At 39.0% G+C, this 59,207-nt stretch overlaps 3 protein-coding genes across 4 annotated transcripts; all 3 read left to right on the top strand.

Annotated features, from left to right (window-relative positions):
- The first annotated feature begins 11,127 nt into the window (after positions 1 to 11,127).
- LOC121520159 (nuclear receptor ROR-beta-like) lies at positions 11,128 to 28,165 on the top strand. The gene is made up of 10 exons (XM_041803498.1): positions 11,128 to 11,553; positions 18,439 to 18,524; positions 18,628 to 18,769; positions 19,355 to 19,879; positions 21,067 to 21,188; positions 22,108 to 22,240; positions 22,746 to 22,853; positions 23,759 to 23,869; positions 25,360 to 25,472; positions 25,569 to 28,165. Exons 1-10 carry the CDS (start codon positions 11,547 to 11,549, stop codon positions 25,728 to 25,730), a joined length of 1,509 nt encoding a protein of 502 aa, XP_041659432.1. The 5' UTR covers positions 11,128 to 11,546; the 3' UTR covers positions 25,731 to 28,165.
- Positions 28,166 to 31,457: 3,292 nt separating this feature from the next.
- Positions 31,458 to 49,437, top strand: LOC121520339 (endophilin-A2-like). Of its 2 annotated transcripts, XM_041803732.1 has the most exons (9): positions 31,458 to 31,676; positions 37,473 to 37,541; positions 37,670 to 37,886; positions 38,093 to 38,226; positions 38,443 to 38,601; positions 42,996 to 43,099; positions 45,555 to 45,688; positions 45,830 to 45,886; positions 46,679 to 49,437. In XM_041803732.1, exons 1-9 carry the CDS (start codon positions 31,632 to 31,634, stop codon positions 46,861 to 46,863), a joined length of 1,104 nt encoding a protein of 367 aa, XP_041659666.1. In that variant the 5' UTR covers positions 31,458 to 31,631; the 3' UTR covers positions 46,864 to 49,437. The 2 variants fall into 2 exon arrangements, with proteins under 2 accessions (XP_041659666.1, XP_041659667.1); XM_041803733.1 differs by lacking the exon at positions 45,830 to 45,886 and having other exon boundaries at positions 31,459 to 31,676.
- Positions 49,438 to 49,794: 357 nt separating this feature from the next.
- stap2a (signal transducing adaptor family member 2a) lies at positions 49,795 to 58,439 on the top strand. The gene is made up of 11 exons (XM_041803735.1): positions 49,795 to 49,914; positions 50,722 to 50,793; positions 51,559 to 51,678; positions 51,764 to 51,820; positions 53,408 to 53,559; positions 53,644 to 53,775; positions 53,876 to 53,945; positions 55,838 to 55,940; positions 56,047 to 56,142; positions 57,054 to 57,182; positions 57,290 to 58,439. The coding sequence occupies exons 1-11, from the start codon at positions 49,807 to 49,809 to the stop codon at positions 57,343 to 57,345; spliced, it is 1,095 nt and encodes a 364-aa protein (XP_041659669.1). The 5' UTR covers positions 49,795 to 49,806; the 3' UTR covers positions 57,346 to 58,439.
- The last annotated feature ends 768 nt before the right edge of the window (positions 58,440 to 59,207 follow it).

The raw sequence follows: 59,207 nt of genomic DNA, 5'->3' as shown, positions 1-59,207 counted from the left end.
AACTGGAATAAAATGATAAAAAATTAATTAAGAATTCAAAATGATTAAATGCTTACAAAATTTAAGATGAGACTCAAGTTTAATTCCATACATGGTTTTGAGAGCTTTTACCCATAAAGCCTGATGAAACTTCTGCTTCAAATCAAAGCTGTACAGCTTACGCTGTCATATATATATCTCTGCATTAATGTCTGTCGCTCTGCAACACTGCCAAAATATTAGTTGGCAGTACAATTTCGAAGCTTTTTTTATTGCCAATTTCCAGTCCTGTCACAATCTTGTTTGTACAAAATGAAACCATGGCAGCTGAAACGGAGTACATTATGTTGGAACTGATAAATACTGAGCAGCAGTTGACTTTGACATCAGAGGGGTTGGAAGTACGGCTGTTGATTTAGCTGGTGTAGAGGGCTGGGATTTTTGTCACCGCTTGTTCAGCCACATAGAGACATGGATGAGGAAATGAACCTATGATATTTTCAGACGACAGCGAGTAGATCTGACAGATTATAAATTGTCTGCATCTCTCATTAGAGTACGATCAATATGCCTGGAGACAATAAGAGACTGTCAGCTGATGCTACCCGGCGAATCAATCACAGGGCTTGGGTTATGTACACAGACTGCATTGATTCAGGGCTATGCAAACCTATGCTTCAGCAGACAGTCATGTAGATTTGATGCAGCAGTATAGAGCAGTTTTAAAGCTCCTGTACGAACTCTCAGTTTGTGCTGACCCCCCCATGGAGAAAGTGGTACTTCATATTTTTGTCCAGCGCATCCTGTCCTGTGTAAGCAGTGTCCTCTGACCGTAACTCTGAAAAATATTCATAAAGCCTTTTACGAACTCCTTATGTGAGCTTTAAATGTTCTACTATTAAAAAAAAAACAAGAAATACTTTCTCTGAAGCTCACACTGCCTAATTTTCAGCAGGAAATCTGAGTTTAAAGAAGGCCAAGGATAGCACAAAAATATATGTTTGTGCATGTCTAGAGATGCCTTAGGGCTGAGAGAGTAAGCGTGTCCTTAGTGAGAGTAATCTGTACGTAATGACCCATGATTGAACTTATTCATTCTGCAGGCTGTACAAGAAAAACTCTACAGCTGTACAGTGTGTAAAAAATGAAGGAGAGACAGAGTGAAAAAAAAAAGAAACAGATGTACTCTAGCGGGGAGTGGAAGCAGAAAAAGAAACAAAGAACAGAAAATATGAAGGTGGTATGAGAAGTGAAAAGGGATGATTGGATTGTGACAGGAGGGAGGGAAGAGTGTTTGAACTCCAATCTGACACACTGACCCAGTGACGCAGCAAAGCTCCCAGCTCCAGATTACAGAACTGTAGGAGAGGAGGGAGGAAAGAGGGGGATTAATGTGCAGGCAGAGAGGAGAAAACAGGGAGATTAACTGAACTAGGGAAGAGGGATAACAGTTCTGTGGATGGCAGGAGCCTAAAATAATCCCAGCAAACAGACTAGCACACTGCAGTATGTGTTTATGTGCATGTGTGTTTACAGGGCTGCGATGCACAAACAAGGACAAATCAGGAAGTGAAGGACGTGCTGTTGTGTATCTTATGTCAGATATAGCCTGAATAGCTTATTTTCATATAGGAATGCATGCAAAGGATTTAAAATCTAGCATGTAAAAAGACAGACTGGAATGTGAAGTTTGATGCAGCTCAGGCAGAGAGATCGGCCATGGGGCCCCACTGAAACCATGTGTAGCCAATCAGTTACAGTTGCTCCCTCATCCCTACAAAGACTCTTTGATGTGAGCGAGGCCTTTAAATTCAACCCCTGGGAGTCACAAGGCTGCAGCAGCTTTGATCTGAGTCAGGAGAAACCTTCTGCCTTCTGTATCTGACAACAAGACCTGGTGCACCACAACAAAAATGTCTGCCTGATTCACAGGGCAGGGTAGGTGGAAAATCTGAAAATCAGCATAATGAACACTGGCATACTGTGCGTGATTGGTTATCTACGTTCGGTGCTACATGGTGCAATGTAACAGCAGGAGCAGATATGAGCTATTGGCTTTGACTTTCATCCCTTACTTTTTAATGATCAGTGGTTTTACCCTTAACTGCAAACGGATAGGTAGGCAATTGCCGTAGGCCTTGTGCTCTAAGATGTAGTCATTGATGTACTCAAAGACCGAGGTATGCCCCTGAAATTACTCTAAACAATTATGATGAGCATTTTGAGCAAGGAGCAAGGAGTAAACAAAACAGCATTTTTAATAGATTTTATGTAAGCAAAATTGTCCCTGGGGTGAACTCCTAGACCTAAATACAAGGTCAGGACTCTCTAAAAGCCCCTTATGAACTCGTATCAAGCAAAATATAGTTGAACTGATCTAAAAAGACATACTTAGTCAACTAATTGGTGAATAACTGGTGAATCACTGTTGGAAAATGGCATGCAATAAATAAAATGTATGATTTGTTGGGAAAATATTGCACAGGAAGTGGGAAAATACACATATGACTTATTTTAAGTTACTCGGCCTAGAGACATGTAAGAAATACTTAGAAGTTGGAATTCTGAGCTAAAATACACGTATCATGATAAATATAAAAGCCTGAGAAATGCAGAGCTGCCTGAGGACCCAGAGATCACAAGCATCCAATACTGACCTTCAGCCTTGTCCCTTGCACACAGACATTTCTCCAGATACTCTGAATCTTTTGATCATATCATGTATTGTAGATGCTGGGATACTCATAGTCTTTGCAATGTAATGTTGAGGAAAATTCTTCTGAAATTATTCCACAATTTTTAGACACAGTTTCTTCACAGGTTGGTCAAAGTTTCTGGTGCCAAGGAGAGTGTATAAAGATCCTATGTTACAGTCCCAATTTTACAACAAAGATAAACATGCTTACAGCCTATTACAAACAACATATTTGATATCAATGGCTCAATTCTTTGTGGTTCAAAAATATCCTTTTTGATTTTCTAAGACTTTTGCATTTACTTGAAATTAGTGGTCTGGTGAAGTTGGCCCACATGCATGTGTTGTAGCTCTTTGCCAGGAGACTTAAAGCCTGGGGCATCTCCAATTTGGCAAATATCATCACTGGACTCCATAATGCCTCTTCAGAAACCCACAGATGAAGTCCATCTTTCCTAATGTCTATTGGAGTAACAAGGCCTTATTGTCATCAAACAAAAATAAAATACGACAACAAATATAGAAACAAACACAGTCATCACAGTGGAACTGCAGGGAACTGTCATTATTTTAGCTATGAAAGTAAAAAAGGGAGCTCTTATGACTCAAAGTTTATATATAGGCTCTGTTAGAGTGGGCTCTTAAAATGTATTATTTGATTCTCTGCAGGGGGATCATTTCTGTCGATCAATGGCTCCACAGGACTGTCATTTTAAATGACTCTGTTGCTTGGGAACTCTTTTCTCTGAATGAGCATATCAGCTATCTCAACTCAGTGTGTGTGCGCTGCAGCTCTGCTTATTTTCACACACTACAATGTAAATATCCATCCATTTCTGGATCTGTTCTGCCTCCCCCATCTGCTCCCCCATCCTGTTATGCTTCCACTGGCAGCCTCCCAAAGTCCTCTAAGCCCTTCTCCTTCATCCTTTTCTCTTCTTTCACATCTTACTTTATCATCAGGAAGCAAAATGTCTGCCATTTTCTAGTTACAGCAAGGCTTCGCTCTTCCTCCCACTCCCTTTGCTCGCTCTCTCCTTCCTCTGCTGTCTAACCGAGCTGCAGTGGTTACGTAAGAGCTAAGGTCAAAGTGTCACTGCCGTTGTCAAGGGAGACATAGAACAGAGGGGGCTTTGGAGGAGACGTGTACAAGGGGAGAGAGAGGGAAAACAGCACACACACATTGCGGCTAAGAGGGAAAATGTGCAGAAAAGATATAATAATAAACATTTGAACATGATTGCATGGATAAAATCAGCACAATGTACAAAAGCATTGTGTTTAAGCTGCAGAAGAATAGAAGAGGAAGTGTATAATCAAAAAAGACATGCATTTCCCTATTAAAAAAACAAGAAAGAAGCAGCAGGAAAGGGTTTAGAGAGGAAAAACAAAAGAATGTGAATCCCTGTGTTTGTCTGTGTGGGTGAACGTGTACAGAAAAAGAATCCGTGACTGTAGGTGCTCTGTGCTCGGCTGCTCCACTAACCTAGTTTGAGTAATCTCTGCCTGCGTGCTGTTTCATAACAGCGCTGCCAGAACATTGCATCATAAAGCCACCCGCTACATCAACACCACCCCCCCCCCGCCCTCACCCTACACGGTACCCACACACCTCCTCATGGGCACCAGCAGTCACACACATTTACATCACAGTCTGAATCCTTCCAATGCATACATTTAAACAGGAAGGATGAGATGTCCACTTGTTTTTTAAAACCGCTCCAAAGAAGGACATGATCTACACAATAACAAATGTGCTGGAGACCAAGACTAAGACTGAGAGACGAATGTGTTACGTAAATGAGATGCAAATGATTCAGTATTAGAAGTGTCATATGTCCCCACATGTCCGGTTGAGAAATGTGAACATGAAACAGGAACCAGACAGCTGCAATCAAACTATGTGATGCCTCTCTCAGCTGGTTTGAATGTAAGTGAGGCATCACTGGGAAGGCAGCCAGGGACATTTTCTTAAAATCTCCTACTTAGAATACCACTGAGGTACAAAGATCATTTTAAATGCAACGATTAAATATTTTACAAATGCGTAAAGTGGGTTTCTAAGTCACTGCAGGAACACTAGATTATATAACCACCTCTATATAATTCAAAAGATTTTTTACCATTTTAGTTTTTATGAAGGAACTTTATGCCACACATTCATTTAGCACGATTCAGCTGAGCTGCAATAAAACTTTACATTTTTCTTTTTCTTTTTCTTTTTTCTTTTAGGGTTGGGCAGCATGTGGGAAAGTATCAGCCAAATTTTTCACCCTGACTTTACCTAGAATTTTTCCAGCCAGCCCTCTTGAAAAATTTCCTTGTGTAATCATAGTGAGTCAGTTTGTGAAACCAATTGTTCAGTAAAATTCCCCATAAGCTAGCAGGTGGAGGGAGAGGATGTTCACGTGACACAATCACAGAGTGACTGGTTCAATAGCCGTGCACATAGTGAAGCTGCCTCGTACTCTTTTCTGCCAATGTTGATTTTTGCAGCTATATTGAATTTAGCCTTTGACTTTACATTAAAATATTCTTTAGGTGTAGTCATATTTTAATAATTTTCACCATTAATAGTTTTAGTCAATAAAAATTCAAAACTATTTTAACCCAGTTTTAGTCATTGAATGTCCATACATTTTCAGCACAGATAGGGCTGGGTGATATGGCCTAAAATCTATATAGCGATATATTTTTGCTATATCCAGATTTACAATATATATATATTGCGATATTTAGATAATTCATTAAGTAGCTGTATTGTGTTAAATTCAGCCCCAGTGACACCAGTTTGGTGATTAAAATAGACTGTTCTATTTTAATTTTCTCATTAAGGGTGAAGCAAGCCTACACAAAACTCATCAACTGTGCATGCAGCCGAAGGCCAAAACCCTGCAGTCTAGTCCACCGTTCAGGCTCACAGCTGTGATTACAATAGTTCATTATCTGTGCTGATCAACGCTGGACCAGTTTCTGAAAAATTCATGACATGAGAGCGTCTTTAGACCTTATTCAAGAAATTCTCCTGTGTGATCATGGGGAAAAAAAAGCTCGTGTGGGGGCAGGAACTTTTTAACTCCTCGTCGTCATTCTGGATGGAGTGTCTTGATGAGATTTTTAAATCCTCGCTTTTAAACAACACTATGGTCATGTCTTTAGCGACGTGTTGTGTTACTGCCGCAATCATTTTGGCATCATCTTAAGGCAATATTTTGACAATTACTGCGTTTAGTTCAACCTCTTCCTTTTCAAAGCTGAACCACTGCCAGATGACAGATCCAGCACTGTTTCTCATTGTCCATCTCTGAATGCAGCTAACTCACTGCTAACTCGCCTCGCTGCTCTGTTTACCTCCTTCATTCCCCCATGCTTCTCTCCTCCACTGATACAAAAACGCGTGTGTGTAGAGGAGAGTTTTCTGGATGGGCGGTGGAGTGAGCTCTCTGTTGTGAGATAGATGCGTTCAGGGAGTTCAGGAAACTCCAGCGAGAAATGCACGCTGACGGCTCGAAACATCCACATAATTTATACTCGATGTTTATGATATAGTCATTTTATACATCGTGCGTGGCAAAAGCCAGGATACCTTGAGTATACTCTATATATCACCCAGCCCTCAGCACAGATTACCTAGTGGTTAGATTGTGCCCCATGTACGCTGACTGCTGAGGTTAAAGACAGGCCTGTGGCTTTTTCACCGCATGTCATTCCCCACTCTCTCATCCCTGTTTCAGGCACCATCCTGTCTCTCTAGTAAAGACAAAAAAGCCCAGAAAATAAATCTTTAAAAAAAGTCAAAAATTTCCTTAAAGGGATACTTCAACATTTTGGCAAATTCGGCGATTGCCATAATTCCTATAGTCTTAGTAATAGGTTCGTTACCTTTAGTTGTTGGTGCAAACTATTTTTAGATCGGCACTGCCGAGTTCAGACCTGCTATGCCAACTCAATGTAAGCAGACGGTATTTTTGGCTTTCCCTATCAAACTCATCAAATACACAATCCAACAACTCCAAATCGCTCTCATGGACAAGTTGTGACCTGCACATTCAGCACGCTATGAAATAATAACGAATAATTATGTAACATTATGACACATGAAGCAAATACTCTGAGCTATTTCTTGAGAAAACCATTGGGTGGAGTGACACAGTGCAGCAGCCATGTCTGGAGTGTAGTTCCGGCTTTGCGTCTAACTTTAAAACATCTCCGTATCGTAATGTTCCATGATTATTTCATAGCGTGGTGAATGTAGAGGTCACAACTTTTCCACGAGAGCATTTTGGAGTTGTTAGATTGTGTATTTGATGAGTTTGATGAGGGAAAGCCAAAAATACTGTCTGCTTACATTGAGTTGGCACAGCAGGTCTGAACTCGCCAGCACCGATCTAAAAATAGCTTGCACCAACAACTAAAGGTAACGAACCTATTACTAAGGCTATAGGAATTATGGCAATGGGCGAATTTGCCAAAATGTTGAAGTATCCCTTTAAATAATTTTTAAAAAGTCCATATTCTTTAACTGTTTTCATCAGCCAAATTGTAAAATTAATATAAATTTAAAACATTCATATTAATGCACTATCAATATCCTGTCAAGAAGACTTCAGACAGCATGTCCTGATATCTTGTAGACATTGTGAGACTATGTGTGCAATTGTCTATCACAGCTATTCACGTTTACACACAGAGGGCCATGTCTTCTGGGCTTGAAAAAAAGACTACTGTACTCAAGCAAGAGTACAGTATCTCTGGTTCAATTTTAATCACGTAAAAGTACTTCTCTATAAATCCACGCAAGTAAAAGTAAAAATTTTAAAAAACCAAGACACTTGACTTTACAAAAAAAGTTAAAAGCTATTATTAAATCTTCTTGTTCTCATTTGTTCACGCCTTTCACCAAAGAGCAGTTTATTTTCCCAGAACTATTTGTTTCAAGAAGTTCTCCAGTCCTTTCCTTTTTCCATAAAATTAAACAGTATTTAATTTAAAGTTTAAGTAATGAGTACTGAGTAGCTACTGAGGTGTTAAAATAAAATATGACCTTTCCTTATTGGCAAGAACAACAAGAGAGCTTATCTCCCGTCAGGCTGTTCATGTAAAGTCTCACTTCCCTAATAAAGTTAAATACACAGCAAAATTGACAGTATTAATTAAACTCAAATATTTCAATTTTACAATTATTAATTATTTATTTATTTTAAAGTGTCTTCACTGGTCTGCACTACGTACATGTAAACTACTATTTAAAAGTTTTATATATGTCATAATGTGACAGAGCTGCAGTAACTCTTGAAAATCTGTGCCAAGGTGGGCCTCCTCTGACAAGAACAAAGCAGAGAGCCAACCTCAAGGCAAGATGATGCATACTGATGATGCACTATGTGAACACTTAAAGTCACAGACAGGAACTCTAACTTTGTGGATAACTTCACTCATGGTGCAAATGTGTCACATATCAAAAACAACAACAATCCACCGGGAACATAAGCAAAAGAACCCAGACAGGGATCAAACAACAAGCAATTTCCAAACACAGCCAAACACATATAAAACACATCTAAATATATAATTTGGCCCAGGAGCATGAAGGGAAACTGCCCACACATCCCCCCAGATTTGAAATCAAAGTGGGCAGAGCTCTGATCAATTGACTCTTTACAATAACAATATTGGATCAATGCTGTCAAAATACTTGGACACTGAAGACCATTTCTTTCAGAATGGTGTCAAAATTACACGTTGGGAGTAAAAAATCTACTCTGAGAGATCAAAACTCCAATTTTTGTTGTAAACAACAACTGTTTTGGGATGTGATGTGGAATTATTCTCTCACTATATGTGTGACTGTGCAGTCAACAGAGGTGGAAAAAGATCATGAGTATTGTACACAAGTAGAAGTACAGTTACTCTGGTTAAGACTTACTGGAGTAGAAGGAAAAATATTGATTTCAATATCTCATAAACATACAAGTACCTAGAAACTACTTAATTACAGTACTTTGAGTAAATGTAATTAATTACTTTTACTTGGACTTCATAGTTTCACCAAAGGACACTTCAAACTGAAGAAGCTGGAAATCAAACCACCAACCCCATGTCCAGATTCAGGGACATCCCACTCTACCAATGAGTTCTGACACTGCAGTCTTGAAACCCTTTTGTCATCATGGATGTCATCACCCTGACTCACTTCAGTGGTATGAGCACAAAAAAGAAACAGAATTCCCTTTTTTACATGCAGTAAATGGTTTCCCAAATACCATACCATCTTATTTCTTTTTTCACAAATAAAGAATTAAAGAATTATAACAATGCTTGTTTTTTAAATGGTCAGATTGCTTTCTTCTGATACATTTCAGGTGGTTGTGAAATCTAAATGCTGATTGGCCTTACCGAAACAGCAAAAAGCAGATTAACAGTTCAATTTAAAATGTTTGATCTGTAATGGATTTAACCTGGCAAGCCACATGGATTTGTTCCACACATCCATCTAGTAAACCTCTCATACACAGTGTCTGGGAAAGGGAAGAGCCTTTGAAAAAAAACTCTGAGGGTGACTGGATGAACGTTCTGTCACATTTTTACGGGCCTATCAGAACAACAAAACACGTGACATAGCCGCTATCGAGCTGCGCCCCTACCGAGGACTAAACTCCATAGGAAACTGCACAACACGAACCATGGCGACTGTAGACATGTCAGACGACTTTTGTCGGTTTTGAAAAGAAAACAACTCGCTGCTGTTCTTTGTTCTTCTTTTAACAAAGAAATGTCGTCAAGTTCTGATAAAACTGGAGCTTTAGCAGCATCAACGCTAATGTCTCCCACCATTACTGCACCGGTCTCTTGATGCTGCTTGCTTACGTCACGACTCTGCCACGCCAGAAAGTACTATCCCTCGTTGCTGATTGGTCCTGTCACTTTCTAACCAGGTCCAAACGGTTCAGACAGGAGCTTTGCAAGATGGATTCACCAGTGAGAAACATGGAAACGGGCGTATCCATCTGCTATTTATAGAGGTTGATCAGTTATCATTAGATTACTGATGGGGGCTGTGATGTCATTAGCATGGATAATGTTCTACTTTGTTTTTGTTGTCCATTCAGACTGTTCCCTGTTTCTGCACACACAAAAAGCCACAGTCCAGCTTGGACTACAGATATACAACAAATGGAATCAGAATACTTCCCATCCTTGCAATTGAGACCTTGTGTGCAGATTCTATATCTCCATGTAGAATCTGTAAATAGAGATGAAAGACAGCTTAAAGTGTTGTTCAATATTTGAAGCTATAGGAGATTATTTGGGGTTTTATTACCATCAATTAGAACCACCACTGGGTAAAACTGACCAGAGGTTGACTTTAACTGTGTCTAACTTCATAATGATAAAAATTCTAAAGTCTGTCAGTCTTTGAATTTTCCTAAAGGTTTGTTATGTCATAAAAAATTGTTTACATAACTCCAAATTTTATAAATGTCAATTTATACCTAGAATCGCCATGCAGGTCAAATTGACCCTATAAGAAACCATTACTTTTCCCACTGTTTAATGTCATACCAGCTGGTAAACATGTGGCCAAGAAAATACCTTCTCTCTTTTGCTTCACTGCCTAATCATCTTCACTGCCTAATGAGCAAAAAATAATTAATCGTTAAATGTCAATAGATCTGATTAATGCTTTGAGTGACGAAGAATCAGATGTTGGGGAAGTTTCAGGACTAAGCGATCATTCCTGTCATAACTGTGGATGGTGAGCATCATTTGCCAGTGATCTAGGTCTCTTTATGTGGTTAATGAGCTGTTCATTGTCTGCGGTTTGATAAAAGCTCTTGACCAGTGCAATTAATGAAAATCAATAATGGGTCAATTTTACCTGCTGGATATTTTAGGTATATAGAGATCCATGGTGGTTCTAGTGTTAAGATTATACAAACCAGCATTTGAGAAGCCAACAAAAAAGCTCTAAATTCTGTTACTTATCTATGACAGTTATGCAATACAGTCATTTCCAAGCTTCCGTGTTTTTTCAAGCCCACTGAGACCAAATGATTACATACACTCAGATGAACACCATTGAAGCAATATGAGAATACTCTGGGAAAAAATGTGTCACTATCATGGTAAACAAAAATAACCAGTTTGAGCCTTTTTTTTGACAGGTATGAATCTTAGTGGTATGGCTTTTTAGACTGCATTCTGCACTGTTAAAGTAAGTGGTGCATGTAACATGAAACCAGGAAGTGTGGGAACAGCTAAGCTTAACACCAGTTCAAGCAGAACTCATTTGGATTTAATTATCTTCCTATTTTCTCCAGTTATCTTTATTCCTCAACACAGAGCTTTGCGTGAAAACCGAAAAACCACAGACAACAATTTGCTAAGCCACCTTAAACTCGCTCCCGTCCGCGCGCTCCCGCGAGATCTGCGAGAGGAGCTGTCGGCAGTGAGATCATGGGAGAGTCCACGCTTGGAGAAAGTAGGTTAGCAGGGTAGACTGAGAGGAAAGCAAGCGAAGAGTCAGAGCGCAGAGGGGGGGTGCCGAACAGCACTCGTCAAACCGTGTGGGACTATTCTGTCAGAAAAGTTGAACCAAATCTGCTCGCCGAAACGGTTACGATGCGATCCAAAGCGACTTTCTTCACTCTTTTATTTCACTCGGACTTGACGGAGCGATAGAGGAGTTTCGGTTAGTTTTTTCCTTTTTCATCGTGCTTAACGAGAGCTGTCTGCAGCCGGAACGAAGTTAATATTTACAGAGCCAGATCCCTCTGGCTCCTGCGTTTTTCTCCTGCTCTTTCCTGTCACCTACATTAACCACATGTAGCCGAGTTTTCATCGTACACGACTAAACAAGAACACGTCAAAAATGAGAGGTAAGAGGATTTTTTTATGTCTCAATAGATCCTTGCATGTTTTGTTGAACTTGGGAACGATCACAGGGGGGTTTTGAACGGGCTTCAACGGCCACATGTGTGCGCACAAGGACTTGCGTGCGCCTGTTTTCCTCCCTGTGCGCATTAATCCCTCATGACTGGATTATGGCTGCACAGAGCCTCAGGCTGCATGCTCTACTGTGAAGTTCAGTATGCAGCCTTACAAGAGCTGGAGGCACGTTGTATAATAAGCAGGAATCGCTCTAGTAAAATGCATTTATATTTATCATCAAAGTAGCTCTTATGTCTGCTTATGGGGAAATCAGCTCAGGATTTGAGTTGCGCACAAGCGTAATCGTGTGATTCATAGTGTTGCAAAATGTGTAATGTTCGTAAAGAAATATGATTCACATTCCACCTGGGAGTCCTCCTGTAAAATTTGTCTGGGGATCCATGTTTAGAGTTATGCAATAGAGGAGAGGGAGGGGCATGAGGGAGGTTGTTGTTAACCAAAACTACAATTATGTAATCAAGATGTTATTCGAGTCTATCAAGATTTTTTAATTAGGTGAACTCAAACACTTCAGTAGTGATCATTTGCTGAATTACTTTAAAAGATTAAAGCATTAAGTTGTTTTTAACGATTTGGTTAGAATATCATCATCGACTTTGGCGACGTTTAACATATTCTGAAACCACACTTTTAAAGATGTTGATCTAAACGCGATCGTTCTGTCCCTCTTTCTTTACTAAAGTCAAATCTGAGCTTGTGTGTGGAGTTATGACGTTGTTGTGATGCGATCGCAGTGCCAGCATGGCCGACAGTGTGAGTGTGTGAAGGGAGAGGGATCTGGCTGTTCCACTGACCTAGTTATGTCACCAAACATTATACAGCAGCATACGCAGCGGAGGGAGGAGGCGCGGCTGAGGGAAGCGCCGCGCCGCCGGACGTGCAGCATCATGTGCGGCAACATGCGCGTTCACTGGCACAGACTGAACTTGAACTTGGGCAGTGGGACAAATGATAATTATTAACCAGAAGGGTTGTTTGAGTGCAACCTGAGAGGAAAATGTATTCAATTGTTGTTAAGAATATTGAAAAGGTTTCAAAGTGGCAGAGCTGCAACATATAGGTCATGTTTATTTATATTTCCTGTTTTGCAGGTATTACATAACCCACCAAATTTGAATAAAACCATAAGTTTCAGAGCACTCTTCAGTCTGTGACAAAGACACCAGCACAGATGATAGTTCATATCATCTCCACACTTATGTTTGCTTATTCTTGCTTTGTGTTGCATTTCTGTGTTTTTACTCTAACCTTTTGTTGTGCAGGACTGAAGACACACTATGGGGAGTTTTTTTCAGCAGGGGAGGAAAGAGATGAATTTTTTAACTAAAAAGGAGGGAGGAAAAGCTGAGGGGGCCTTTGGGGGAGGGAGGTTCCATTTCTGGCAGGATATCCAAATGTAAACAAACCTTGGTCGGCTCTGTCCTCTCTCTCACCGCGCTGAAAATGTAGGTTAGTCGCTCAACCTGTTGTTTCTTCGCAACAAGAGCACATCAGGATTTCTTATCCTACTTTGAACTCGAATCATAATCTCATAGTGTAAAATGTTGAGTCATTACAGGAGCCTTGGCACACTGACAGGCTTCCAGAGGCCCAAGTGTGATGTCTGGACCTCTGATACTTTCTCTTTTTGTTTTTGCACTGGAAAGAATTATTATCTTTAAGTTTATATAGAAAGATCATGAGACTCATTTCACGCACTCAAGGTTAGCAGTGGAGTTCTTAGCGCTGTTGTAATCCCCCCCTCTTTGGGCCTCAGCTTAGCCTCTTCTGGTATTTGCATCTTTTAAAATAGAGCCCCATGATTTGAATGCCCAGGCTGCAGAGAGCCAGATCGTTTATATGCATACCAAGTGTCTTTAGGTCTCATCTGCTCTGTTTTTCATGCATCATCTTCAGAAGGGGAAAAATGCAAAATGCAGCAGGGTTGTGTGTTGGACAATGGGTGTGTTTATGCAAGCGAGTGTGATGCCTCCGAAGACAGAGGAAGAAGGTGTGAAAACAAACAAGTTTCATGCGTGAGAATATATTCTCACATGGGGGTTTTGCAATGGACACAAAATCGTGTTAAAGATCTGTTTTCAATTTTTTTTTAAAGAGTAAGAATGTGGCAAGGACAACCATGTTTGATTTTTGTGCTGCACTGTAAGTGTACACCCAACTGTGAGGCATGACACAACAAGTGCCACAGTAAGTTGTATAGCGCTTAAGGAAAAGGCTCCACATCTGTGTATGTGTGTTTCTGATGTCAGTCATTTGTACAGCGAGGTAATGAAAAAACAGATTGCCAGCTTACTGGGCCTCATGTCAATCTGTTGCTCTAGGGCAGTTGGCAGCATGCACATTATTGTGACTTGCATAATAAGCAAACATAAAAACCTGTCTTTATGTAAAAAAGCAGGTTATCAGATTATAAAACAGATAAGCAGTGAGTGATAAGTTGTTTACCCCTGCACAAATGTTAGGAGGGTGTGGAGGGTCATTATTTCTCCTCTGTCACGCTGACACACTGACACACTGACTGCTTGACTCAAGCGCCAGGGGGCTCTCAGGCTGTTTGTTCCATGTTAGATACCAAGAAACACGAAGTCAGTGATTTTCCTCTGCCTCATACAACCCCACCCTGCTGAATTACCCTGAAGTACAGATAACGCAGTTACACATTTAGCAGGCTGATAAACACTCCTGGGGGGGGGCCAACGTTGTTTGTAGCCGGACCGTTCAAAGTGTCCGTTGCCAGTTAAGTTTTTGGGTGTGCCACACAAAGTATAAGCTGTACTGATCAAACAGCATCCCCGATTTAAAGGCATTCTTTGTTTGCCGTTTGTGTAATTTTCCTTTGTTAACCGCTTTTAAAATCAGCTTTTTGTTAAATTTGACTTGATGATTGTGTTTGTGGGTGAAGTGTAGAGAGCTACATGAGGACTTGTGCATTATGTTAGTAGATAGTAGGACTGGTATGGATCTTCTTGGAATGCAGACTCTCTCCAGGGAGCTAAAGGTCAAATGCCATAGGCTGGTGCTGTAGCATAGGTCAACACTGATATTCAGGGTTAAAGATAAATGTTGCCATAACTCGAGGGTAGCAACTGATGCTATTTGTCTATCAGCGTTTCTCATGTCTACCATTTAAGTCAATTTAAAGCTCCAACTGGGAGTACCTTAATTGTTTGGAAAGAGACCAAAATCAAAGCTTATGCCTCTTTGTGAGCTCTAGAAGCAATGCAGTCATCAACATATAAACTTTCTATATTTCCATTGTTATTTTTAACACATGAAACAGATGCTGTGAGGTAGATGTCCCATGAGGCCATTAGGCACACTTTTTCTTAGCAAAGATTCTTGATGATTAATACAGCTGGGTGTTTAAAGAGCTGAATGAGGGATTTATGGCTAAAAACATTAGTTAAACATGTTAAGAAAACAATTTAGATAAGACTCGGGAGTTTAATCTTTGTATGCAAGGGGCGCCAGACTCGACAAAGCCAGAAAGTTCTTCTCAGGAGCCTTAAGCGATGCATTCTTCATAACAGAGGTGTTTTAATCTAAATAAAATTAATTTTGATAGATACATAGTTGAAAAGTCCTTTGGTTAATATAATAAATTATAATATATAATATTGTTATAAGAGTTTTCAATACATTTTCAAGAATCAAATGTCTTATTAAGAAATCATTTTATGGGGCGCAGATGACATAGGGGTTTGAGGTGCACCCCATGTATGTGGACGGCCCGGGTTCAAGTCCCGCATGTCTCTCCCCCAACTCTCTTATCCCTGTTTGCGACACTATCAATTGTCGTCCTCTATGATTAAAGGCATAAAAAAAGTTATCGCTGCAGCCTTTTAAAGTTTATAGTAAAAGGAATTCTCTCTTTGTGGGTAACTGGGTTAAATGCACAGTGCACAAGCTTAAGGACAAGACAAATTACATAAGGGAACATTTTTACTGAGTCTGGGTTGTGGCTCAATTTCTGCAGAGAGGCCGAGAAGAGGAGTGAGAAAGCATGTATGAGTGGTTGTTGCAGCGAGGGTGGGTGGCTGGGTATCTGTGTAATTCTGGCTCTCAGCGCAGGACAAGAATAGAACAGGGTTGAAGCAGAGGCTCAATGTCAAAGAGGGGTGGGGGCTGAATAGCTGACATTCAACTTGGGAGTTTGTCTGCCTTGCATGGACCACAGCCAAGTACAGTATGTGAGTCTATAGTCCAATCTAATGTGGTTACTGGTTGATAAAAGTGCAGATTGTGGAGAAAAATAAGGTCAAGCAGAAGTAGGCTTATGGGAAATGTGCAGAGATAGATGTTGGGTATTAACCAGTATGATGATTGCAGGTTTTATAGGCTTCTTATCAGCATTTCTCCTTATTTATTTTGCTGTTATGTAACCTGCTAGTTTTCTGATGCAAGCTACGAGCCTACAGGGAAATGTTTTCTTTAATGAGGAAGTCTGAGCATTGTTCAGTTCCACCTTAAAACTGGTCTGCGGGGAGCCGGGAGCGCGCCTGCCTCCCTCCTCCCTCTCCTCCTGCAGTGGGAAAGTGTGTCAGTAGGACAGAGTGTCCACATGGGCTGACAGGCTACAGCGTCCGACTGACAGATGACTCAGCCAATACCGAGGAAGCTGCGAACAGCGCTCAGCCAGTGGGAAAGAGATCGTCTGAAGAGGGCGGGGTGTCAGTGTTGCTAGAGTGAGCCCGGCTGAATGAGTGTTGTGAGGAATGCTCACAGACAAGAGTTATATAACTGAGCAATGAGGGAGGGGTGGAGGGGGAACCTGAGAGAAAGAGAGGAAGGGAGGGAGGAGGGAGATATTTTTCCATCGCATGCCTGCAGCTGCCCTGATCAGTTGGAGTATTTTAGTCAACACTTTTACAGAAGAGACAGACGACCGTGTTATTAAAGAGTGGAAAGAATTGGAAAGTTAGTGTTTTCCAGTACCTAAGAGTGCAACAATCCCTCCTCAATCACACAAACCCAAGTGGTTTTCCACAAAAAGTGGGACAAATGGGGCTTTTTTTTTTTGTAAAATAGCCTGAGATTAAACAAACACCAAGGCTTAGCAACAGTTGTTGAATGATACAGCGGCTGCTGTTTTTGTTCTTGGTGAAGAAAGAAGGAGTCTTTGTGGACGTGTCATATGCACAGGAGTCATGTGATTCCCTATCTGTTTGTGTACTCTGTTCTCACATGGGGGCCACATGCAGGGGGCAGAGAAACAGAATTCACAACTATTTTTCTTCCCTTTTTCCTCTTATCTTCTTGTTATGGGGCATTGTGTCTGTAGGGCTATTGCTATCAATAGAAAAATTGATAGCACATGGTTTTTTGTTGTTGCTCATTCCTCTGACCCAGAAGAAGATGTGTTTTTGTCTTTGATCAGTTCAGTCTGGTGAGGAGGACAGGGTTTGTTTGTGTCCCAAAAATGTGGTCATAATTTTCTAATAATAAAACTTCTTTCCAGTTAATCGTTCAGCAACGTAGAGTACAGAACAAGGTCAGCATTAGTATGCTCATAACATTATTAAGAGATAAAAACATGATGATATGTGTCGTTTTTCACAAGAACAGATTATATAGATAGGAAGTTGACTGATGTAAAATAACATGAGCGTGTTTGTACCTAAACACCACAAAGATACGAGGGAGAGGAATATACATGAAGTATTCAAAGCTTTGTTGCTTCATTTTGCATCAGCTAGATGCCTTCTGATAGAGCTCACAGTGTTCAGCAGCTGCTCTGGGACAAGATTAAAGTATGGGCCACCTTTTCAAGGGCAGCAGAAAATACAAAGGAGCTAATTTTGGCTGAGGAGAAATCATGATAGCACAAGAAGAAGAAAAAAGGAAAAAAAATTACATCTACAAACAGGTAGCCTTTGATAAAGTAGAAAAGACTATGGCATTGACCTAAATGTTAGGAAAAATCAATCATATTTTCCATTTCAAAAGAAATTAGTCATGCAAAACAGGATAAAGTGGCCTCCCAGTCAACTCTAAGTGTATGTGGTGTGATTCCACAGCTGTGCATCATTAGCATATTATTGGAAATACATAATATATTATTGATATTATGCCTGAAGGGTTATTAATATATACAGTCTTATCTAATCACTGGAGAGCAATGCTAAGATGAAAAGAAATGCTTGCAAATGGAACCTTAAAACTAAAAACACAGAAGTCCTCTGTGATGCTAATTAAATGATTAATAATGATAAGTAGAGCCGTTTACAGCACAGAAGGTGAACCACTTAAGCCACAGTGAGGAAATTTCTGTTTGTGTAAATTCTGGCACCTCCAGTGGACAAAGTGTTAGTAAAAGTGTGTATTTCTTCAACAAAATCTCATCTTGTTTTTTAACAGTTGAAAGCATCGCTCATCATGATTATATGCTAAATAGAGCTGTTGTTTTTTCATTCATCTGCAGAAAAAGTTAAAGGAATTAATAGCTCTCTTCTTCCTGATTGTGTGGCTTGTTCTCTATCATGAGTATTAACTTCCATGTGTTTCATAACCAGCAAGTAGGAAAAAATTCCAACTGGAGCTCCAACAGAGTAGTTGTGAAAACATTTTTACTGGCCAAAGCTGAATATATGTCACACATGTGCCTCATATAAAGAGTGTGTTACGTGTGATTGAAGGTATCCTGTTGCTTTGAGTTGTGTTAGTGTTTAGATATTAACTGTTTCTGGCGGCACTCCACAGTGTGATTCAACAGAGTCAAACAAGGCCAATGCTTGAGAGTTGCACTTTACTAACAGATATCAAGGACACGTCAGGTTTCAGCGTTCTGACCTCTCATGTTTCTGTTCCTGCAGCTCAAATTGAGGTCATCCCCTGTAAGATCTGCGGGGACAAGTCCTCAGGAATCCACTATGGAGTCATCACCTGTGAAGGCTGCAAGGTGAGGAGGAAATGCAGAGAATTACTCAGATTATCAAAATCAACCAACTCATTCCAGTTGCGCCTGATGTTAATAATGTCTGTATCTTTTAATGCATTTTCAGGGCTTCTTTCGCCGCAGCCAGCAGAACAATGCTATGTACTCTTGTTCCCGTCAGAGGAACTGCCTGATTGACCGAACTAACCGTAACCGCTGCCAGCACTGCCGCCTACAGAAGTGTCTGGCTTTGGGCATGAGCAGAGACGGTAAACAAATACACACAAAGAACGCACTGTACCTTCTGGACATAACTTCCTTTAACCATGACATTCAGCGAGACTGTGTAAAAATGTACCAAACAAATATCTGTTAGACAAACCTTGGCTTACATAGAGAATCCAGTGGATGTCTTTCTTTGTTGAATCCTGGTGTTCATGACATTTTGGTTTAAAGATGACGACGAGAGAATTTGAAGCCCTTAGCTGTAGTGTTTTACATCTGCTGATCTTTTTCTTCTGTGGACAGCAGAGAAAAATAAACATATTAAACAGGCTGAAAAACATGACACATGTTCATTATGCAAACTAGATTTAGGGCTGTTAATTTACACTTCTTCTACATCATTTTGGATGTGAACATCGCACATTAAAAGGTCTATGTTGCGATAAGGAGAAAGGAAATGGTTTTCCTGACCTCTATGGTCCCCCCATTTGGCTGGGCTCTCCCCTTTATCCCCCCTTATGGACCCTTGGTGACCACTATTATTTTAGCCAGGTATTTGCCATTACTTGTGATATGTTTTTGAATTGTTTTGTCTGTTTTAAATCTAATGACATTTTTCCTTAATGCAGCGGTCAAATTTGGTCGTATGTCCAAGAAGCAGCGCGACAGTCTCTACGCTGAAGTGCAAAAACACCAGAAGTCTCAGGAGTGTGTGGGCTCTGGAGGCGGGGGACCCACCTCTCTGTCCTTGACCAAGGATGACGGTGTCTGCGGTGGTAGCGGTGAAGACGGCGAAGAGGGTCTGAGCCGGTCTTACAGCAGCGGAGGTTCCAGCTCCACTCTTAGTGACCTGGATGACATCGCGGCGCTGCCTGACCTATTTGACCTGCCGCTGACCCCAGAGGAGGCCAGCGAGTACTGCAGCCTGGAGCTGCTGGGTGGAGGAGCCAGCACCGGTAACACCTCCAACTCATCGTCCTCTTCTTCTTCCTCATCCCTGTCCAATCAGAATTCCCCGCAGCAGACTATGCTGGATGGAGGAGACAGCAACGGGCTCCAGCTCCTGCATGCACACTCTCACACACATCCGCTGCTGGGACACACACATGCACTGCTGGATCACCTGCCTGATGACTGCTCTATAACAGACCTTGGTGAGTCTTGACAGTCATAAATAACAACTCATTAATCATTTTGTGCACTTATAACACATAAATATAAAGTGTCTGTGAGTATGCATGAATATATTTAACTCTCAATTAGTTGTTTCCTTTTTCACCTTCAAAGACAAGAGAAGATCTTAATTTGCGAGGGATGTTTTTATAAAACCCAATCACATATTTTAACATATTTGCCTTGTTAGTTTACACCTGTCAAAGCAAGCTCAATACTTGAAGTTGTTTATCATTATGTCGCTTGTAGAGGTCAAGCAGCACCTGTGAAACATTTGCTAGAAGTGGGTTATTAATTGTTGCAATTTACAATAATAAAGATTGAGATTATAGTATGAGTATTTTAGGGTTCTCTTGAATATAAATCTATAAAACTGTAGTAAAACGACAGAGTTTTTCTTGTTTCCATCATGTTATCTGCTTTTATTCTAGATTATTTAACAGTTTAATAGCATAGCTGCCCCTATAAGATACAACTAAAGTTGAGTTATAATACTAAATCAAAAAGGCTTTAAATGGTAATATATATAAAGAAAACCAGCCTAGGGAATATTGATGAAGCAGGTTACCAAAACAAAATAAGGGAAAGTAACAGAATAATAAATGTTATATACAATACAACAAAACAGGAAAAAAGGATTCAATTAAATGGGAAAAACAAGCAAGAACAAGCAAGATGTAACCAACCCACAGCTGGCTCAGTAACAGGGGTAGATAATGAGATGATGCTGCAGTGATATTTATAGCTGTAAGGAAGCAGAGGGATTATTTTTATAGATGTTTTCTCTGGAGACCTTGAGGAAGAATAAATCAGTTTTTATTTTACATCTTTATAGTTGCTGGCATCAACAGACTGCAGGGAGACTTTGTATGAGGCTCCTGGGACTTTAAAAAGAAGCAATTAGTAAATAGTGTGGCTGGTGATATTATTGGTGCAGGAGGTAGGGGAGATACTAAGAGCCTCAAAGATAAGATGATGACATGAGCCATTAGGGTTTGTCTTGTGGCAACTGTTCAAAGCATCTAGTTATTCAAGGTGCATGTGCATGCAAACAACATTGTTGCTACACTCAGCTACACACTTCCTTTTTGTCTCCTCAACGCCTGAACCGGCAACAATGACAGAGAAACTGAATGGCATAAATGAGTCTCTTTTTTCCCTTTTACAGAGCGCATCACTCAGAGTATTGTTAAGTCTCACCTCGAGACGTGTCAGTACAGCGCCGAAGACATGAAAAGATTCACCTGGGCACAATACACACCTGAGGAAACACGGGCTTTTCAAAACAAGGTATACTGTGCTGCAGATGCAAAATTAGTTACAATCACTGGTGTTGGGCCAAAACCTCATATCTCCAAAATCACCACCTTTCAGAGAATGAAAGAAACTGTATCTTTCAATTAATTGAACACTGAATGGCCATAGCCAGCATCTTTTAGACACTTTTTTTTGCTTTGAAATTGGTTAAAACCCACTGACAGGTGTAAAGGGTGACCAATAGCACTGATTTGTTGAAGAATAATATAAAAACATGAAACATGAAGATATGGGGTTTTGGCCTCTAAGCCATCAATATGCAATAAACATATCCGTCAACACGTGATAGGTTTAGCTACTGAATGGAGTATAATGGCTATACTTATACATCAGTTACCTTCAGATCAATTAGAGCCAGTTAAGTGGTTAAAATGCTGATTGGGTTTATTTAGACTCATTCATTGCAACCATGGATAATGTGTAAACAAGAATAGCTGGTATATTTAAAAATTGTTAATCAGCGCTAATGTGCTCTCTTAAATTTTTATCAAACCTTCTATTGTTAATGTAATAGTGAGCCATGTTATATCACTGGGGTTGTCCAAAAACAAGATGTTTAACTTTTTCTTCCACTAGCTAACAGTACTCTACCTCTGTAACGGCAGCTTTTGCTTAAATATATGACTGAAAATCTTTTTTTTAAAGATTTGTTTCTTAATGTTACTGAATAATCTTGAAGTACAGAAAATTTTGACTGCCTTGTGTAGCACATTTCATATATTTCTCTCCAGTCCTGCTGGCCTACATCTTGCTAATTAAAGCAAGAAAACAGAGTATGGATTAAGTCTTTATGGTCACTTCTAAATCCCTGAATATATAAGTCCCTGAATTTTAATTCAGGGTGACAGCTCCTCCTAACACATACATCTGTGTCTTCCTGTTACTTCTTTAGTCTGCTGAGTGGATGTGGCAGCAGTGTGCTCACCACATCACCAACGCCATCCAGTATGTGGTGGAGTTTGCCAAACGCATCGCTGGCTTCATGGACCTGTGCCAGAATGATCAGATTATTTTGTTGAAAGCAGGTCAGTGTACAGTCTAGAAATGTCTGCATTCTTAGTGCTAAATGTACAAGTTAATCCTTTCAAAGTAAACAGAGTCTTTAAAATGCTAACATAAGCTCCTTCCTGTTTTTTTTGTCTCCAACCTTCTACCTTCACCTTATCCATTATTTTATTTCAATAATTTCCACACACTGGGGAGAAAAACACCATCCTGGAAACAAAACTTTCACTATTTTTAATCTCTTAAACACATATTTAACTATTTATTTGGGACATAAATTGCATATATCTAACAATGCATTCACTCCCTGTAAATCTCTTTTAAAAAATGTATCCATCTGGCTTTTCAATGGTTCAAAAATGACATATATGCCGCGCCAATCTGGGTCAAAATTATTTACATTTTGTTGTGTTGTTTTGTGCATGTTGGAGTATCTTGGTCCCTTTCTTTCCCTCCCTCCCTCCTTCCCTCCCTCTTCTATCTCCATCTCTCCATATCTTTGGCTCTCTGTGGCTACGTTTTCAGGCTGTCTGGAGGTCCTGCTGATACGCATGTGCCGAGCCTTCAACGTCAACAACAGCACCATTTTCTTTAACGGGAAGTTTGCACCAGCTCACTTCTTCAAAGCACTTGGTGAGTCCCTGATGAGATTTTAACTATCACAGATGGAAGCTACACATATTTTTTAAAGTTATGTTAGAAAATGTCAGTTTTTTTCATTGGTATTGCCATACAGGCCTTGATAAAACACCCTTACCAACAACTTCTGCTCTGACTAAAAGTAGGGTTATCACAAATAAATTAAACCTTAATACAATACTAGTCAAATCAAAGGATACAGATGCCTGTTTAAATATCAGTGGAACAAAAATGTAAGTCCTAGGCATTCAATATTGGGTACATCTGGTTCTAGATGAAGAAAACTGCGAGAAAACCACCGCACTCTGGCTATTTTGCACACATACATTTGCAGTGCTTCACTGTCACCTCTCTATTCTCTTGTCTTTTTGTAAGAGATAAACAAACAAAAGTTCAACACCAAAAAGACATCAAAAGTGTCAGTATTTGAGCCTGGTTTCATCACATTTGCTCTGGCTTATTTGCAGATTCTTTGGAGTAATGTTCTGACTGAAAGGCTTGTGCTGAAGAGCTGTTTTGCCTCTTAAACACCTCAGAGGCAGCACAATACAAATAAGATGTTGCACTTACATGATAAAACATAGCAGTTAGCTTATTTGAAATAAAATTAACCAAATGGCTTTGTTTTAAATACTATATTATGTATGTAAATTGAATATGCTCTGTTATATTAATCATTTAAAACACATGGATGCTAAAAACACTGGAAGATCAGGGAACACTGATGCAACTCAAGAGCTACAGAGTAGAGTTTCAGCATGGTTGAGTTAAAAGTTAAAATGCATCCCTCTAGCAGACCCAAGTATTTGTCTGACCATCTGTCTAACTTACTTGAACAACTAAAGAGTTTCAGTGATTAATTTCAACAGCTAATATTTCTTTTTGCTGTGTTTCTGCAGGTTGCGACGACCTGGTCAGTGCTGTGTTTGACCTGGGGAAAGGACTCTGCCGTCTGCAGCTGTCAGATGAAGAAATGGCTCTATTTAGTGCCGCCGTCCTTCTGTCTCCTGGTGATTATTTTTACTTCCATCTCTGCTCACTAACACATACATAAACACAATCATGTTGAGGTAGCAGACGTTCTGTCCTGCAGAACTGCACAAGTGCATTCAATGCTGTTTTGACCTTGACATAGAATGCCACACATTCACCCAACTACAGTGCATCCTTTTTGAATATTAACAACTGCACTGCAAATATTTGTAGCTAATTTCTGTCTTTATGGTTTAAGTGATCATTTCAGCCTATTAATACTTCATGTTTTTATCATACAGCTGATAAGTCACCACCAATGGAAGTCCAAAAATGACATGCATCCATACGTTTTATGTTATGTGTTTTCCAGCGATGAGGAGTTGATTTAAATCTTTTTCTTTGGATCTTAAGAAATTAACCCACTATCTTGATGAAAACATCAGTTACCTTGTGATGATGACACAAACAAGTTAAAACCCTTCAGACAAAAATAGGACTTAGTTATCATGTGAAAATAGAATAAAATGATATGTGTGTGTGCATGTCTGCTTAGGGCTTCTGTGGGCCCATAGATGAAAGTGCACAACAACGCTAGATTGCTGTTCTGCATCTTTGAAAGATATTTTTTCATTTTTAACAGTAATATCACTGATCTTTAATGCAAGTTCTATTAGAGAGCCTGAACCTCTATAGACTCTGCATGCACATATGAGAACATTGCATTGTGGCTTCCCTACAACGTAGTCATAATTTCTTCTATTAGAATTTTTGAAATAATTGATGAATGTAATTCACTTAAAATTCTGAGCGATTTTGCAATGAAAATTTGAAAAATTATCATGGAGATTTTTGGGGATGTTTTTGAGCATTTCTTTGTAAGTTTTTTGTAGTGAAAGTTTTGAGTATTTGCATGAAAAACTGGGAATTTTGTTGGATGTTTATGAGAAATTTTCAAGTGTTGTATTTGGGAAATTTATTTGCCTTGGTGGGGGGTTGCCTACAAATTTTTAAGGTATTCTCAAGAAAACTTGGGAAGTTTATTTTTTAATTTTGGAAATTTGATTGGGAAGCAGGGTGTCCTCTGACGTTTCTAGAAATGTATGAAACTTTCAGGGGATTTGTTAGGATGTCTTTCTAACATTTTCAATGGAATCTTGGTGAATATATTTGTATGTTTTGGGAAGTTTGTGAAGAGATTTGGGGGGGGGGGGGGGGGTTTGAAAACTTAAAAAATTATTTTATTAGAATCAAGGCTCTGTGATAAAGTTTACCGAAACATTTGAAGAAATTTTGGGGTACTTTTGATGGGAAACCGTAAAAATATGTTTAAGAATTCCCCAATTTGTGTTATATGGTCAGAATGTTTTCCTGTTCAAAGACAAGACTTGGGGCTGGCACTGTAGTAGTGTTGCACATAAATGTGTCATTATTGGCCATCAGCTTAACTGCTATGTTAAACATTGGTCCTGATTTTTACAATCAGTGCATCTCTAATTATGGTTTCAATACTTTGTTTTTCCTATAGATCGGCCCTGGCTAACAGAAGGCCAAAAGGTCCAGAAACTTCAGGAAAAAGTCTACCTGGCCCTGCAGCATAGCCTGCACAAGAGTGGAGCTTCTGATGAGAAACTGGACAAGGTGAAGCCTCTTCCAAAACACATAATACAAGTACTGATGTAGTCACATAAAAGAGCAAAACAAAACCTGACCTCTGTATGTCCTCTGTCCCCACAGATGGTGTCCAAGCTGCCCATAATGAAGTCTATCTGCAACCTCCACATTGACAAGCTGGAGTTTTTCCGTTTGGTCCACCCGGAGACTGCCTACAGTTTTCCACCACTGTACCGGGAAGTTTTTGGCAGCGAGATGTCTCTGCCTGACTCCACCGACAGCTAGAGAGACAGAGAAAGAAAACCAGAGAGAGTGAGAGAGTTTATTAAGAGGTAGGGAAGCAAAAGGAGAGACAGAGTAGGATAGTAATGTTGAAGCTCAACAACAACCAGCAGTAACGACGAGACAATCCGGGACTTTAAATACTCCGTCTCCCATGATCCCAAAGTAGTCCTCCACTTTCCCAGCAGGCAAAAGCACCTTACACTACAGACCACACAGGCTCATGGTCCTCTGCATATTGTAGCATTAAATACAAGCAGGATGGGCATTGTAGGAATAAAACACAGCAGCCCACTTAGCATGAGAAAGCTCCGAGCTCAAACACTTTTTTAACATGAGATCCACGGAGGATCACCCAACCATTTATGAATGTACCTCATTGATCAGCACCAGTGCACCCGTAAGAACCTATCTACAGTGAATGTACAACCCTGCCACTCAGACAGAGTTTTACACTTAGTAACAGAATAAAGTCATGTTGATCAACCGGTCAATTGATACATCTTTCAGTCGATATTATCTCCTTTTTAATACTTCTCAGTGTGATACGCTTGCGTATTCATACAGACAATATCCCTGTACCGACCACTGCTTCGGGACCAAGATCATGAGTCATTTTCCCTAAAATAAAAGCTCATGGATATGACATGACTCACAGCTCAGGCTGACTTCCGTAATCAGCATAGAACCAGTCTCACACACATTTAGACAGTGTTCGGTGCTGCCTCTTTGTAGGCTTTTGTAATGCAATGAGAAACCTCAGTCCCACACACCCCTTTCCTTGTAAATGCCACTTAGAGACAGGAAAAGATGAAATTATCTTTAATTTATATACACATTTATAAACAAATATTTTAAATAAGAATGTAAATAGATGACTATATAAGTATATGGAGAGTGTAAGAATGTTTGAGTTTAATCCAGAGAGAGAAGTGGAGGGCGAGATGTGAGAGACAGAAGAGGAAAAAAAAAGGATGGATGATTCACGAAGGCAGATTTTTTTTTTTGACTTCAATCTTTTTCTGGACTATTCCCTCTTTTGACAGTACTCTCAGGTTTCCTTGGCAACAACCCCTTCTTGCCCATGACGGCAAAACCAAGCCGGGTAAAGCGACGGGGTGGACACTTGTTGCAGATGCGACGCAGCAGGGGGAAGGCAGCAGACCCATATAAAGGCGGATATGACATTGCCTGTCATTGCATTTAGACTGAGAGATTTCAGTGTGCACTGCTGCTGCCCTTCCCTCCTCCCTGCCTAAAGAGACAAGAGGACAAACAGGACACTAAGGAAAAAAGAAAGCAAGGCAAAAGATGACTTTCATGAACAGTATGATGGAACGGGGATACACAGGGTTTCCCCTCCTGTTTCTAACCATTAGTCAGTACCGTAGGTGTAGTATATTTGTCTTTCATTCATAACATTTCATTTTGGTTCGAGGTTGGGACGTCGACGGTCCATAATATGTATCATAAACCCTCCTTGCTGATTGGAGCATCTGTATTATTTTGTACATTTGCTGTTCCTCACTCCTTTAGTCCCAAACCCAACACTTATCCAAATACCAAGCACTTATACTTTCCTCTTTCTCACTGGGCACTAGTCTAAGGCCAGACAGAGCTACCAGCTGCCCCCTGAGTTGGGCCTCAAAGCCAGTAAGACTTCATGGTTTTCAGTCAGTCTGTTCTAGTAGTTTTATTTTTAATTTCATATCTGTCATACAAAATCATCCATAACTGTTTACATTATTCATGTACATAACGAATACACTTCCTGCAGGTCGGTCTAGCATAAAGCTGATGGTAATAATGTCTTACTCGGGGTGCTGTGAAGTTCTTGAGCAGAGTCTGCGGACCTGCTGTCTGCCGCTCAGGGAGCTAGCTGTGATCTCTTCTTGTCCCTTTATAACCAGTGTCGTCTTTTAGCCTTGTGCTCCTCACACCTTTGCACCTAAGATGAGATCCATAACCATAATCACTGTGTTCTATTTTTGTGAATGTTACTCACAAAGTGTCAAAGCCCTTCCCGTTTGTCCTAATATTGTAACTTTAAATTTTTTCGAGACATAGGAGTTAAAAAAAAAAACATGAATAAATCAGTTAGATTTAAAGATGAATTTTATTATTGGGGTTAAATGTTTCTTTTGCTGTGATTTACATTTATTTGTCAGTCTTTTATCCACCTTTTTTTCTTTATGTGTCTCCACTTCTGTCTTGTAAAGTCAGTGATCTATTTTTTTTAATTGAAGAAAGATTAGGACAAGTACAAACGAAAAAGAATAGTTTGTTTCCCTTCTCTATCCCTGTATGACAAAATGTACAAGAGGTATATTACTAGTCCAAGAGTAACTGAGTCACACAGCGCGATATATATTGTTGTCCAATGGGATACATTATATGTGGTTTTAAGAATGTAATAAATGGTTTCCTTTTCTTTTAAATTGCCTCACTGAGTCTGATTTCACCTCAATGTTAAAGATGATTTAAAAAAAATTAGAATATTGTGTAAAAATTATTTTTTTCCCCTGTGATTTACCTCAAAAAGTTCCATAAATTCAAGATTGATCTCATAGAAAGTGAAACATTTCATGACTTTATGGGTTTTAATCTTGATGATCGAACTATACAACAATCCTCCACTGGAAGAGTAAGCCACAGAAGGTCCTTAAAGGGCAGATTGTTCTCAGAGGCTGTATCAAAGCATATTCATGGAAAGTGGACTGGAAGAGAAAAGTTTAGTAAGAAGGACTTGGCACCTGCCCACAGGGAAGCCAAAACTACAAGAAACTGGTTCGCTGACCATGGTTTTAATATGCTTGATTGTGATCTGAACCCAACAGAGAATTATCAAAATTAAAACAAAAAAAGTCTTGAAAATATTTCATTTTGTTATGAGATTACTATTAACCTAATTCATTAAGTATGGAAATTTGTGTTTGGTAGATTACTTCTTTGTTGTGACAATGCTCCTTGGAAATAAATCATATAGAGTTGGAAAGTTTGTTTATTTCCCTTTTAAATGGTGGCACATTTGTAGGGAACATATATTTGTGGGAGAAGCAGCAAAGCTGAGTATGTAGGTTGTGCTTATGACAAATTAGCCTAATTTTCTATCTCAGTGCCAAACAGCTTCTTCTGCCATTGACTCTTTGGTGTTTGGTGGATTGGATGATTGAAGTCTGAAGAAACAAGAAATATTGGCAATTTGACAATTTATCTATTTAACAAACAGGAGCCTCAGCTGTGAGATGGCATCCCATTCTCCAACCAGAATTTAACACAAGTCAAATGTGGTTTTGTTGTTCACTCTGGGAAGTACAGCACGCCCAAGCTGATCCCAAAAGTGTTCAATGGGGCTGAGGTCAAGACTGCTGGCAGGCCATTACATCCTCTCCACTCCCAAATTCTGGAGGTAGTCTCTGATAAACTCAGCTCTGTGGGGGTGAGCATTGTCATCTTGGAGGATAAGAGTTCTGTCCTGGACTGAGAGATACAGGATTGCCACTGGTTGCATAATCTCATCTCGATATCTCTCTGCATTGAGATTGCCAACCAGGCACCTGAGGGTACCAGAGGCTAAAAACAAGAGTCGATAGCAACAGTAAAAAAGCTGCATTCAATGGCAGAGAAGATGTGGCAAATTTTTCATGGGTGCAACCCACATACCCAGCTCTGCTGCTCATCCCACAGATGCATGTTCCTTACAAATGTGGCATCATTTAGAAGGAAACTAAACAGGCTTTTTCAACAGTATGACATTTGTGGCCCAAAAGCATTGTTACAACAAAGAAATAATCTACCAAACACAAATTTCCTCAGTTTTTGTGCTAAATTTAGAATAAATAGAAGTTTCACTTCTTGAATTAAATAAAAGAAAAAACTAACTTTTTCATGATATTCTAATATTTAGAGATGCCCCTGTATATCACTTGTCTCTTGAAAGAGACAATGGCTTTTACCTTTGAACCACAGACTGACATTTTTGTTGTTTATATCAAGTATTTTTGCATATTTCTAGTGGAACTGCAACAAGTTGCCTTCCTGATAGTAAATACGGGAAAAAAGGGGAAATTATATGTTTTTATGCCCTTGTTACAGAATGCAAGAGAATATTCCATTTTGAGGTAATAATATTATGATTATAGTTTATGATATAAAAGCTCCGGTGAGGACTTTTTACTCTATGGCCCAAGTTTTAAAAAGTTTGGGATTTTTCATTAGTTTTTATATTTATTTTATTTAGTTTCTACTTTTTGTTTCCGATTTCAATTCAGTTTTTATTCGTTTTTACTGCTGGTTTGTTAGTTTAGTTTAATTTTGTAAAAATGCTTTGTTTTAGTTTAGCTTTTATTATTATTAGTGTTAGTTATTTTCAATAAGGGATACCTGCCAGGGGCCAGACCTCATAGGACCTTCTTTTTGACCAAGAAGGTCAAAAAGAAAACATCACACAATTTTTAAAAAAACAAAACAGGTTACCTTCATTTGCAGTTATTCAAATCTGGTATTTGAGTATTACACAGTATCTAAATGTAACCATTGTATGAGGTCTCTTTTCAATCAAAACAGGCCATTTTACACATGTAAGGCTTAGGTGTACATATCAGTATACTGCTGTCAAAAGCTAAAATTAAGGAGATTTTGTCCCTTCGTTTATTTCACTTGAGTTTTTTTAAAGGCAGAATTAAGTTTTAGTGAGTTTGCATTTTTGGAAAGTTTTTATCAAGTTTCAGTTCAAAAATATTTTTACATTCTAGTGTTTGTTATTTAGTTAGTTTTAGTTAACTATAATAACCTTGCTGTGGACAAAATACTCTTACATTTTATTTCAATTCAATTCAAAACTTTATTACAGACTCTAGGTCCAGAGAATAAAAAAGAACAAAAACGAAACAAAACAATACAAAACACATAAAAAGGACAGAACAATACATGAATGTTACCGTAACGGCACAATAAGTTAATGAATCAGATTCAATATAAGCACAAAAAATAAAATTACACTAAAAACAGGCATCTGTACCAGTGTTTCCATAGTGGTGACATGTATTTAACAGCACTATGTTTGATATTCGTCAAGGCCAAAATAATTTCATTCCCAGTGGAATCAAGTCGACACATGAATTTATACAAGAGATTTCTTAATACAGCATGTAGAGTATTAACTCCTGCACCTACAAACATCTCACTTGCACTGCACCATCTTGGTCTTTTCAGTAGTAATCTCAGAGCATCATTGTAGGCTACTTGTAGCCTCCGCATACTTGATTTCTTATAGTTTGTCCGTAAGTGTGCAGTATTGTAGTAGTGTGTATTTCTTTGCTTATCTTGTCCTGTAAATGTCCAATGCTTGTTTTCTGACCAGCAATCTCATTCTGCTGCCTTGTTACATTCAAACATATCACTGAATTTCTACCTGATGCCAGCACTACTAGGTAGTAGTTCCGGGCATTTAAAACAGGTAAACCTTCAGTCTTGTAGCCTGCATTGCTTTTGTATCTCACACAGAGGCGTGTTTATATCAGTCTATTTCATAACCAGCTAAAAACTCATCAGAGGAGCTTGAAATATGCAGCAGTAGCAACAGTAATCACTTCAGTACCTATAGTAGTTAATGTTAAAGTGAGCTATTCATTCATTGGTGTGTTTTCGCCAGTACAGAGGGATGTTTGAATGCATGGATTGTGTGTGTGTGTGTTTGACCCACTTTATCCACCAGGATGGTGCCTCCCTCTAGCAGCTGGAGCCAGGAAATTGTGGTTGCCTAGCAAGTTTTACATCTAGGGTGCAAAGTTTGAAGACGTGTTGCTCGGCTGCTGTCTGTGCTGTAAACTGAAAGCTCACAACAACTGCGCTAAAAACATTGTTCTCCCGTCGAAGTCCAGGTGGCAACGGTGACGGTTCAACATGTCGGTCGCAGGACTAAAGAAGCAATTTTACAAAGCGAGTCAGGTAAACGCGCGACTTTTTTAAACACTAGCGGTTAGCATTGCTAGCCTACTTAGCTAGCACAGTCTTCGCTACTTTTATTGAAGTTATGCTAAGACGAAGCCAACCTGTTAAGGTAAAAACGCTAAAGTGTTGTTGGCTAAGCACGCAGCAAGAATAATGTTATGCCATCGTTTGAAAGTGTAGGAATACGTTTTTCAGTTGTTATTAAACTCTTTCACTGCAGTCAAATTGGTTGTTTCTTGTCGTTGGGCTGTCAAATTAGCTTACGCTAATCTACAGGATAAGTTATTTAACGTTTACCCTAACTGACGCTAACGATTAACCTGTATTGTTTGCTATATTTATAAGTATCTGTGCTGATGCTATGTGTGGAAATACTTACTTTACATAATCTTTATTCAGATTGTTGTCTGGCAACTCAATAGTGAGAAATGTGTGCCAAGTTTTTGTCCATCCAAATTCGTTGGTGGTGCTCCTGAAGTTTTACTATTTAACGTTTAATGACATTTTCATTGCTTATTTTCCGGAAATTAAGGCACGGAATTAAGACACGGAAGCTTAGGTATGGCAATATTTAGTGTTGATGGAGATACTCTATAAAGACATCGTAGGATATGTCTAGTCTTGTTGGTGTGTAAATAGCAGGTAAACCCATCATTAAAGTGTTAATACGCCTGTTTGGGTTATAGTGATGCTAATGTTTGTGACCACAACACTATTTCTGTCATGACAGATTTATCAATGTGTTTGGTGAAACAGTACAACATATTTTGAGATTATTCATAAATGTGCCTTTCTATATCTATTTAAGGAATTTTAGTGTTTCCAGTTATGAGATTAAACTAGCCTGTTTCTGATTATGTGATGAGATACATGTCAGATCTGTAGGACATACTATGTAAGCGGGCTGTGTTGAGTATTTGTGTTTAGATTTATTAAAAACAACAATTCTGTGTCTCATTCAGCAGTCATGGACTTAAATCACAAGTTAACACTGACAATCCTTGAAGGATCCTGTCGCTTAGGGAAGCAAATCAAGAAAGCAAATATCTAAACAAAAGGAGTATCTGGATGCCGTGTCACTCAAATGTCAATAGACATGTGCTGTAATCTCTGCATCAGTATCATCTCCCAGTGTTGGTTGAACATTTAGGGATGTATTTGGTATTTTGTGTCCCTGCAAAATTAAATGAGCTCTCTTTGTTAAGGACTAAAGTATATCTGGCTTTGGGGTGGTTTTTCAAATAAAGTGAACCCCTCAGCATAGAGCTTCAAAAGACAAATCCCCATTTCAGCACCTTCATATCCTGGCCTTACATAATGCATAATGGAAATGACAGCTCCCTTCTCAGTGGGTGTGTTATGGAATCTTAGATATGTGAATGCTCTGCCCAAACCAGCTTCCAGTTTGTAAATAATGCAATGAAGGCAGATTTAGTCAGTAAGTTGACACCTTTTAAAACAAACCACAGGTAATAGTACCACCCAGCTCCTACAGCAGCTGTTGGCACATACAGTATTTTTGCTTATATCCCCATATACTGAACATTCAGCCCTGTTTTAGAGAAGGTCTGCAAATAGGTAGTAGATGTTTAGCCTTTCAGGCTTTGAAAAAGGGAACAGGGTGTGGAGTAGGGTAATCAGTCATTCAAGCTGCCTAACAAAGTCGAAGTCATCATGTCATAAAACATTCTTGAATCAATAAATGCTTTAACAAAGTTAAAGTCATGCAAGTTACAAAGTTAACATATAGAGCTGATACTGTACACACTGATTTATCCTTGTGGACCCACTGTTTTACTTGAACCCACATCATCCTTTGTCTTGATTTTGTAATTGATGAACAAATCTCAGTCAACTTACTATTCTTTCAGTCTGTTTGGTTTAATTATTTGCTGACCTTTAATAGTATTTGATTGCAATCAAGACTTAAATGGCAAGTACTGAGAGACAATTGTTACTGTTCTTTGGCTTTATATGAGTCATATTTACCTTACCAGAATTTACAGGTAGGACACCAATATTTATCTCCATAACCTTTAAATACTGAATCAAACCTGCCTATCAGTATATGTCCCTTTAACCTTTATACTACTGCAATAAAATCCAAACTCTCATAGATGGATTGAATTTTACATCTGACCAGGATGGGCCGATTTATTATTCATGCACATAAAGGAAAAAATGTTCTTGCTATGACTAGGGTGGCAGGGTTGCTGAAAATGTTTTTGACTTACTTTGGATTCCAAACATCCAGCTACGACTTTACATTAGGAAGCCAGAGACTGAAACTTGATTATATCACATGAACTAGCTGTCATTCATTGCTTGAAGTATTTTCAGAGATACTAAGATTTCACACAGTATAACTTAGTCATCATGCATGTGCTGTATATGAAGGAGGATTGATTGATGCATGTGGTCCTGCAGTTTTATGTGTAGACTGGTTATGACAGCTGCACTGAATTGAACCAAATGAGAAACACACACAAGGAGGCTCTGTTTGGCCTGCCGGCCAACTGCAGTGGACTTGAGTGTTTGTTGAACTGGAAGAGGGCTGGAGAATGCATGTGCCATGTGTGAGTGAGGATATGAATTAGGAAGGGTTGGCTGGATGGAGTTAGCATGTGTGTTTAGTAATGGTATCCATGGATGTGGCTGCAGAATAGGAAAGTGCAGAGTGTATGCTGACCTGACGGAAACAAGGAGTATAATTCCTTAAAGGGCAGTGGCTCTTAGTAGGGAAGAGAGGAGCGTTTTCATACTTTGCCTCTTTGTGAAGAAGACTTGAGAAGAATTTTGAATTCGGGAATTTTTTTTTGAAGAGGCCATGGAAAAGGAAACAGCGGAAGATATTTGATATCCATTTTCAGGAGAAAATATTCAGGCTGCTTTGAACAGGATTTGATTCGATTATTATGTCATGCATAAACAATATTCCCAGCCAAAATAGGCTTACAAGACACCAATAATAATACAAAAAGACCAGAAACCAAAGTAGACGCCTGGTAGAATAATACTAAAGAAACAAACTACGCTGATGTTTTTTCCAGGCTTTTGCTACAAAAGAGGCCAACCTATAAACATTAAAAGTAAACAAACGCTCCTTCCAGTCATCATCATTGCTCCAAAATATTTCAGGATTTTGAACAAACATTTCATTCATCAGAGGTGATCTTAACTCATCATAGACAGGACAATATAAAAGAAATTGAGATTAATTCTCGACTTCCTTTAAATTACACAGTCTAAGTTTCTTCTAAGTTCACACAGTCTGTGCTTTTTTTGGGATGTTTTTAAACCTTCTCAATTCAAGAGCCAGAGGAAGGACTCCTGTTCTTTGGTTCTTAACCAAAGATCTGACTTCTTGTTAGCTTTTCGTCAACATAAAATTCAGTACCATCATGTTTGACTTATTTGATATATGTCCTCAGGTTAGGTTTGACCAAGACATTGTTTAACCATTTCTTTTCGAATCTTGATAGCATTTTTTTGTAATAGTGTTAACAATACATGGTAACTTATTTTATTGTGTTTGATTGTCCTAAAGCAAATCAGTCTCCTATCAGCTTCAGAAAATTATGTTCTGTAGTTGACCTACCTCTTGGAGTGCATTATTGAAGAGGAAGAAGAGGAAAACTATTTGAATTATTATTAAATGTTTTCAAGCATCCATCAATACCTATTCTATTTTATGACCAGGTTTAGTTTAGCTTAGTTTATTAGATTCCCCATTAGCTGCTGCTTTGTAGATTGTAGGTGCAGATTGTTTGGTTGTATTCATAAAGGTAATAGGGGTCATGCAGGGGGCTGGAGCCATTCCTTGCTGTCATTGGGCAAGAGGCAGGATATACCCTTGATAGGTTTCCAGTCAGTCGCCTGGCTGACATATTGAGACAACATTCACACAGCCTTTGTAGAATCAGATTCATTGTGATTTTTTTTTTTTTTTTTTTTTATGTGCATGATAAATTGCGTGAATTTATTGTCCTTTTCAACACACTTCGGTTAAGTCATTGCAGTGTCTCCATGTAGCCACAGTTATGTTAAGTAAGTCCACCACTAGAGCTGGGCGATATGGCCTAAAATTGATATCCCGATATATTTCTGCTATATCCTGGTACACGGTATATATCGTGATACTTTGAAATGTCCTCCAAGTGGCTGTATAATGTTTAATTCAGCTTCAAATGACACTAGTTTGGTGATTAAAAAAGAATGTTCTATTGGATTTTTAATAAAATTGTATGCAGAAAGGGAAAAAATCAATACAAAGTCAAATTCAACACTGTTTTATTTTGAAAAGGACGTCATTCAATCTTTTACTAATAAATCAAACATAGGCTTCATAAATCGTGAAATACTCTGTCTTTTATAGTGTATGGACAGTCTTGAAATGTTTTCTGTGTTATGTTTGCTGCTGATTATAAAATGATTAATTTCCTCATTAAGGGTGAAGCAGACCTTCACAAAACTCACCAATCCTCCATGCATCTTCTCTCTGACATGTATGACTCTGGCAGAGATTTTTTAGCACAATGCTCACGTCCAGGAAAATCACATATTCTGGGTTTAGTGTCTTTGTGAATTTTTTAAATCCTGGCTTTTCAACAACACTGGGCTCATGTCTTTAGCGGCGTGTTGTGTTACTGCCGTTGTACACTGCAGTGTATTTTAACGATTACCGCGCAAGTTCAACCTCTTTCTTTTTAAAGCTGAACCTCTGGCAGATGACAGACCCAGCGCTGTTTCTCATTGTCCGTCTCTGAACGCAGATAACTAGCCGCTAACTCGCCACGCTGCTCTGTTTACCCATAGTGTTTACCTCCTCTCTCCTGCGCTGATACAGAAACGCGCATGAGCGGAGGAGGGTTTTCTGGATGGACGGGGGAGTGAGCTCTCTGCTGTGAGCGATGCATTCAGGGACAATGGGAGAATACATCGAGTATACTCGATATATATCCCACCCCTATCCACCATTACTCATTAACCTCTTATTGACAGGTCAAAAGGCATCTACTCCTTGTTTTATCAGACATTTACCATTTTCACAGTCCCCTTATTTCCTTTTTATTCATAACAAGTTCCTTTTTCTGTGGTTAAATTCATGTCATAATCTTCTACCTATAAAAGCCGGTCTGAAAGTAGGAACTCAAAAATGACACAAAAACAGATTTAAATGCAAACTGTTGAATTTTAAAATGCAATAATGATTTAAACATTTTAATCGTTTGACAGACCTAGTTATAAGTAGATTTAAGTGGTGGTAATGTACAGTACTGGAAGCATATGGTATCATGAGGAGGGCTGGGCAATTCATCGAGCTTCAATTTCAGTCTCAATTTTAACTTCCTACGGTTATTAAAGCAAGAATTGTTATTAAACAATTACTGTGCTGCATGCTGTGTTACACTTGTTTTGGCCATTGGTTTTGTCACATGGTAAATGTTCAAAGTTTGTTCTTGTATGTTGCAATGGTGCTTTTTTCTTTATTCTTCTTTGTTAGTAAATATATCATTATTTTGGGTATTTTTTTCCACTCATTTATTTTCCTTAATACCTTGTTGTTCAGTGTTTTAAGAGCATCTAGGTTTGATTAATGCATGTGATACTGATGATGTAAAATTAACAAGTAACTGTGTCATAATTGTGATCTCAATAATCAAAATAAAAACTGATGAGTATTTTTGCCATAATTGAACAGCCCCAGTCATGACTGTAGTATACCGATACATAGCTCCCTTGTAATCATCACTGAGAGACGTGTAACATTCGCATACTGGTTTATGTTCTCAGATGGTGAGTGAGAAAGTTGGAGGTGCAGAGGGAACCAAACTGGATGAAGACTTCAGAGACCTTGAGAGGGTAATATACACACAAAATGACACCAAAAATACAACATCCGAACATGTAGGAAGACCGTATGGTCCTTTGTCCACTAGCACTAAAATTTTAAGTAAGTTAATATTAGTTGCCCCTCTCTTTACCCCCAGAGAGCAGATGTGACCAGCAGGGCAGTGGTGGAAGTTATAAATAAAACATCAGAATACCTCCAGCCCAATCCAGCAACAAGAGCCAAGCTTTCCATGCTCAACACAGTGTCCAAAATCCGTGGGCAGGTGATGAGTCCTGGCTACCCCCAGCCTGAAGGCCTCCTGGGGGAATGCATGACCAAGTATGGACGGGACATGGGCGAGGACTCTAACTTTGGTAAAAAATATTTACAGTTTTCAGATAAGATAAAAGGTTTAAAACACATGCATGCAAGTTTTTAAACCCTACAATCTTGAGAGGGAATCCATATGTGTGCTTGTATTGTTAATGCTCTGTCCTTTATGTTGTGTGTTATTAACATATCTAGAGATGTGTCACACTCTCTAATGCTAGTATTTGTCACATTCGTGTGTTTGCTGCAGGTGGGGCTTTAGTGGACATTGGGGAGTCGATGAAGAGGCTGGCAGAGGTCAAGGACTCTCTGGATATTGATGTAAAGCAGAACTTTATTGACCCACTGCAGGCAGTTGCCGAGAAGGATGTCAAAGACATTCAGGTAATCATAGAGATGTAGTATGTCTCTGGACAGACACACCAGGCCTTGACTAATGGCCTCCACAGCAGTTTTCCTACTATAATATGAAAACACATTGTCTAGAGTAGATCTAGATGCAGATTTTTACATCATGTATATTTCTTCTAGATATAAACAAGGGGAAACAGTTGTTAATACTTGTTTGAAAACTCAATTCTTTCTCTTTCTGCTCTTCAGCACCACCTTAAGAAGCTGGAGGGCCGCCGACTGGACTACGATTACAAAAAGAAACGTCAAGGAAAAATCCCAGACGAAGAGCTCAGGCAGGCCCTGGAGAAGTTTCATGAGTCCAAAGACATGGCTGAATGCTCCATGCACAACCTGCTTGAAACAGATGTGAGTAGGCTGTCGGCTCAACATGATTTTCTTTATACTGTAGACAGTAAATTAAAACCTGCTGCTGCTGTTTAGTCATTCTTGAAAGAGATATGGCCATTGTGCTGCAAGGCTAGCAGCACACCTAAAGGAGGCATTGAAAATTTTTTTTAATGTGTTTTTGAAGATGTTTTTTGGCAGCAGTTAAACTGAGGCAGCACAGGAAACATGTTGTGATTGGAAAGCTGAACAGAAATACCAGTTGGTTTAAATGTGAATGCACAAAAGCATAAGTTTCAATCTGGGGTCAGGAATCTTAAACCTAAAAGTGTTTGCAGTCCAAGCAGCAATATCCAGGGCTAAGAAGTAAGACCAATGTCAAGACCGCAGCTCCTCAAATGGTTCCAAGGTTTTCTCAAAAACAGATTGATTTCCTTATAGCCAGATGTTTAAGTAGCCTCATTTTACAGCAGAAATGTCTAACAGCCTGGTAAAATGTTCGTACAAGAAAAAACACTGGTTATATAAAGCTAAATAACTTTTGAACCGTATGTCATAGCCACTTACGTTTATTTACTCTGGAAGCCCTCCGCTTTTCAGTTCTTATGATGCTATCCCTGCCTTTGTGGTCCTAACGGAAGCTTTACTAATGAGCCTGGAGCTTGGGTGACTTTCTGGGACCTTTAAGGATTAAATCCACACCAGTACCTCTGACATTGAACATCTTTTTATCCATTTTAATCAATTTTGCCATTGTTTCCTCTGCTAGTGGCTAATGCTATCCTTCATTTTGTATCCCACAATGCATTGAGACAGGCTGTGACAACCAATGGCAGGCTGTTCCATCGTCAGGTTATACTTTACACTAAAAACAGCCTGAACAGCTTATAATAGAGAGAAAGAGATGCAGGGAGCCTTCGATGTGGCTCTCTGTGTCACTGCAGAAAGGAACGGCTTTAAAAAAAATGGCTCGACTTGGGCACGCAGATGGCCTAGTGGTCTTAAGCGCGACTATTTACGCAGGTGGCCTGGGTTCAAATCCAGTTTGTGGCCCTTTACTGCATGTCTCTCCCCACTCAATCTCCCGTTTCCAACTCTATCCACTGTCCTACTCTATCGAATAAAGGCACAAAAAGCCCAAACTAAATCTTTTTAAAAATGGCTCATATAAAGTTAAGACAAAGAGGCAGGGACTTTTTTGTAAATATGTGTATATTTGGAATTTTTTTTTTTTTCACAGATTGATTTTTTTTTTCACTTTTTGGTCCTCAAGAGATGAGAGAACAAGTGTTTGCAAAAAAGTCTTAGTCATTATTGTTTACTGTGTGTAATACATAAAAATATTTTAGTTGTGATATCTGTTTAGTTGTGTCTTTTGCATTATAGTCCCATAACTTTTATTTTTAATTCAAGTGACATTACAGCAAAACACATATTTTTAAAGCCCAGGTTGTCCTGAAAAATCATGTGTAGAACATGACTGTGTAATAAGTCCAGGAGAGACAAAATTGTTGAAAAATAGCTTAGGGCTCAGAGGGTTGAACTATATGGTATTGGTAATGAGGCTTAAAGTCATTAATGCTTAAGGACTTGGCTGTTTTGTTTTTCCCATTTTAGAAATGGGAAATAGACACAATTAACAGTGTATATTTGTAACTATAGGGTAGAGGTGGAAGAGTACAAGAATGTTGTACTCAAGTAAAAGTAGAGCTACTTTGGTTCAAAGTTTCTGAAGTAGAAGTAAAATTACTGGTCTGTAAATCTACTCAAGTAAAAGTAAGAAGTATTTATCTTGAAGTTCACTCAAAGTACTGAGTTGCTACTCAGAAGTTGTAGGGTAAAAGATCTTTCCTGATTAGCTATAACCACCTGAGAATATGGATCTCCAACCAGGTTGTTTAGGTCAGGTTACAAATTTATAAGAAAGTGAAATGCAGCGTTTTAAGAGGTGATGTGGAATCCTTCTCTCTCTATAGCTTCAATGTAGTCAGAGCCAAACAACTAGGCAGTTTCATGTCGTTGACAGAAAGCTAGAGCCTCCTTGTTATGACTTTTGGTTGTTTTTTTTCACAGTAATCAGTGTTTTTTTTTAAATGTAGTAAAGTACAACTCTTCCTCCAAAATATACTTTATATGTGCTCAAAAAGTTCAAGTAACCTAAAAAGCTACTCCATTACAGTAATCTGAGTAAATGTTAATTATTTTTGATCTCGTGTTGCCTCAGTGTTGCAGTCAGTCATTTTTTTCTGGGGAAACCCTGTCTGGGTTCACCTCCCTCTGACTGCCAACAGCTGTGAGCCTTTGATTGCCCCCAACCAGACTGACTGCAGCCTAAATGATCATGTGGCTAATGTAACCATGGGTAAGGTAGCTTGTAACATCTCAGTGCTATCCTTGAATTTAAGAAACACTTTTTTTCCAAATGTTGTATAAGATTTTGAACATACAGCTTTTTTCTGGACTGCAACGGCAGGATGAAAGGCAGCCTGTTTTCCCTACAAGTCCAGTTATAAACAAACAGCAGAATACATGTTGAATACTTAGAAAGAGACTAAAAGTTCTGGTACCATAGACTGTAGATTGAATTGGACAAACCCTGTGTGATGTCAGCCGTCTGCTTACAATAGGCAGACTCAAACAGCTCTTGAAGCCAATCCATGGGGGCTTCCATATTGAAATCGCAGTCTCAACTGAACTTTGGATCAACCTAACAGCCCGCCCTCTAAGCCAAACTTTGGATCAACCTAACGGCCCGCCCACTAAGCTGAACATCCTGTCAGCTAGCTAGCTAGCATTCTGGTTGACAGAAACGTAGCTTCTGCCTATTGAGCTATTTGTCAATCAGATGAGACGCGCAGTGAGGTTTTCCTGAATATAACCGAAAGATTGTGGTACAAAAAAATTTACCCCCGTACAGTGAGAGCACATGAAGACATTAGCTAATGAGACATGTTTGTTTTTTTTTTAACCAGGCTGTAAACCAGTTTATTTCTAGTCTAAAGAAACAGCTTTTTAACAGGTGTTTAGACGGGACTTCCAGTGTTCCTGTAGCCAGCCTCAAGTGCACACTCACTGTATTGCAATTTTTTGCACTTCCGCATTAGCTTCATTTTCAGGACAGGAGGTTGCCGCTTGTCTGTTATATATACTTCTCATTATTTTATTGCACAAAGAAACCACAAACAAGGATTTACTTTGTAACTAAGTTTTTTTTCTGGAAACCTGTTTCTATTTCCAATCCTGTCACCAGTAAATTTGGCTGAATAGTGTTAGCATGCTACAGTACATTCTTACAGACAACATCATCACAATTATGGACTTCAATAATTGAATATACTGTTAGACTATATCTATGTCAGCAAATATTACCTTATAAAGTCATTGATACATTAGTAGAGTTTACTCACAGCATATGTTTTTCAATGCCATGAAGTTCTATGCAAAGCCAAAATGATTTTATTGGAGCTGCCAGATTGTCTGTTTTGTACCAGGACTGGGAGGTGCTGAGGAAACTTTCATTTTTAGTATTGGTGTACATGTACATTAATATAGATTTATTCAAAAGGAATCAAAATAATTTTTGCTTAGGACAAATAAGTTTGATCAAATTATTCTAATGCTGGATTTATGCAGTGATTTAACTGTTATTGTTTTAAAACATTTCCTACATAACAACTTATAATGGCTATTTGTTTTTTTGTTATAACTTTGAAAAGTCAGAGTTTTACAATATTTTCCAAATAAATTCTGGTTCTAATTTTTTTTTTATTGATTTTAGTTATTTATTATAAGAATATGTACTGCTTTGATCTAAAAAAAACTATTGCAATTTTTGTAATTTTATCTTCTGAAATCCTGGATATTACTCTCAGAGTGGCTCTATATTTTGTTGACTTTAATTTTTGGACCTACAATCAAAAAGCCCTAATGTGTTTTCTGACAAATTCAGGGAAATTTCTTGATGAAGAAAAATGGCTCTAGATTTGTTGGAAGATATAAGGTAGAGATGGTAAAAAGAATAGAATTCTTGTTACTGTGTCTGTAAAGCAACTGATGATATACATCCTGTCTGATATCTCTGTTTCAACTGTTACTCACTGCTGACAGCTTCTTAAGTGCCATGGCACATGCAATGTCTTTTAGGGAAGCATCAGTGAGTTTGAAGTGTTGTGTTTTTCCACAGTGACTTGTACTAGCATGAGCTTGTCAAACCTGTTTTGTCTGGTATTTACCGTTTTCATACCTGCCATCATGAGATGTTCCAGAGCTAAAATTAATGGGACGACCTATACTGATGTGTTTAAAAACAAATAGAGCAATTGAGAGACTGGAATGCAAATGTGAACCAGTAAAGAATGCTTTTGGTGCTGCTGTCGTCATTGTCTCATTGTAAAATTAGTTCTGTGTACTTGTAGGTGGAGCAGGTGAGTCAGCTGTCTTCTTTGGTGGAGTCTCTGCTGCAGTACCACAAACAGGCCTCACAGGTCCTGGAGGAGCTTTCTGAAAAACTGAGGGAAAGGTCAGTGCCAGGACTGTTTGTGACCGATGGCATTCCTTTTGTTGAATCTGTGACCTATAGCTCATGACGAGGAATGATTCAGCAGGATGTTTTTCTTTTTTCTTTTGCCCATTTGACCACAAGTTGTGAATGTCAGCAGATAATGCTGAACATTTAACACTTTTAAATGAACATCATAAATTAAGATAAAAAAATCAATATTTATTCCTAAGCATCCACTTTTTCCTGTCATCACTTCTTGTCTTCTCTCCAGCTGTCCTGTCCAAATAAAGGTAGAACAGGTAGGAAGAAAAAAGTTTGGTGACTGTCCACCTTAGGCTGTCTCTAAAAGCCCAGAAGTTCCATCAATTCCCACGTTAGAAAGCCTATTTTTAGTATACAAATAAATAATTTATTTGTGTCTTCATTGAAAATATTTAGATTAAGAGTTAGGTGTTATTTTTATTTTTTAAAGGCCTGCCTCATTTCCATCTACACTGTGTTCCAAATTATTATGCATATTGATTTCAAATAAACAAACATTTAATTTGTAGTATTTCAATCAAAGTTTTCAATTGAGCTGCTTGTCATTTAACATCACTGACATCATTCTCAGACGAGTTTGGTATATAGTTTGCCAGGTGAGCCTAATTAAAGAGAATCTACTTGAGGATGTTGTTCCACATTGTTAAGCAAATCAGGTTTCATGCAATATGGGGAAAAGAAAGATCTTTAAAAAGTGTGAAATAGTGCAGTATCTTGCAAAAGGTATGAAAACACAGAATATTTATTTATTTATATATATATATATATATATATATATATATATATATATATATATATATATATATATATATATATAAAGAGAGATCATCGTGTTGTGAAAAGATTTGTGTGGGATTCAGAGTGCAGAAAGGTTTGTTCAGATCAAGGCGTATTAAGTAAAGACCCATTTATGCTGTATGCTCACATGAAAATATATCTCTGCATTTTGAATTTTACAACCATCAATACCCTCATACTGATGTGTGTCTATTATGTTGGGATGGACATTGAAAAACGAATCCACTAGAGGTTGTCGTCTCTTACCAAGCTGCTTCGATGCTATTACATGTGTCCCATAGAATGGGACTCTATTGGACGAAGGCTCAGTTGTGCTCTTATAGCTGTCTGTCTGTGTCCAGGTGAGCTAACATTATTGTTATGCTTGTACTGATAATAATAAGTCACTCATTATTTGTTTTTATTTCCTCAGAAAACTTGGTTAAGTTCTTTCAAATCTTTCTTGTTCGTTGTGTTTTCTACCATGGGTTAACTATTGCCCAGATTGCTAAACACTGCCCCACATTTGGCAGTGGTATTGCAACATTTGATCCGTATCCATAAGCTTCGAGAGAACGGAAGAAAAACTAATGAACTGAATGCAGAGTATGGACAGAAAGGTTTGTCCGTACACAGTTCAAATGTAGTGTGGTGCATGGCCACCATGTCCCAAGGCTGCAATGTCAGCAAGGAAGTTGTGGAGTGATGTTTTGAGCTGGAATTGTAGGCAGTGAGTTGGTAGGCCCCTGTACTTCCTGAAGGTGTCAAAATGACCTCAGCAAAATACGTGGTGTTCCTAACTACCCATTTTCTGCCATGGTATCAAAAGAACAACCGTGCCTTCTGGAGTAAAATCATTTTCATGCAAGATAACACACCATCCCATACTGCAAAAAATACCACTGAAACCTTGGCTGCTATGGGCAAAAAGGGAGAAAAAAATCATGGTGTGGCCACCATCATCCCCTGACCTCAACCCTATTGAGGACCTGTGGTGCATCCTTATAAAGTAAGCTCTATGAGGGTGGACGGCGGGTTACCTGAAAACAGCAGCTCTGGGAGGCAATTCTGGCAAAGAGAATTCAGGCAGAAACTATACATGGACTTACAAGTTCAATGGATGAAAGTTGTTAGGGTATTATCAAAGAAGGGCTCCTATGTTCATATGGATCTCTGTAAAGATGTTTTTGATTGAAATAGCTTTGATTTGGGAAAAATTATCTCCTAATGCAAAAAAAAAATAACAGACTTCTGTTTTCAATCCTTTAGAAACTATTATGAGTTTTTCATACTAATTTGGAACAACACATTTGAAGTTATTTTGCAAAAGATGCCATTGTCATCATGGGTCATTTTGTTGAAAAAAATCCAGATTACAATGTAATTGTATATGAATTAATTTTATACACTATTTAGGAAAATATGAACAAAAGCAGAGTATGCATAGTTATTTGGAACACAGTGTAGAGTTAAGGCAGCATTTCCAACATGGCGACTGCATTCATCCTTGAGTTTTAAAACTCTTCAGAAACCAATGGGTGATGTCGTTTTTTGTACAGTCTGTTGTTTATCCTACCTTTCTGTGCATTTGTGCACCCCCTACTTCACAACTCAAAAAAGTATTGTTGTTTTTTTTTATTCTGATTAAATGCAGGGTGAATGAGGCTCAGTCTCGGCCAAGACGTGAGTACACACCCAAGCCAAGACCAGTTTTCGACTATGGCGATTCGGAACAATCTAACGGAGGATACTCACCAGCTGCTTCAAGCCCTCCAGCTTACTCTTCTGGTAAACTCAATATTTATTTCTTTTTTAAAGAGCTGTGTGATTGTGTGTCCGTCTCTCTAAGAGGCCTTTTCTGACAAAGGCTTTGTGCAAGTTGATCTCATTCTTCCAACTGATGTGTCTTTCTTTATGTGATAATAAAAGCTCCTGCTCAATATCCTGGTCCATCCTTCCAACGATCCTCCATCAAGAACAAAGCGCGTGAGTTAGACGGATAAGGTTAACATATCACTAAAAACAGCATAAGAGCATTTTGCTACTTTCACTTCCTCTTTGTGGTAAAGAGGTAAATGCATGCCTCTGTAGTGGGGAAACATTCCACACTAATACAACTTAATGGTGTTTATTGAATCCACTGTGTCTACTTTTCTACAGCTTGAAACCAGACTGAGCTTGACAGAGTGGGAAAATGACTCTCTGACCAGAGCTGCAGATATATAAAATCATCAGCATGCAAAGGGATTAGAGATTGGACTGTTTTAACCTGACCAAACCTAAATAATGTCAAAACTTAGACCTGCAGTCATTGTGTTGCTGAATTCTATTTATCTGGAGTTCTGTCTACTGACTTGTGAAGCTTCTAAAGCTCAAGAAAAATCATTATAGGGGGTAAATCTGAAATTATTCACCAATTTATTGAAACAAAAGAAAAAAGTCAGAAGTAGAAAAAAATGCTAAATGAAAAACTTTACACTGCCATTATGGTTCAACATCTGATAAGTACCTTAGCTTTAGAGCCCTTTTTTATTCTTGAGCTTCAGAAAAATCCTTCCTTTCCACACTGATGAACAACTTGTAAACATGCACTGTTTTAACATTCTTAGTTTCATTCCAGAGTCCTGTTGGAAAACATACTGATGACAATTCTAATGAATTTCATTTCAAGGAGAATCCTTGAAATCCTCTTGAAGGTCAATTTCTCACATAATAAAAGCTGCTTTCAATCTTTCTCCTTTTCTTGCATGTCTTTGCACTTTGTGTGCCTTTATACAGGTGAGCCGTGTTGCAAAGCCCTGTACGACTTTGACCCTGAGAACGACGGAGAGCTGGGCTTCCACGAGGGCGACGTCATCACTTTGGTCAGTCGGATCGATGAGAACTGGTTTGAAGGAAGCCTTCGGGGCAAATCCGGATACTTCCCCAACAACTATGTTGAAGTTATGGTGCCTCTGCCATAATGAAAACGGCCAGGCAAGAGATGGTACGGCAGGAAGGAACGGACAGACAGAGTGTCAATAATAATCCAAAGATATCTTTTCATCAGTCTTATCAAAGGGTCTCCAAAAAGACACCTTTTTTGTAATTAGAGGCAAGACTTTTTTTTTCTTTTTCTTTTTTTTTTTAAGAAAAAAATATCTCTAAGTATGTCGAGATTTGATGTTTTTAACTGTAAGGACAGATCAATCAGAAAGAAAGAGCAACATAATGTTTCGGTGCTTTTCCAAATTCTAAAATTTGACATTAATTAATTCTCTTTGCACCATTGCACTTTGTACACTACACCTCCATCACCGGGACCCATGAAGATCAAGAAAAAATGACTAGTAAAAACATGTCCAGAAGCATCCACAAACACTAAGAAGTGTAACTACTTTATTCTTTTACTAGTAGCCTATTTTATTTGCCCAGGTGATATGTTTTGAACTCTAAAAACGTTGAAATGTTAATATTGGTACTGCACACGCATGCATTTACATGCAGTGTTTTCTACACTCCCAGTTTTTACTTCCGTGTCTGCAGTATTTGTACTGTTGTCATTCTGGTCTGGCTCGAGTTAACATGGAGGACTGGCTGCCTTATATCCATGTTTGAGACTATCTTCCACTGCCCTCTGGTGGTAGTAGAGATCATTTGTTTTAGAGGCACTGTTAGGACCTCTTATTATCCATATCTTTTTATGGCTTATCTTATGTTTAAGTGTTGTAAGACGTCTACAATAGCCAGAGCATGTAACATCAAATGACTGCTATTTTGAATGCTTCCTGATTTAACGCTATTTAAGATCAGAAATCCAGAGGCAGCTTTGCACACATTAGCTCAGTTTATTGGTGATAGAAAGTTTGATTTATGTTTGAGTTGGCTGGCGGTCAAATATTTGCAGTTTCATAACCTGCATCACACCAAAGTATGCCAGGAATTTATTTTACTCATATCCCCTCTGTTGTTGTTCACTGCACTCCAGTTTTCATAGAGCTGATGCCAAAGAAAGGCTGCATGTGTTTCCAGAGGCTGCTTTTTTGACATTCAGGGAGGCATAGTTTGCACAGCGAGTGCTTCACAGTTGATTCAGATCTTTGCAAACACCATTTTCCCATCTATCACTGCATATTTTAAGGAAGAAAGCAGTCACTTGTTCCCATTACTGTTTAAACCCTCACAATGAAACAGTTTATTTTAGCATCCACCAAAGCCGTAAGCATAAATACGTAAGTTCCTCTATTTTCTCAGGCTCTATTGATGCTGCTGGCAGTGTCATTCAAACTGATTTGTGGGCTTTTACCAAACTGTTGGTCAATGTTTTTTCAGTCAGGGACTTGTTTTTCACATATATTGCTGGGGTAAGTTTGGCTTTTCTATTCTAATTTTGAAGCATGGTAATCAGTGTGATGTGAATTTAGTGTTTTTTGTACCTGCTTCTGTTTTCAGGCTGAAACTGTGCACCACTGGTGACAGAAAATGCTATCTCCAAACTATTGTGTACAGAATTTACTTATAATGAAGAAGGCCTGCACACAATGGCTGGTTTCAGTTTCAATTAAGCCTATTACAAACTGACTGTGAACTGAGAATGTTTGTGCTGTTCACGAAAATGCCAACTTTCTCATCTTGTCATGATCCCCTTGTTAAACCGCCCCCCGCCCCACTCATGTCTCCCATCTCTGGTTTAACAGGGAGCGGAACAGACAGGTCTTTTCAGCTGGGAAGGGCACACAGCAGTGGATTATACCCTCTCTCCCTCCCCCCACTGGTCCTTATTCACCACCTGCCCCCTTACCCTGTCCCCTTTCTCATTATCTGCCCCATCCCAATCCCATGGAGCCTCTGGAGCTCAGTGTCCTGGTCCATCCCTCGTATAATCTCCTCATTGTTGTCATAGTATGTGCCTCTTAAATGATATATTTGCATGCGTGCTTTGTTATTCATGCTAGGTGTAGGGCCAGGGGCTATGCTGAGTAATAACTGCGTGGTTCAGGTGTGCGTTTACATGCCTCATTACACTAAAAACCCTGGAGTACGAGAGGGTGCAGGAGATTGGGAGGGGGGGGTTCAGGTCGTGCTTTTATGCCGCTTGTATAACATTGACGATGAATGATGTCGTGGAACAAAGAACCAAGATCAATTTTTGTGTGCTGCTGTCAAAGCTGAAATAGTTGTCTGAATGCTGTGGCTGACGATTACAGCACTACATTTTTTGTATTGCCTCTTTTCTATAAGTGTGTATCTTGTTGCAATATTGATGAAGTATTATCAGACTAAAAAGCTTTATTTTATTTTACCTAATGTTAATGGACTTGTATGTTTAAATGTAGTTGCTTTGCATGTGTCTTTATTACAGCCTTCTGTGTCTTAAGCAATGCTTTATTTTGGCAACTGTGACATGGTGGGGAGACCAAAAGTGGGATTATCCTGGATTTTCTTTAGGATATTTGGATTACCTCTATACTAATCTTCTATTATTAAGTATTTTATATTTCTATCACTATGTAAAGGGGAATGGATGCTGTCCTTCAAATAAATATTGAATAATTTGACTCCTGGTGTGTTTTTAAGGTATTTCCCGAATCTGTATTATTAAAGAATGTGTAATAATGTAGGATGTATGGTAATCTGGAAGTGTAGGATTATCTCTTTGACATGCTACCCATCTGATAATTATATCACTTCATTTTTAAATTTATTTTTTCTCTCAGTAAGCATGTCTGTACTTTGGACATTTATCCCCCAACCATCAAATTTTAAATCTTCACTACCACCCATCTGCATGATCCTCAGACACAGCAGGCTACAGCAGCCAGCTGTTGGATTAGAGCCACAGCACTATCTCATCGGGGAAGGCGTGTCACTCCCTGAATTACTCAGCGCCCCCTTTGTCCTCGGTCGGTGCCCAGCCAGCGACACTCATGGCGGCTGCACCCGTCAGGCAGCGCTCCGGGCCGGGGGGACCCCGAGCGCAGCTTCCGCCCTGCTACTACGAAGGCTACCTGGAGAAGCGAGGACCGAAAGAAAAGGTAGGCTCTCCCGGCGTAGATCAAGTGCCATGTTGTTTCCTGCGTGTGCTGCTGTGGATAGCGGTGGTCAGTGTGAGTGTGCACCGGCTGATCCCCCCCATATACCCAGTGAACTGTCAACTTCCTTATTGTGCAGAATGGGTGAGGCTAGCCTGGAGCTTGGATCTGCCGGGAGATTTTTTTTTCATTCAGCGAAACAGATTTGTTGTGTAGTTTCTATAAGAACATGGCAGGGATAGCATACCATAATACAGCCTAACAAACCCGATTGATGTCAGTATTGCATGCTGAATCTAATTAAAACACCTGAACAATTTGCTGCTGTATCCTGCACATTCATAATTATACACGGTTTTAAGTAAAAAACAAAGTATGGAAATCATCATACCCACCTAGAGTTCACTACGATGAGAAAACTAATGTTTCCATGTCACTCTGGCAACCTGATTTTTATGTCCATTTCCAATTTCTAGATTACGAAGTTATAAAGGGAATCTAATGTTGCATCTTTATGATCATGTAAATGCACTGTAATGCAATATTTCTATAAGGTGACAAAGAATGGGACACCCTCCCCCATGAACCCACCCTCTCATTAGGCTAATTTTAATGCAATATAGACATGTAATGTGAGCCCGGCTCAGGTGCAGGCTATTGCCTCAATCCATGGTCACACATTGACAGCAGCTGTGACTTCATCTCTTAGGACAGGACATGTGGGAGTGATAAAACAGGAAGTATCCATTACATATGTGGGGAAACCAGCAGCAGTGTGCCCTCTTTATTTATTTATTTTGTGTATGGCAGGCATCCAGGCGACTGTGGACATGTCTGTGTGGGAATTCTTTGTATTTCTTCAATAACGCCAAGGATGCTCATGTAAGTTTTAAAATGTGTATATATTTTAAGGATGTTATGTGCATTTAAAGCAACAATCTGTATCTTTTCCACCTTAGAATAATTTCTTGCTGAGTAACACTCCTTTTCTCTTCTTAACTTCATCTGTCACTGTCCTCTTCTTGTCTATAGTCTAAGCCATTGTATCAAACTGCACTGAAACAGGCTAACTGGCTTCTTTTTAGCTGAAGGCCGGTGTGTGAAGTAGAACCGTAAAGCTGCATGCACTTCTTTTGAGAGAGCTGCAGCCCCCTGCCAAAGTTACATTGTGCTGAAAGCAGACCACTGGACACTCTGTGGAGATATGATGGATACCATTCTCCCTGTTAAAGGTTATAGTATTGTTAGATCATCTTAGAACATACTATTTTAAGTTGGAGAAGTTACTTTTTGTTGCTTTAAAGCTCCTGTATGAAGTTTTGTTCTTGTCGTGAATTAGGCTGAAATGAACACATGCTGCCATATGACCTATGGAAGGAAATCATACTATCAACATAAAGATTCATTATTTTTCATTAGTTAATTAGCAGGTCTGTAAACACAGCAGCGGGGTAGGTGTCAGATAAGGAAACTAACAACATTCTGCAGAAACAAAAAATTACATTTTACAGAGAAAGCCTCAAACTAGCTGTCTGCCTGACTTCTTAAATCAAGTCAGTTTCTTAAATCAGTTTAAAAAAAAAACATAATTAACATAAAACTTACGTTTTTTATAGGAACTTTAAACATTTTGCGCCTGTGTTACAGTATGTAGAGAAGCTGGACCTCAGTGGATTTGTGTCACTGAAAGACGACTGCAGCCGGGACAGGAACCTGGAAGCAGCCAGACTCATCCTGCGCATGAAGGATGGAGAAACCAAACTCACTGTAATGACACCAAACACATCCAAAAATACAAATAATAATTAAAAACAAAACACTTTTTACAAGGTTTTGAATTATTGTTTCCTAGGCACCAAACTTGGAATCAAGGGAGCTGTGGAAAGGTTTCCTCTACTCCGTCATAGATGTAAGTAGAAGCGGGAATCCCGGGGTAACTCTCAATACGATTCAATAAGATACGATGTAATTCCATATAAAACCATGCAGGGGTAATAATATTATGATAGGGGAATTCTGGGATAGCTGATTCATTGTAAGGTAATATATAATGGTATATCACAATATCAGATTAACTAATATAAAATACCCTGAAAAAGGTATACTGTAGGATTCATTTATTCACCACAATTTTGAGTCAGTTTCCCTTCTCATCATGCTTTGTTTTGTCATCATCTACTGTTCACCACTATTAAACATTAGCCCACTGTCTTCTAATTTGTCAACTTAACCTATTAAAGCCTGAAGTCAAAAATTATAGCCAGAAAATTCAATTTTTTTGGGACTGAAATTTCAAAAATAAAATTAAACACACACACACACATATATATATATATATATATTTGTATCTCATTTGATCCATTAGGTGCTTTTGGTAACTAATATCAGATTGTATTGTATTGTAGCCATTGTATTCTGATTTTGAGACGACCCACTCTACCTTCTGATCCACAGTCGCCCTACAGTTGGCAGTTACAGTATATTAACAGTTTTCAAGCATTTTTAGATTGAAGTCAAAATTTAAAATGCCAAAAAATTGGTGCATAATTTTGGGCAAAAATGATGCAGTTCCACTTAGAAAAAATCCTTTGGGAACATCATCATTTTAAAAATCTAACTGTTGTCAATGTTTCCTTATGATTCTAAAATCCAGATAAATGTTGAAGATAAATATTTTTTACTTCTTGCCTCCTAAAACGGGCAGAAACTGTATGATGTTTGATTTTCTTAGGTTGCATTAGAAAGGTACGGTAATTTTAAGTTTACTATTGGAGCTATTTGTTGAAAAAAGAACATAAAAGACAGGTGTGCTTCCAGATATTGATTTATTTAATCAGAGAAAGACTGATATTTTTCCTTTGGTGGCTACAAAAATTTAAAAAAATGTTGTGATTAGCAGGGCCCGTTTGCTTACTATCACGTTGTTGTTTTTTTGTTTGTTTGTTTGTTTGTTTTTTGCATTTATCTAATATGACCCCCAAAAGACAACATACATTTTACCAGCCTGAAAGATCGGTAGCTTTTGAGAAAACATTTGGGCCTTAAGCCCTGTAAGCCTACCCCTCACTCTGCCTCTGGTCATTAGGCAGTGATGCCATGAGAGAACTGCCAGGGAGACTTTTTTTAAATAAAAAAACAGATGGGCAGTGGGTAGAGCAGGCGCCCAAATACAGAGGCTATAATCCTCAACGCACTGGTCATGGGATTGATTCTTGGGCTTGGTGTCTGCCCCACCACGCTTTCTCTCCCCACATGTCCTACCTCTCTTCAGCTGTCCTGACTAAATTAAGCCAAAAGCCTGAAAACATTTTAAAACACTGATATTTGGCACCAATGTCAAAAGTTTTTAACATGTCAGAGCATCAGTATAGCATCATCTTTATATTTTGATCCACCTCTAGATGTAAGTGTAAATCTTTTGCACACATTCATCTCTGTGATGTGTATTCTCCAGCTCGCAGATGTAAATGTAACCCCTCTTTTTTGTCCATCACAGCTAAACGTCCCGTCCTGTCTCACGTTGCTGCCAGGCCAGCTGCAGATGCTGAAGGAGGTGGTGGATAAAGAGAGGTCCAGGCGGAGAACTCGCACCCCAACACGTGCTCCACCCTCGCCCCTCTCTGTGCCTTTAGTGGGCGAGATCCCACCGTCAGTTCTCCTCTGTGGCTGTTCTACCTTCAGCTTTTGTGTTTGTGCATGGCTACATTTAAACTGGTTTTTGTGTTCATGCAGGTGTTTTCGGCCAGTGTCTCGAACAGAAGCTGAAGTCCTCTTAGAGAGACATCCAGACTGTGGGAACATGCTGCTCCGTCCAGGCAGAGATGGGTGTTCGCTGGCTGTCACGACTCGACAGGACCTGAATGGGTAATCAACTGCCGAACATCTGCACACCACAGCTGTAAAAATCAGAGTCAGACACAACATCATTCTTAAAACACACTCTGCTTGTCTCTTTGTGTTCCAGGTCAGTGTTCAGACATTATAGAGTAACTCAGAGGGATCAGGGCGGCTACGTGATTGATGTGGAAAATCCTGTAAGTGTATTATACCCTCAGAAAAGTTCTTATTATAATTAATTTTTGTAGCGTTACATCATTCAGCAAATACATGCCCAGATATGATACCAGTATTGTTTCAATCTGGCTTATCATCTGCATGTCCTACTGTGTGCCATCTGAATTTAACGCAGGTTACATGACACAAAAGATGTAGTTTATTGTAGAGTTTTGAGACATTATGGTCCAGAATTATTCGGACCTCCCTAATGTTGTCACCCCCATGAGGCCTTTCCAGGGCCAGTAGTGACCAGATGTGATTCTAAACTTGGCTCACCTCTATCCATCTCCAAAACATAAAATTACTAATTTACTAAACAGAAGCCCAATGTTGTGGTTTTATTGACAGATTTTAAATAATTGGGGAGAAAAGCAGGTAAAAGTGACCTTCTTGATTCATGCTCTAAACAATCCTGGAGTTCTTTTCAAATAGCTTGCATCTTTCATGTGCTGTGCATCTTACAAAATGCTGCAGAAAACAAGTTTTTACAAAACATTTTCCACAGTAATGATTAAAATTGAAACATTTCACTGTTGGAATAAATCTAGATTAGATTTTTAAAAAAAAAATTTTTCAGGAAAGAACAATTTTTACAAATAGGACAAATACAGCAAAGAGAGAAGAGGTACGACGTTGGTTTTGTTGTAAAGAGACACCAAAATTGATATTTTCTCCACATGTTCCTCACTTGACCTTTAAAAAGAGCCTTTTAATGTGAAATCATGATAGCATCACACATACCCGATCTGCTTAAAGTACTTCTATGTAGAAAATCCATAAAGACTGCTTTTTGGCAGTTTCTAAGTAAAATGTAGCCCTATCTTCTATATTAGTGTATTTATCACGAGCATTTAACAGTCTTACTTGATCTGACATGGGTATACATCAGCATACGTAACATGAATGGAGAAATATAAAACATTAAAGTACCAAGTTTGTGTAAACTTTTAAGCAGACATCACTAAGAAAAATCTGCTAAGTGCATTAATATTATCAATTTTATGATCCCATGATTAGACGCATTAAAACATATGAACCAGAATTATTAAAAATAAGAAAAAGAATTGATAAAGCTTAGCATTAGTTAATGTAGGACATGAGGATCATACACTCAGCCGTGATCAGCTGATGACCAGCTGATCCCAATTATCACCTCCCAGCTCACACAGCCAATCACAGCTCTGGCTCTCAACACAACAGTCCATTTAAATATCCTTCTCTCTAATCTCTGATTGCATTAATGCTGATGCACCCGCCACCACCCCAGCCTCCTCCTTTATAGCATGAGGCTTGTTGTACCCTCATATTCAGATTCATGCTCCTGGGGAATTGCTTCTGCAATAACTTTATGGTATTCAATAGGCATTGTAATTGTATCTATCTATATTTGAGGGGTTTTAGCAGTGTGTTCCCTAGAAAGCAAAGCATGCTGCTTTACTAACCCAAGGAGCATCTTTTGAGCAAAGCTTTCTCCGCTAAGTAGAACTGTATTCATTTTACAATAAAATGATTAAATGTATGACAAGAGTGTTCCTGACCAGACTGTTACTTTTCATCAAAAGGCTTTTGTCAATAACATTATCAACTCATTTCATTCTTTCTGCACTTAGAATTACTTCTAATCCTGCAGCCCACACCAAATAAACACAATTTGATCTGAGCCTAAGGCTCAATTCTGATTTTATTCCCAGATTCATTTTTTTATCTGGATGTTCACATTCCTTATAAAATGTATCATGGATCAGACAACCTGTCGAACTGGACATGGTCCTTAACTGATATGCATACACAACAGAACAACAACAAAGCCATAACATGCCGCTCAATGTAAAGAGAGTACCTCTAATGTGTAAAAAATGACCTCTTTTAGATCCCTTGTGCTACACTTCATGAAGTTATTGATGCTCTTGTGGAAAAGACAGCGGGAACTCTACAACCATTCCTCTTGGAGGAGCCTTATGAAGAGAATATCAGTGAGTTCCACCATACAGCACACATTTATCCATATAACTTTGATGTTTTTTTTCTTCCTGTTCTTTTCTTACCACTTACCAACTGAGACTCTGTTTACATCATCAGCATACGTTTCTGCCAATGATGAGAATGGAGAAAGGATCCTCCACACCGCCCCCACCAGCCCCCTGCCAAAGGCTCCTGCCCTGCCCCCAAAACAAGGTTTGTCTCAAACACAGTCATACAGTCATACCTCTTGAACCTTAATACTCGATAATAAATAAGTAAAATGTATTATCCAAGAATGAGCTGGCCAGTACAGGCAGCAGCACATACAAATATAAAACACAATACATTAAAAGACATTTTAAAGACATTTGTCAAAATAGACAATAATCACAAATAGAGAGAAAGAACATACAACCAGATATGTCTGCCTCAAAGTCATTTAATATCAGCATCCAGTGAAACCTGTTCATTAAGTTTTGGCTGTCTGTAATCCATTCACACAGAATGCTTCAGTTCAGTCCTGACCTTTGGAACAGACAACAGGAATAGATCCTGAAACCAAAGATTGTACATTCCTGTATTCTTTAGACGGATGTACTGCAGGTTAGAAAGTATGAAGGAAGCAGTCCTACAGTAACCTCATAGGTTAGAAAATGCTAGTGTTTCATCTGCATTCGAAAATTGAAGACCATCCAAAACATAAATGCGGCAACAACGGTGAATGAGGACTTCAAAGTAAGAGACTAGAGTCTATTTTAGACTGAAAAGAAAGCAAGATCATTCTAAAATACAAAAAAGCCCAGTTTCAGTTTCTAAGTCTTTTTTTTTCTATCACAAATTAGAGGCACAAAAGAGAGATTCATGTTATTAAATACAATTACATCTGTGGTTATAATTGACTCCCTGTGATGTGAATTGATGACAGGTTTAGTTGCTTGGATGTTGCATTTGAAAAGAGCAGGACTTTATTTCAGTGTTATGAGCAAGTTTTAAGTAATAAAAATGGTGCTAAAATGGGTTAAAAGTGAGCTGTTACAGCTTGGTCTGGAGCAAATGTTGTGGCATACATTACAGTGTCATCAGTGTAAAAATGAAATAATAATCAGGGTCTTCTTTTGGAGCAGATCGCTGGTGCAGCAGCCCCCTGTCCAGATCCCCTGCCCCTGACCGTCGCATTCTGACCTCATCAGTGCCAGCCTCACCCACCAACCCAATGAGACGCCTCATCCTCTCCCCATCACCTCTCGCACAGAGTGAGTAGACAACTAGATAGAAACTGATGCATTTTTGTCAGCTTTGTTACCAGTTTCACTTCAACTCAGGGATCAACTGTTTGTTATTCTCTTGTGCCTTTTCACAGCACTCAATGAGGAACTCAAAATGAAGCTGGAGAAGAGACGGGCCAGTCAGGAGTGACTTAATCATAGGGATCACCCTCCTGTTGGAGCATCTTCACTCTTCAGTGCCAAACTCCTTCTCACCGCAGCTATGTACTCATCCTGTGCCTTCAAGGTGGAAGACAAGGGACTACAAATACCGCTTTTTCAAAGGGAGATGCAAAATGCTCTGTTATGTTTCTGGATTTGTTCATTGAATAGACTCTTCATCAGATTAAGGCTGGATGATGAACACTAGACTGACACATAAGAACTTCACTGCCCTCCTGGGCTGGAGCAACAACACGCTCGTATTTTGTCCACTTTCATAAATCTGTTTACAAACTGTGCTGAGCAAAAAAGAATAGTGCCACAATGAATGACACTCCTTCAGAATAAATTCCTTATAAAGACATTAATATGACAGGCAGCTGAGATGCATCCAAACATGTTTGACAACATCCTGAGCCTGATATCTGAAGACTGAGCAGCTGCTGATCAAGATTCCAGATTGACATCTGACGCCTGAGAAACTTTATCTCCTCTGAACCTGAAATGAGCCCAATCAGGTTTCCTTCTCGCTGACATAAATACTGAGAAAAAAGAAATATGTGTGAAACCAGTTAAAGCTGGCCATAAAAAAAGAACTAAAAAATGCACAATCTCTGTCTGCTGCTGTTTGTGGTTAATAAGCAACCGTTACTGTAATGTTCATTCAATGACACTGTGTACTGTTGGTGCTTATTTTAAGGGATTCCCTTATTCTCTGCGATTGTGTATGTGCTAGTGTATGGTGCTATGACTCACCAGTGCTCAGACCTGCCCGGAGACTGCAGGTGATTTCTTTAACAAAATCAAACTACTGTAAATTTAAAGGGTGCCCTCTAGTGGCATGGCTGTCAACTTAAGAGTCAGAGACCTTATCAGCACATACTGGTACTTAACTCTTGGGATGGGTCTTAGACTGTAGACTGAACCCAGCAAACACTTTAGGTTTCACCCTACCTCTCAGCATTTTATAAAAAAAAATAAAACACCATCAAAGATCTCATTATCAAACAGTACTTCTACATAGATTTTTTTAAACATCATGCCAATCGGCCAGTCCTTGCACATGTGAAGCATTTGAGTACTTGTGGCAAACTGTGATCAAGTGTCTTCTTACAATGAAAAGTTTCTTGTATGTTTATATATTATTTGTTGTTGTGTGTACTTGATAACAAACAGAAAAACAGTGTTTGTCAGATATCAGGGAAATTAAACTGTTTTGCATGGTTGTGTTTTGGCTTGTCCTTTATTTGAAAAGGGCTTGTGTCAATGATGAATCGCAATGATAATTTTGGAATCAATATCCTGAGTGAATTTTGCAGAATCATTTTCTGCTTGAAGATGGCGCACACTCTGCTGCGACAGCACACACAGAATATGTACAGTACTGTGAAAATGAATTTCCCTTTGGGGACAATAAAATCTAATCTATAATCTATCTAGAATGATTTGAAAGAATGTAAGATACCGCTTTTTTAAGAGAAACTTCTGGGCAAGTCTCATTGTTTGCGTTAAAGCTCCTGTGAGGCGTTTTTAGCTGCAAGGCTGCCCATAAGGGGGATAAACTGGAGAGCTTTCTGGGGCCTTGCCCAATGGGGGGCCCATGGAGATCAGCAAAATCATGGTCCATTGCAAAGTTTATCTGTCATAACCATATTTTATTTAAAACCTGAATGATGACCATTCTTTCAAAGAACCAAAAATGAATTTTACTTATTCATACTGTACAATATAGCCTTTCTCAAAATTTCAGCTCCAAAATGGTGTAACTGTTAGCCAGGACACTAGCCAGATGCTAGGGCTACAACACACATGCATTTATATCATTAATAAATCACAACTGGGTGGGGCCCA

This window comes from Cheilinus undulatus, linkage group 13 (genome assembly GCF_018320785.1).
Source record: "Cheilinus undulatus linkage group 13, ASM1832078v1, whole genome shotgun sequence".
In the NCBI taxonomy this organism is placed as follows: Eukaryota; Metazoa; Chordata; class Actinopteri; order Labriformes; family Labridae; genus Cheilinus; species Cheilinus undulatus.
This window is presented reverse-complemented; position numbering and strand designations above follow the sequence as displayed.

Excerpts from the sequence above, each read along its gene's own strand:
- LOC121520159 (XM_041803498.1), top strand. Across the intron at positions 18,770-19,354 it reads TTTGGGCATGAGCAGAGACG|CGGTCAAATTTGGTCGTATG; the intron begins GTAAACAAATAC and ends TCCTTAATGCAG. Across the intron at positions 22,241-22,745 it reads GATTATTTTGTTGAAAGCAG|GCTGTCTGGAGGTCCTGCTG; the intron begins GTCAGTGTACAG and ends CTACGTTTTCAG.
- LOC121520339 (XM_041803732.1), top strand. The coding sequence starts at position 31,632 with ATGTCGGTCGCAGGACTAAAGAAGCAATTTTACAAAGCGAGTCAG. Across the intron at positions 37,542-37,669 it reads ACTTCAGAGACCTTGAGAGG|AGAGCAGATGTGACCAGCAG; the intron begins GTAATATACACA and ends CTTTACCCCCAG. Across the intron at positions 45,887-46,678 it reads CTCCATCAAGAACAAAGCGC|GTGAGCCGTGTTGCAAAGCC; the intron begins GTGAGTTAGACG and ends GCCTTTATACAG.
- stap2a (XM_041803735.1), top strand. The coding sequence starts at position 49,807 with ATGGCGGCTGCACCCGTCAGGCAGCGCTCCGGGCCGGGGGGACCCCGA. Across the intron at positions 53,560-53,643 it reads TTAGTGGGCGAGATCCCACC|GTGTTTTCGGCCAGTGTCTC; the intron begins GTCAGTTCTCCT and ends GTGTTCATGCAG. Across the intron at positions 56,143-57,053 it reads TGCCCTGCCCCCAAAACAAG|ATCGCTGGTGCAGCAGCCCC; the intron begins GTTTGTCTCAAA and ends CTTTTGGAGCAG.